Raw genomic sequence first — 72,089 nt, 5'->3', positions numbered from 1 at the left:
CAATGCAATAATTTGGCTTGAAGTAATTTTGCTGCTTTAAATATTTTATTTAGGCCTCCCTGGTGGGGAGGGGTTAAGGGGTCTAGGAGTTAAGTCTCAGCACTATCACTGCTCTGGCCTGAGTTGGATCCTGGCCAGGGAGCTAATCCACATGGCTCAGCAGCCTCCTGTCTCCCCCGTTGCTCCCCTTAGCAGTGTATTTCAGTAAGTTGGCCTGTTCTTCCCACTCTGTCTCTGGTGAATCCTCTCATTCCCTCCACACCCACATCTCTGGCTTACACCCTAGATCTTCTATGCATAAATAAATAAATAAATCTTTAAAATATATATATACATTCAATTTGATGAACCTCCATTTCCTCATTTGCAAAATAGATGTACGATCACCTGTTTTTCAGAATTGTTGAAGATAAGGAATAGTACTAGGTGAGTAGTGAGGTCACTACTCATTTCACTAGGAATTGGGTTGGTTGGTAGACTGTGAATCTTTAAAGTTTGTTCAAGTAAAAGACAAATTGGGCATCTTTGAGTTACTCTGAGAGGTTAATTTTTTTTCATTTTAGAATCCAAATGCAGATAGACTAGGAATCGTCATAGCTAGAGTAGATACATTCACCAGGCAACACAATGAGCAATAAATAATACTACCGTTAAATGGCAATTAGAAAACCAAATCATGCAAGTTAGCATGCTCTTGGAGAGGAAGAGGAAAACAAAATAGCATAATACTGAACACTGTAAAAATCAAGGCCAATTGGGCGCTGATAGGACCTCACCTCCAAAGACTCATCTCTGTGTAGCAGAACCAGTAATGATAGCCAGCCTTCAAAAGTTCAAATATGGTGTTCAGAAGATAAACTGGAAACATAAGACAAGATCTACAACAATGAGATCTCTGACGATCATTTTCTGTCCACACCAACCAGTGCCAAAGTTCCCCTGGGGTGTCCCAAGAATTTAAATAAAGTTAAAATGTGGAGAGAGAGAGAGAGCGCGAGAGAGTGAGAGAGAGAGAGAGAGAGAGAGAGAGATAGCAGAGGCCAAATGTAAAGAAAAGAAGGAAGCCCAACGGGAGCTCAAGGCCAGGAACAACTCCCAACGCAGCAGAAAGCTGACACAGGTGACGGACTAAAAAGGCACGAAGATCCAGGCTCAGGTGAATCAAGTATCTGTAAGTAAATGTAACAATGAAAGCTTCAAAACAAGGAACCACCTGGCCAAATCCCCAAGTCATGAGACTCAGATGTGTTGTCTCTCTTTTTTCTTTTTCTACTTATGTGGTCTCTGCCAAAGTCTAAGCCAAGCACTCTTTCATTAGTACCACACCATGAGCTCCCAACGGATCACTCTGCATCCACCCAGCATCTTCCTGTAAAATACCCTTCCCAAGCCATTTGCCAAACTGCAACAAGAGTGATGTTTTCAAAAAGCAAATATGTTCATATTCTATTTTAGGCATCTATTAAACACCACTAAGTGATGCTCCACTGAGCTCAAAATAAAGGTGAAGGTAGCGAATTTGGGGCCAGGTCTCCACATGGTCTGATCCTACCTTCCTCACAACAGGCAACACTCACATCCTTCTTCCAGTTCCATCCTGTCTGCCTTGCTCAGGGCTGTTATCATCCTCCATCTCCCTTCTATTTTTCTTTTCAACTAGTATAACTCTTCATATCTAAGCTCAATCAACCCTTCCTCAGAGAACCCTTTTCTAAGTGAGTCATTGCTCCCTTTTAGAGGTTGTAGCGTTTGTCACAACTGAAATTGTACGTCTTTTGTGGGATTCTGTGAGTAGAGTCTATTTCCACCACACACTTCAGGTTTATTGAGGGCAGATTCAAGTTTTTTTATGCAGGCCAAAACATATTTAATAAATGTCATTATTGAAACAGTCACACATATTTTCTGGTTTTTAACCAGGTTTTTTTGGTGAGGATTTCTTTTCTCCTCACTGAGACTTTATAGCGAAAGTCTGCTATGAATATAGAACATTCCACTCAAAGATGCCCAAATCCTAATCCCTGGAATGTGCAAATATGTTAGGTTGCATGGTAAGGGGGAATTAAGTTTTCAGATAGAATTAATATTGCTAATTAGCAGATCTTAAGATACGGAGAAAATGCTGGATTATCCAAGTGGCCTAATATGATCACAATCCTTATAAATGAAGGAGAATACTTGGAGAGTCAGAGGGAGAGGGAAATGTGGCTAAAGAAGATCTGAGTGATAGGACCTGAGAAGAAATTGACCCATTGTTTCTGGCTTTTTATCTGGAGGAAAGTGTCAAGAGCCAAGGAATGCAGGTAGCCTTGAACATGGAGAAGGCAAGGATGTGGACTCTTTCCTAGATCCCCCTGGAAGAACACAGCCCTGAGATACCTTGATTTTAGCTAATAAAGCCTGACTCAGGCTTTTAAACCACAGAATTGTAGGTAATGAATTTGTATAGTTTTAAACCATTACATTTGTAGTAATTTGTGAAAGCAGTCATAAAATAAAAACAGTGACCAATAGTCTTTACTGTAATCTTGTATGTTATCATGAATGTAAGTAGCTCTTGATGATCATTCACACTGTTTTATAAGAGTAATTATTTTGAGATTATTAAGAAGGCTGGACATGCTCTCCCTCAATTCAACTTGTTCCCATATCACCTCTTGCAGTCACCTGTCCCCTTCCTTTTCTTTCATACTTGACCTGATATTAAAATGCCAAATCCTCTTGGACAAACTGTGACCCTGTCTAAGACTCTGCCTGGACTTCCTCCTGTGATGAATTTACCTGGTCTCAATGTTACTGTGACTATATCTTTGTGATGAAGTAGACACTTTGAAGTACTTAGATTGCAACCTACTTCTCTCATCCAGTATGACTGCCCAACAGGCAGAAACATCCACATAGTCAAGAAACTCAAGGATATTCTGGACACTAAAAACTTAATACTTCCTTCCTACAATGTACTAGACAATATATACTTGCTTAAGGTTTAATCATAATCTGTTCCAATCCACTCAGTCAAATAGTTAGAATTAGCATCTGCTGGGTGTCTGTAATGTGGTGGGCACTGTGATGTGTCCCATCTCAGGTGATCTTGCCACAATTGTAAGAGCTAAATTTTTTTTTAACATTGTGGTACACTGGTTTACATGTTGTTTGCAGATTTTCATTATCTCCATTTTACAGATGAGGCAATTGAGGGATAAAATATTTAAGTAGTTTAAGTTAGTGACTTAAACAGGAAGCCACCTGTTTATTGGTTCCTCAAACTTTCCAATTTTCAAATGATTCACATAGTTTTTTAACTTATATTGCTCTCCATGCAAGCAATTTCTTCTAATGATACCTTAAAACAGATTCACTCATTTCAATTTAATAAGGGTCCTTAAATGCAGAATTTGAGTAGTCAAATGCAAAATGAAAACTATAATAAACTAAAGACTACAACGATTATCACAATGGTAAAGCTTTAAGTGTTTTATATTTTCATATTTATTCCTCTCACTTTTAACTACTATATTTACTTTTTATTTAAACACTGAAATGTGTCAATATAAATCCTTGCTATGTGCAATGAACTGGCAGGAGTAATTTAACTTTAAAACATTATAAAAATTGTAAGGAAAAGAACTATTTTTACATTTTTAGAAACTTTGATGGACTGTTTTACTGAGTGACAGTCAATGGGAGCAGACAAGCAATGCAACGTGATTAGACAACTACCAACATACGGAGCTGTTGGATTTCTCAACCCCATGGGCAACAGAAATGGCAGAGCAGATTTTTGGGAACTTTTACACATTAGTACATAAACAGTCTGTCAAGAAATCACACTTTTCAGATGTCTACCTCCTACAGTCTTCAAGACATTACAAACTATCACAAATGTGATTTGCAAAGGAAGACGTTTCCTAACCTCAATAGAAAGTGATTGTCATTACTGACAAAGTCCAGGAATATCAAGTGAAAAACAGTAAATCCTTTAAAAAATTGATCAGGCAATGGGTTGTACACCATTAAAGCTAAAAAATAAATAAATAAATAAATAACTTCATAATTTTTTTTCTGGAGATTTAGTGTGTTGCCAGCAAGAGCAGATTTAGCTATGTTGAGTAGGAAACCAGATTTGAAAAAGGACATGCTAAAAAAAAAAAATACACTGTAATGCAACCCTGAAAGTATATAAAAGCAAAAAAAAAAAAAGCTCTTGGCGGCAGTTTGTAAAATGGGATGAATCAAAAGCCAATTAAGAGATCAAAATATATGGAGCCAATATCATAAAAGTGGGGGCGACAATATAGGCAGCTTGGAAGCTAATTAGAATGGAGAGGTGATAATTGTATGCACTGGGGGAAGGCAAACTGTAGAGTGTTGAATGGAAATGAGGCAGAGATTGAGAAGGAAAAGATCTCAAACACTTCTGCAGTGTGGTAGTAAATAGTCAAAAACAAAAATGTAAGAAATGAACCCCTTGGTGAGGTGAAGAAAACCTCTTCACTAAATTTTAGGTTCCTCATTTAATAGATGCTAAAGGCCATGCTTTCTTGGGAAAAAAATGTGGGTTTATTTTTCTCCCCTATTTGAAAAAGGATGTTTTCCAGTCATCTCATGTTCCCCTCTTTTTCTTTCAGAGCAGGCTTGAGGGACTCTGAAGATTGAAAATTAGAGACCAAATTCCATTTCATTTTTTAAACTGTTTCACTGGGTAGTGAGTGAGTCTTTTTTTTTGTTTGTTTGTTTGTTTAACCCAGGGCTCTGGGTTTTTGTTTTTGAATCAAGTTTGTTCCAACCTATCTTATAGCTGTTCAGATTTTCTGTATGTTATTAGCTTTTCCCAAGATTTCTACAAATCCTTGTCCCATGCCTTTCCCTGTCTAATCTATTTGGTTAGAATGCCTTTATTGTTTTACTCCAGGTGGAAAATGAAGCAAAAACAATGTCTTCTTTTTAATAAAGATACTGAAGTGACAACTCCTAGATGACAAATTTGAAGCACCTTAAAGTTTGATGAAACCAAAAATTCTAATATCCTCTTACTCTGACACAGAAGTTTGGAGCACTCAGCTTGCCCATGGCCTTTGACAGAGAACCAGTGTGCTTACATAAACACTGTAGCAGGTCAACTTCTTCCAAACTACTTCCACAAATTCTATCTCTTTTTGAAGTGATTGGAAAGATGTTACTTCAAGGCAACGATTAAATTATTTTTGTTTGGTTCCTTGTTTGGCTCTTGCCTCATAAATTGGGTTATTTATGAACATCTGAAAGTATTATACAAAGGAAAAACATTAAAGCCACATTTTGTAATTTTTAAAGTAATGAAGTGTTAAAATCTACAAAAACTATACACAGAGGAAAGAAAACACAGGATAGCACATATATAATGAACTGACTGAGTCTAGTAAAGAAAATAATAATTAAATGTATCTCACAAGTAAAATTTGAAAAAGATTCAGAAATTCACTTAAAGATATTGTGAATGAGATAAAACACAAAGCAGAGTAATTTACTTTCTCTTAATGATTTCTTTGGAGGACAGACAACTCTTAGCCACCATAGAAAACTTTATAACTATCTATCCTTTTAAAATAAGCATCCTTCCCTTCTAGAAAATATGCTGTCTTATTGCTAGAAAAATTGCTGTCTCAGAATAATACTTTTTAAAAGTTAACACAAATGCAAAACAAATACAAATCAAAACCACATTGCCAACTTCCACTTGCAATGAAGATGGAGAAATAGAAAATAGACACATCCTTCCACCTGAAACAACTAGAAAAAAAAAAATACTATAATGATGAAATAACCATTTTCAAGCGATTGAACATAAAGCAATAAAGGAGAATAATCCATGAGAGAAAGGACAACATGGAGTTGAATCCTATAATTGTCCCAGGCAAAAACATATTATGCTTTGTGATTTTTTCCAGACATCACACAATGAATGAGAACCCATATGGATACAGCTTGGCACTCATCTTGAGTTGAGGAGACAGAGCTGAGGATCCAGGGAAACCAAGGAAGTGAATGTTCATGGAATGGAGCAAGAGAGAATAGAAATCTACATTCAGAGTGAATCCTGGAGATTTGTAGATGTTCCCCTTGGATATTCTGCAGAATATTAATCAGAGCATACAAATTAGGAAGGCACCTAAGGCAAGGGAAAGGACCACCTGAAAGAATTGGAAGAAATAATAACTAGAGTGCACTATTCCTAGAGAACTGGGAATAGTGCCTGCACCCAACAACAAGCGTGGAAAATTCATGGCGTATTGAGCAAAGTACTCAAAAAGGCCTTATTCCGTAGTGGAGAATAATTAACCGAAACTAACAAATCTTAAAAGACCTAAAAGATCAGTCTGATTCCAAGTAACTTAACTATAGCTTACAACAAAACTCAGCATTATTTACAAGAATACATAATATCCAGTACCACCCAAAATAAAACTTACCATGTCTGGCATCCAATCAAAGATTACCAGACACAATATGAAACAAGATAAAATCACCCATGATGCGGCCACAAATCAATCAATCAATCAAAACTGATCTAGAACCAACATAGCATTAGCTATGACATTATGACATTGGCAGAATAGAACCTTAACAGTCTTCTTAAAACTATTACATAAGTCATAAGGACAATAAGCTAGGGCAAAGATTCAATATTTTAAGTAGAGATGTGGAAAATATTTTTAAATCTCCAAGTCAAACTTTTAACAATGAAAATTATAATAACTAAAGTACACTAGATGAGATTAAAAGTAGATTAGACATGGGCCTCCCCGGTGGCCCAGCAGTTGAGCTCTGGGCTGCGAAGCTACCCGCAGCCTCTGCAGTGCTGGTTCGATCCCCGGCCCCCAGCGAGGGTCCCACGTGGCGCGACAGACCTCTCCTGATGCACCCGCTGCTCCCCTCAGCAGTGTATTTTGTCTGTCTGTCTGTTCTGTTCCCTGCTCTGGCTCTGGTGAATTCTCTCACCCTCCCGTGCTTCTGACTGTACCCAGTGCTTGTGTAAATAAATAAATAAATCTTTATTTTAAAAAAAGTAGATTAGACATTTCAGAAAAAAGATTAGCAAACTTGAAAACAGCAGTGGTAAACACAAGGAAAGGAAAAATTTCAAAAACAAATAAAAAGGTCAGTGTGAGTGAGTCATGGGATAATATCAAGTGACTTAATATATATGTGACGGAAATGTATGTGGTCAAGAATGTGTAATAGGAACATATAATCAAGAGTTCCTGATTTTGGAAAGGGGATTTGGGGGAAAAACTGAGTAAATAATGGCTGAATTTTTTTTTCTAAAGTGAATGAAAACTAAACTTGCATTGCAAGCATGAGAAATATGATGAAAACTGTATCAAGGCATATCATCAAATCCTTCAAAATAGTAAAAAGGAGAAAGATTTAAACAGTCAGACAAAAAAAGCCCTTTATGAATGGAAGAAGAAAATAAGGACTAAAGCAGATTTATCACTGGAAACAATTCAAGTGAGAAGATAATAAAACATTATCTTTAAATACTAATTTTAAAAAACCTGTCAATTTAGAATTCTATACTCCAAAACAAAGCTGAAATACTTTTCAAGTACACAGGAGACCTGCACTACAAGAAATATTTAAAATTTTTAAAAAGGAAAGAAAGAAAGGCAGGCAGAAAATAGCACATGGCAATCTGTTCTCTAGGAAGAATAAGAGCACTGGGAATGGAAAATATGTACTCTTATCCCAGATCACCACATGGCAAGTATGATGACTAACTGGGCACCAAACATTCTTCTTCCCCTTCTAGAATGAGAATACTTGCTGAAAATCTGCTGTGAGCCAAGAACTGCATTTCCTGGTCACTTGTATCTGACTATGGCTGCCTGTGTGACTAGCAGAGTGGGAATTCTCTCTCTGAACATATCAAGGATGGTATCTCTCTCTCTTCTTCTATGATAGCTTTGCCAGTCCCATGTTGAATATGGCAGAAGACACCCTATGAAAGGAAACTGTTTAATAAATAATATGATTTAGCCTTGTCCTTGGTTCCTGGGAGGTAGCTTCTAAACTCTTGGACTCTTTAGAGTAATACGAGTGTTTTTGTTATTCATAGCTGTCCCCTAATTTATGCCATTGAGGACTCAGGACAGGGGCTAGTCATGCCTAAATTGCTAACCATGCGATACGAGGCTGAAGCTTTGGAGAAAGAAGGGGACTGGAGGTTGAGTAACAGCTAAATGATTCAATCAGCCATATCAACAAAATGAAATCCCAACACCAACTATGGACCTAAACAAACAGGTGAGAGTATTTGCAGTGGCCAACACTCTCTGTAAAGTCACTCATCATTGCGTCAGGAGCTTCTCAAAGCTTGTCCTATCTATTAGTGCCTTTGGCTTCTTTAAATCTGCATCCCGTTGTGATAATGAAATCGTAGTTATAAGTACAGCTTTTTCTTGTGTGCTGGGAGTTGTTCTGGTGAATTATCAAACCTGACTAGTAGTGAGAACCCCTGCATTTGTAGCCAGCTGGTCAGAATTGAGTGTGGCTCGGGGACGCTCGAACTAGTGGCTGGTATCTGGAGTGACAGTAGTCATAAAGGACTGTGTACATAGCTTGCAAAGTTGTCTGACATGGTAGTCAAACCTGTGTCCTGAATCAGTCCCCAGAAGCCTATGAGCCTCCCTGCACTGCAGTACTACATGAATAAGAAACACACAATTTTTTTTTTTTAATTTGGGGGATTTCTGTATTATATATTATCATTACCCTAATGGCCTTACAGTTAACTCCCTTGTTTTTTGTTGTTATTTTTTTTTCAAAATTCCCCTTCTAGTGAAGCTTTTCTCCATGCACACTATCTAAAATTGCTGTTTTTCTAACATTTCCTATCCCCCCTTCAATGTTTTATTGTTCCCCTTAGCACTTATTTCTATGGCAGTCTGTATACTCTATGCATTTGTCTTCTGTTATTTTTTGCCACCTCTAGTAGAATACAAACACTCAGAAGGAAGAGACTTAGACCTCAGTGGTTCACAGTTTTATCTGATAGATTTAGAAAAGTACAAAATGTTGTAAATGTTTATTGAATAAATGTATGAATCAATAGAATGATTAAATGGAAAAACAGGATTCAATTAGAACAATCAAACTTTTGTTGATTTACTCAGAATTTACTAAATTGCAATTACACAAAGGAGAGAAAAAAGGTTTCAGTAGAGTAGTGACAGTAGAAATTGAAAGAAAATGGCAAATGTGAGAGTCATTTAGAAATTGAAACCATAGAACTTGGAATCTGTTGGGAATAAGTCGATGAGGAAGATATTAATGAAATCTTTATTTTCAACGACAAGGGAATAGAGGAAATGATGAAGCAGTTAGAATTAGGAACATCAGAAAATAAACCCTATTTAGAAGAGATGCCAAGCTCAGTTTGGGACATGGCATTTAAATGCCTTCCAAAAAAGCATGGTCAAACTGTACAGCTGAGAACGCTGCAGTCTGAAGGATATAATCCAGGAATTAAAAGTGGAGGATTGTTCTACAGGAAAGTTTCAAATTAAACATGAACACCACCAGGCTATGCCAAAGAGATACATTGTCTAATCTTTGTGGAATAAAAAGCATTGTTAAATTAAACAGTTTTAATTCACGTTCAATTTGTTTCTCTAGATTATGTCTTTAGAGAACCACAAGTGAATACTAAGTGAGTATTAGAACATTACTGAAACTATTAGAAAATCTCAGGCACAGAAATTCATTTATTATAGGCCAGCAGGGATATTTACTACCTTCAGCATCTTCAAAACTCTTGAGAATTGAATGGATCTTATCTTTATGGCTGAAAATAAACCTAGAGTACTTCATTATTGCTTCTTAATAACAAAGCCCTTTTGCAAACAAGCAGCCCATGAGCAGAACTTAAGATGAGTAATCACATCCCAACAGTTCAGATGATCAATCATCTTATATATGCATAAAATATTAAACATAATGAACATGTTAGGGAGCTATTGATCTATTCCAGTCCAAGTCACAACAAAACACGAATGGTTTCTTAGTGATTGAGAGCATTTATTAGACCCTGGGGTTTATACACGTGAATGAGTAGAAGGCCTTCAATATATGATTTCCAGTAGAGACCAAGCAGCTGAACTCCTAATTCACCGAAGATCAAAGCAATCTCTTTTTATTGAATTAATATGCAAAGGCTGTTTATAAAATGCCATATATTTACAACTATCCCTATTTTCAGTGTCAATTTTATAAGCTTAAGTTTCATTCCATTCACATATCTTCACCATTGTGGATAGTCCGCCTGGTTCCCATTGCAGAAATCAGTCTATCATCCAGCTTCTTCCCTCAATTTCCTTGTTTCTTCTTTTCACCCTTATGCTTTTCTTTGCCTACTTTGCCCCCTTTGTTCCATGTCCCTGGGACCTGGAATTAAATGTCTTTATCATTTTATTTGTTCATCTTCTCTCCTTATCTCCCCCGCCCCTTTCCTTTTCACCTGGAGAGCCCGAACTTTAAGGCAGATTTTCTTCAGTATAACCCAAAGTGCCTGAGTCAAAATAACTTATGAAAAGTGTTGATTTTACTCAAGTATTTTCATTTTTAGCAAACTCCCATGCAAGTTCTTTTCTGGGCATTTGATGCTGGGTTCTCCACTGGCACTATGTTGCAGTTGGTAAGCCATTGCTCGTGCTCATGGGCTGATTCCAGAGGCACACCTACAGTCTCATCACACACGCAGAATTCCTAGTAATTGCTGCATGTGACAGATCCTGCACATTTACAGTTAATTATCTAAGAATGTGTTTGTTAATATGTAGGGGAGCACAAATGCCTTGGAATTATTTGTCTCTTCCCAGGCTTGGTAGCTCCATGCTCCCCATGAGTAGCTGACTATTACCACTCCCTCTGTGTCCTGCTATAAGCAATGAAGCACTGAGGAGTCTCCCCCACTCAATTTTGTTCTTAATTTGGAGTTTATCCCTCACACTCTTCAATACCAATTCCATAATCAAATATAATGAAAATAACTTTATCTTTTTTTTTTTTATCAATGTTTGAACTAGTTATATCTGTTTCATGAGCATTCCTGACGATTCTTATGTACATAAAAGTTGAAGAACTTTGTTTCAGTTCTTGGTAGATTGCTGCATAATGATCCCAAATTTGTGCCTTCCTATGTACATGTCCCTTCCTATGTACATGTCCCTTTGCCCTGTGACTTTGCCTTTCTCCTATCGAGAGTGGGACCTATCTTTCCATTTCTTGAATCTGATCATGACTACGTGACTTTTGACCAATAAAAATGTGACTCAAATGAAGGGTTTCCACATTGGAACTCTTACTTTGGGATACCCTTTCCCCATGTAAATATGCCTAGGTCAGCCTGTTGGGTGAAAAGGGACTACCTGAAAGAGGTTCTAGTCATTCCAGCTGCCCAACAACTCCCCCGCCCCAAACCCTGGGCATCTCAACTAAGGACCCAGATATAAACCTGGTCTAGAATAGTCTAATCAACACAAACTAGAATGACCACAGGTCAAACCCCAAGATTTGTAAGATATCGTGGCTATTTGTTGTTTTAAGCCTCTATGTTTTTGGTGGGTGATTTGTTTCAGAATAAAAACAAACTGAACCAAAGACTTAGTTCAAAAACCCTTTATTTCTTCACCACCACCCACCCCAGACCAATCCTACTTCCTTTATTCCTCCAGAATACTACATGCACACATTAACAAATCACTGTTTTTACTGTGTATTAATTTCCAAAACAGCACTAATACTTAGCATATCTGCAAAAAAATTAGTATTACTCCATTTTGTAGAGGTAATGTAAATTTCTCAAGGTCACACAGATTACACTTTTGGTAGATGCAGTGTTTGAGTCCACTGTACATTGTTGGTACTTTGAGATTCAAAACAATTTTTCATTGGTTTTTTAATCAGATGTTGAACCTAATGCCAGGAATAACACAAGATCTTAGTAAATACTTGTTGAACAAAATTGACCTTTAATATTATACTTACCTTCCCATACCCTGTACTTTGTTCAATTTTTGCCTAGCACTTCACACACACACACACACACACACACACACACACACTACAATGATAAAAATTACATTTTTATGTTCCTAAGTATTCTAAATATAGTGTCTTTTAAAATGGTTTTCACAGATATATGCAACTTTTAGATTATTTTACCTTGGTTTTATGCTTTTCCTATAATAAGTTGTAATGTTTATCTGACCAAATATTTCTATGACTCACTTAAATACCAACACTTTGATATGTATTAAAAAGAACATTTCAAGAACAAGATACATGTAGCATCTATAAATATCAGCCACTCCCTTACATAGGAATTTTTAACCCTGGTCTAGTTTTTCTGTGTTCTTATTAACCAAACCAATCACTTAGAAATCATAAATGTTTTCTGGTCATTCCACTTAAACAAGGACTGTAGCACTTTTCTGGCTTACATACAGTACATTCAGTGCCGATTATTTTTCTCTACACTCATACTGCTGACAGCCATTATCCAGTTAGTTTTTCAGTATTTCCTCTGTGTGTGTGCATGTGTATGTGTGAGTATGTGTGTTTAGAGAAGAAAGAACACATTATATCACCAATGTAAGTAATGAAGAAACAAAACTTGGAAGGGATTTTAGCTTCTCCTGATGGAACATGAGCAATAAAACAGGACAAAAATCACAACTCCCTTGAATCAAGACTTATTTTTCCTCTAGGCAGTCCTGGCCTTGATTTAAGATTGTCCAGATCTTTGAAATTTTCCCCAAGCATTTGGAGTTTTCAAAAAATGGGTTTTGTTTCCAGGCAGTTTTCCCTTCATTTAGGATAAGTTTAAACAAATACAGTACTTCTTATTCAAGAAAGCTTGAATCATTAAAAAAATTAAAACATACTCAATGCCCAAAAGTGTTTAAGAATTTTAATCTGTCTTTTGTCCCATTCCTTAGAATTACTCTTCAAATGGTTTGGATTTAGCCAAACCTAAAATAGATTTTTGCCAAGAGTCTTTCCCCCCTCCCTTAATTTTTAAACCCATGTGTATTTTAAGGGAAATTTAATACATATGCTTCTAATTCATGTGCACTTAACTCATCAGAATGTTGTTTTGTAAGACCTGTTTGATGTTTAAGAAGTCTTTTTGGAGCCTCCCTTTAATAAGTCTTTTCAAGCCTTTATTCTTAGAAGCAGGAAGTCACATTTTGCCAGAAGTAAATGAATTTCAACTCCCAAAGGTTCACATTTAGTCCAAAACTGACGGCCAAGACACTTTGTGAGTAACTTGAAAAAACGAGTTCTTTTACCCAGAGAATAAAGTTGTTTGATGTTTTAAGCCCCTAACTCAGAAAATGAAGACATGCTTTTCTGCATCTTATCTCAACAAAAGTAAATTGCCTAATATTTAAATGTAACTTTAAAATAATCATCATCCTAAAAAATTCTAAAGATTTGCTAATAGATTTTGCTGATAATTTGATAGATTGTTTTTCCTCAAAAACATAAAAAGTAGTAGATACTGAGTTAGAACTAAGTGATAATGGGGGGTGAAGTGATAATGGGGGGATGAAGCTATCGAGAGATATCATTTACAGAACAGATGACAACAGCTCAGTGCATATAAATATGGCATAACAAGGACTTTGATGAGTTCTTATCACAGGTCCATGTGTCAGAGTCTGACATATATGAAATATGAGGATTAAAGAACAAAGGGGCCCAAGACAAGATGCTGAACAAAATGCCATTAATGAGTTATGAAAACAAGAAAGACAACAAAGAGATCTCAGTATTTAAAAAAATTACTGCTTGAGCTAAGATAATATCCCATCAGATTTATTTTTTACTTCTGCTGACGGCCACAGCTGTTATTTGTGAATTTCTACACAGTACATCCTCCTAGGTCTGAAGCTGATGCCCAGGAAGACTTGTCCTGAGTCTGTTGGTCCAATGAAGACTGGTAAGGTTCACCAAGGACAGGAAATCACTGTCACCTTGGTTTACTTGGAATCCATTCACCTCTGTCATAGAAAACAAGTTATGCACATGATTGTAAGCAGAATAATAAGCACCACACTTTTTATTTTGCTTTCTGTTGAACCATGTGTGCGACCCAGTGATTATCAGTAAGAAGACTCTAAGCTCTGGTCTGGAGGAAACACCAGAGGTTAAGAAATAAAAAGTTATGCTCATACTAAAAAGATTTTTACCTGACTTGAAAGATTTTTACCTATCTCTCACTAAGAAGAGAGAGAGAGAGAAAGAGAGAGAGAGAGAGAATGACCACACAGTGAACTTGGGTGGCCAGCCCGGAACTGGGAGCCTCTGGAGGGAGCTGTGCAGTGACATTTGGGACAAAAGGCCACAGAGCCACAAGTGATCTCTCCTTTGCCTGTCCTTGACTCAAGAAAGAAGCCCACAATGGAAACCAAAACGTTACTTAATAAACTGTGTTTGTTCCTCCTTTGCTTTGCATTTTCTCTTTTTGTTTCACATTATCTCCCTCTGATATTATCTCATTCTTTTCTTGGTTTTCATCATTTTTTTTTTCCTTTTCTTGCTCCTTACTATTCCAACTTCTCATTTCCTTCATCCCATCTATATTTCTCACAAATCTGTTTCTCTGTGCCCTCATCACATTCCATCTGTTCTTTGTCCCCAGGTTCACCTCTTCCCCTGCCTTTGACTGGTCTGGCCTGCTTTTTCTCTGTGCCTAGGAGCGTAAAGGCAGCTGCTCCTTTTTTTTTTTTCTATTTCTAACATCCCTTCCATCCCAAGACTCAGCTCTGCACAGCAAATTGGCAATGGCAGTAGGAAAAATCCACATTAACTCTTACTTGACTGCAGAGAAGAAAGGGAGAAATGTATACAACATGGGAACAGGCCCCAGGGAGAGGCACAGATGCACTTGACAAGCTAGTGGGTCAATTACGACATTAACCATTTAATTCTCACATGCTGACTATGCCACAGTCCTGCTGAGCACTGAGCCCTAGGCTTGACCTAGTAGGTCACCTGGAACAGCAGGAATCAGGAATTAGGAATCAATGCAAGGAATTAGGCCGGGTGCAGCCTGACAGCGGTCACGCCACCTCTGAATAAATACTTCCAGGATGGCCTTCCCATTTCAGGAGACTCCCTTTTACTAACTTCACCACAATGTCACTTTGAGTCCACTTATTGGACACATGTCTCACCTCTTGAATGTCTGAGTAGTTTTCTTTACTATAAGAACACCTCTTTTACTATCAAAGTTTACCATCAACATTCCCAGGTTTTGTCCAGCCCCAGTATCTTTGACTTTCCTCATTGTGCTATAAGCTCTGTGAGGACAGGTACTATATGTCTTGTTCCCCATGGTATTCTCAGCCCTCAAGATGCCCAGCATAGAGCAGGCACTCAATAAGCACATGCTGAATAAAAGACTTAACCCTTCTTAGAGAAGAAACCATCAAGTATTATAAGTTTAAGTAATGACCCCACAGTGTTCACCCAGCTGAAACATGGAGGCACCCCAAACACACCCCTCTTGTTCTCTCAGAACTCACAGGCCATATGTTTAGTGTCACTAACAATATTCTTTGTGCATAGAGTAATGCCCAAGAGCTATGCAGATGCTAAGAGGGTTAGAAAAGGACTGAGGCTGGGAAAAATAGTCACAGGAAGCAGAGGCATTGAGAATGGAAAGCTATGGCAGGGATACAACCAGTCCCAGATAGCACCCAAAATAAACAGAGACCAACCCTACCTAAGGACCACCAGAGAAGGATGCTCAGGGGCAAGACCCAACCAGTCCCCCCACATCACATGAGAAATTGCTCCTGGCCAAAGGAGCCCTCTCCTAAAGTCATTAACATACACAAATTTTTAATTGACTCAGTTCCCACATACCTCTTAGTGAAGGAGGAGAAAACAAAACCTCTTTAGGGAGGTAACAAACACACACAATAGTGAGTTTGAAGTTTGAATAGGCTGAATATTAACCCAATGGGATGGAGTTAACCTCAATGAGTTTGTCAAGTTTATGTTCTCTCCTATACCCCTAGTATAGAGGCGGGGGTTACTCAAGCAAGACAAGTTCTTTTTCTTTTTCTTTTGGCATATATGTGCATTGATAAAAAGTTTCAACCCTTCTATGAGATTATTCAACTAGTTTTTATGTCATATTATTTCCCACCCAATAGCTCCATTATTTGTTATGTGCCTTGTCAAGCATATGTATTTTTAGTGAAGGAATCATCTATATTTTCCTTACATGTCTATAGCATACATTTTAATGATATAAAATACAAAAAGTTTTAAGTATCTTTCATTCTAATATTTAATCTTGTTTTTCCCCCCCTTGAATGATTCTTTCTTATGAAAGTCTTATACACTACATAATATTTACATTCGGATGTTCATTCCCTGCTACATATCTATCTTGTTTGAGTGATGAAGTGTCTGCTGACCTTCATTTGCCTGCTTCTCTGAATATTAATTTCAAATTGAAATAAGGAATATATTAGTTAACATGAAAAAGGTACAGACAGGTATTTGTTCCCTACTGGTGACTGTCTAGAAAAAAGAAGTTATAACCAATTTGAGTTTATTTTCATCTTTATTTCAAATACACTGGGAATGAATCATGATTGTTGATCACTCATTCCAGGAGAATAGAAGACTCTTTCCCTCCCTCTCATATCCTACCATCCCTATCACTGTGCATCTCAAGGGGAGGAGCTGTGATGAGCAAAGACAAAATGGAATCCTCATATTTCACAGAAGGGCACTAAAATGTGGAATGTTCTGTGAAAGGACTGTAAGTGATTATAATTAGAACCAAAAAGAAAAGATCCTTTCTCAGGAGTTCTCTCTTTGTTCTTCTCCTTATTTCCTCCCAGTTAGCTTGTTTGGTAATACCAGCCCTCAAGATATCAGCTAATTATGAAGACAGTTATCCATACCTCTATGTAGGTCTGAAAGGAGAAGTCATCCTCTGCCCTTGGATTCTTCTTCTTGGGAGACTTCCTTTCCTTTTCCATTTCTGTGGCAGCTAAGATAGTGGCACAGGTCCTGGAGGTGCCTCCTTTTTATATCGAAGCACGAAAAGCCTGTGGTAATGGCACCTAAATCCAGGGAACAAAACAGATGAAGGAAAGACTTAGACAGACTCTGATCGAGGGCTTAGGAGAATAGTTCTCTTTTCGATATATTGCGTTATGGTAAAGGGGAAGACAATTCTTTCATTTTATAGAAAAAGTAGATCATGATCAATAAGACTTAAGAATTTACAGAAATGAGTGGCAGACATTAAATGAGGCAGCTCACCAAGAAAAGGAAACACAGAGGTTTGGAGCCAAAGTTAATAATACAATGTGCCATTTGCCTACATGCTGCCTGCTATAAATCCCAGGGCAACTAGTGTGGTGTTGCTAGGTGGGAGGGAAAGACTTGGAGATTTGATCTAGATCACGTAAATCCTCTGAGAGTAACAACTAACAGTGGGATAGTGATTATTTAGGGTCTTTGTTGCAACAAAGATGAAAATGCTTCCCCCCTTCATGTCTTTCTGTGGAACCTCAGTTATATGCAAACACTTGATACCCAAATGTTCCCAAATTAAGTGGGAGCAACCATCTGCTTCCTTTACATAGAGAGAGGTGTCTGGTGTGCGATTCTCTATCCTGGTTGAGAGTCTTAGAAACTCCTCCAGACATTTTGGAGTGTGATTATTCATTGTCCCCATATAACTTTTTCAAATATATATTGTCTATATATAGTTTACCACTTCCAAAAGTACCTGAAGTTCTTTTTGCTTACCATGTAAATATTAGGAGATATTTAACCTGAATGATAAAGATTAAAAAAAACTATTTTATAATTTCTACAGTGTGCTACCCACTATTCTATTCTTTTTTAAAATATGCACTGTTTATTCTTTTTATTGCTCAAAAATAAGCTCCTCACTTGGTTATATCTTCAAGAATCATTACATATTGCAGATATCAAGGTTACAAAAGTCAAGGACAAGGTTGTTCCTAATATTCAGGGAGGGGATGACTTGTGTTAGTGTTCCTGAATTTTGTGCTTGTGTCAGAGGCAAAATTGCTTTTGTTTTCCCCTCTGACTGGGTATGAAATATGATGGTAGCAGTAAAGGGTACCAGTTTTATTTCCACAGTATATGTTGGTTCCTTGTAGGATCCCTGTATCTATTATTTTTCAGATCTATGCACATGCCTACCCCACTGCCTGACATGCAATCCCATCTCTCTCCCACTTGCCAACTCACACTTGCCCTCCAGGTTGTAGCTCAGTGGTCACTAGTATAGAGAAACCTTCTGAGACCACCAAAGTAGATCAGATCCCCACTAACCAGTACCCTCTATCTCTCTGAACTAGACAGCTTGGCAAATTTCATCTTCTCCTCATATTAAATAATAACCACCTCATCTTAGTAACTAGCTCTTGCTTAACATACTGTTTACAAAAGGTTATCACATACTTCATCTCTTATGAAGCTCAGAACTAACTCAAGAGGTAGGCGGGAGAATGAATTTGTCTCCCCTGAACAGAAGATAAAGCTGAACCTGGGAGCAAGAAGGAGATTAGCTCATGACCAGACATCAAGCAGTGGCTGCTCTAAGAACTGAACATGAAACTTCTGATAGCAAATTTCACTATATTTGCATGTCACTACCTCCCAATTATTGGAGAAGGAAGACATATTGTGTGTGAATGTTCTTTCTTCTCCAATATATATTTTCACCAGATTTGTTAAAAGTTGTTTTATTATTTAATCTCTAGTGTAGTTTATGAAATGAGACTTTTCATATTGTTAGAGTAACTGTCACAGTATTTGATATTCATATTATAGTATTTGAGTATTTGTCACAAAACAAATAAATACTCAGCCAGTTTTCAATTTTCATAACAGCCGGAGGCAGTCATAGTTGATTTAGCAGATAAGGGAAATAGAAAAGAAGTTTAGGGGAGAGAGTAAGAATCTAGAACAACTGCAAAGAATAGGAAACAAAGATTGAAACAAAAAAAATTTTTTCTCAAAATTTCCTTCATTCTCGTTAAATATTCATTGATGTTTCCGTGCTTTGCCTGAGTTATTCATGACCAGCTCCCAAGAGTCAATTGTTAAATATTTGGGATTTTTGTGAATTAGTAGCTTAAAAATTGACCATGGTGAGAGTTTTTATTCAAGAGGACAGTGTAACAAGATCACCATGTAGGAACCAGAAACTGGTGTCACTGGGCACTGAACCTGTTGGCACTTGAGCTCAGACTCAATGGGAGATAAATCTCTGTTATTTTTTATGTGTCAGGTATCAGCAAACACCACAAGTCAGTACTTTTCCCCTGGAAGCAGATTTACCAAGCACTGGATGTTGTCCACATATTATAGTACAGATTATTTTTTTTTGAGTAATGATGACATGACAAAAGCAATAGAATAGAAACAATAAAGAATATAAATGGGGCTTCCCTGGTGGTGCAGCATGTTGAGCGCCGTGCTGTGAGGCTGTCCGCAGCCTCTGCAGTGCTGGTTCAATTCCCAGCCGGTCAGGGAGCAGCCCATATGGTGCAGCAGACCTCTCCTGATTCGCCCGCTGCTCCCCTCAGCAGTGTACTTCAGTTCGTCTGCCTGTTCTGTTCCCCACTCTGTCTCTGGTGAATTCTCTCACCCTTCTGCACCTCTGACCTGTATCCCAGTTCTTGTATAAATAAATAAAATCTAAAAAAAAATTTTTTTAAATCCTTTAAAAAAAAGAATATAAATGTTCCCTACATATTCTATATCTAGCTGATTCTCATATATTAACTCATTTTATCTTCATATAAAACCTGTGAAAGCAAGAGAAGGTATATCTATCATCCCATTTCATTGACGAGGAAACTGAGACTCTAAATACCAGAATTGGTGATGATGAGGCTAGAATTAACTATTTCTGTGTCCTTGTCCAATGTTTTCTCTATTCCACTACATGTCTTAAACCCTGCCTACTGGTACAGCTGTATGAAGATAGCAATTTGTGCTTTTTGAGCGAAGAGGACAGAAACACACAAGTTTTCTGCAGATTTTGCCGTACTTGGAAATGGATGGGAATTCTGTTTTTGTTTTTCCACTGACAATCTGTGGAATCTGGAATGTTTTTCCTGAAAAAAGAATCCACATGACCATGTGCTAATGTGAGTTTTTTTAGCCCCGGTTTGCCACAACCCTCTGTTTGTTTTCTCTTAAATGTTAATTTCTAATTTGAAAAACCTGCTCAGAGAATAAACACTGAACTCTTCGAGACTATTTTTAAATATCGTCTTGGTTGCTTGGTTAATTGGAGCGTGTATGTGCTGGATTGACAGTTCTAACGATTGAATCTATTTATTTATCCCTAGCTTAGAAATAGTACTGAGGTTGTAGGGGGGAATGACATCAGCAACATGGTGAGATAGAAAATCCTAGTCTTCATTCCCCCACAGAATCCCAGACTTAAGTAAATTAATACCTCAAGGAGAAGTCTGGAATCCAGTTAAGACAAATGAACACAAATCTGAGATGAGACACACTGAAACTATAAGAGCAATTATACCCTACCCACATCAGCTCCTCGCCAAACTGGCACAGCTCAGGGCTAAGAGGGATTGCTACTCCTCCCTGCGGAAAAGAAAGAGTAAAGTGAGCATACAATGTCCCCTGACTTTTACTGTGCTCTCTGATGGGCTGGCTCCTTCCACGGAGTACTAAAGACTGATATGGTACAGAACTTCCTAACTGGGACAGTTAGGAAGATGGATGCCTTCCTGCAGCCAGTAAGGCCCTGCAATTCTTAGGGAAAGCACCGGACTGAGTTCTCTCTCCCAGGAGTTGGGCAAGGAGTATGACTTCAATGACCCATCCCTTCAGTGCACTCACCAAGAAACTGGCACTACAGACTGAAAGTTTGTGTCCCTCTCATCCCCAAATTCATATGCTGAAATCCTAATTTCCCACTTGTTGGCATTAGGAGGTAGGGGTCTCTAGGAAATGACTAGACTATAAGGACAAACTCTCATGAATGGGATTAGTGCCACATGAAAGACACCACAAATGGCTCTCCTAGCCCTTCTGCCCTGTGAGGACACAATAACCAAGATGGTCATCTATGAACCCTGGAGTAGGTCTTCATCAGACACCAAGTTGCTGGCATTTGACCTCAGACTTCCCAGTCTCCAGAACTATGAGAAATTAATTTCTGTTGTTACTATGTCACCCAATCTATGGTATTCTGTTACCTTAAGTCAAATGAATTAAGACAGTAATTGATACCAAGAACCGGAGTTGCTGTGATAATTTCCACACCAAAAATGTGAAAATGGCTTTGGAAGTGCATAATGGGTAGACACTGCAAGAGTTTTGAGATGCATGCTAGAAAAATCCCCCATTGTCTTGAAAGGAACTTAAAATGCAACTCTAGTAAAGGCTCACAAAGAAAAGAGGAGAACTATAAAGTCTTGGTTTTAGAGAGCACCAAAGTAATCCTCAGTGGAATGTTGGTACAGACTTGGACAGTAAAGGCCATTTTGATAAGGTCTTAGATGGAAATGAGCAACATATTACTGGAGCAAAGGTCATCCTTGTTATAAAACGTCAAAGACCTTGACTGAATTGTGTTCATGTTGTGGTATTTTAAGTAACAGAGAACTTGCAAGAGAGGAAATTGGATATATAGCTAAAGATATTTCTAAGCAAAATGTTGATAATGCTGCTTGGCTTCTCCTGAATGCTTATTATAAATACAAGAAAAGAGAAATACCTTAAAGATGGAATTGTTAAGTAAAATATAAGCAGAACTTAAAGAATTGGGAAATTATCAGCTTATCTATATTGCAAAATGTTAGTACATAAGGGTGCAGCTAAGTATCCTCTGAATAGAAAGTTTTGTATGGATCAGTCTTCTCAAAAGAAAACAGGAGCTATTCTCCAGGACAATGGGAGAATGACCTCCAAAGGTCATCCATACATCCTTAGAGCTGCCACTGCCATCACTGGTTCAGTGCACAAGGTCCAGGCAGACTGGACCTCAAAAGAGGGGCCTCTGGGGTCTGCCGGACCTCAGCATACCCTACTCAGTGTTGTCTTACCTCATTGGCTCTGCTCCCTTCCCGCTGGGTCCACGCTTCTCAGCCACCCAGCAGTCTCCAGTCCACCTAGGGTCACAGGTGGCCACCCTTCTGGAGGGTTCAGGCAAGCAAACATTGGCAACATTCAAGCATTGTTGTCTCCGTTTGTACATAGTCAGAATGAACAGAACTGACTACCTTGAACTAGCTTGCAAAGAACGGGGTCAACCAGCAGAGCTAACGGCTCACACCCCAGTCCAAGAAAGCTGCAGGGATCAAAGAACCACCTGTAGAGTGGAGCCCAGGAAGGAAGTGATTGCAAGGCTGTGCCACAAAGACCTGAGGTAATGTTACCACCCAAGTGGCCTGTAAAGAGAGAAATCAAGACAAAGATTATTTTTGACTCTTAAGTTTTCCCTCTTAGGTTTTGGACTTACTTAGAATCTTTCACTCCTTTTTTATTTCCTATATCTCCCTTTTGGAATGGGAATATCTGTCAGATACCTGTTCAGTCACACAGTGCTCATTTGGAAAAAGCTTCTCCATCGGTCGGGAAAGTGGAGAATGGAGTATGCCACCAATGCCCCTGGCCTGTCAGTGAGCTACCCAAAAGCCAGTTTTATCTTGTCTCACATGGCGCTCCATAAAAAATGGGAGATTCCTTCTTCAAATGTACAGAAACCAAGACAAAACTAAAAGGTATATGATGAATCAGAAAATACTGTTTTACGGAAAAAGAAAAAAAATGCTAAAATTCACATGGGTTGACAAAGACACCAAAAAGCCAAAGCAATCTTGAGAAAGAACTAAGCTGGAGGAATGACACTTCTCAATTTCAAACGTTATTACAAAGCTATAAGAATCAAAATTGTGTGATACTGGCATAAAAACAGATACATAGACCAATAGAACTGAATTGAGAGCCCAGAAATATGCCTATTTATACCTAGTCAGCTTGTTTTCAACAAATATAGAGAACAATACACAATGGGGAAAAAAATAGCTTCTTCACTAAACAGCGTTGGGAAAGCTGACTATCCACATGAAAAGGGATGACATTAGACCCTTATTTTAGGCCATGACATGAAAAGCAACACAGACTTAATTAAAGATTTATGTGGAGCCTCCCTGGTGGCACAAGAGGTTAAGCATAGCACTATGAAGCTGTCTGTAGCTTCTGCAGCACAAGTTTGATCCCTGGCCAGGGAGCTACCCACATGGCACAGCAGACTTCTCCTGTCTGGCCTGCTGCTCCCCTTAGCAGTGATTTTCAGTAGATCTGTCTGTTTTGTCCCCCATTCTGTCTCTGGTGAATCCTCTCAGCCCCAGCAACTTGTGTGCATAAATAAATAAATCTTTTTAAAAAAAGATTTATATGTAAGATCTGGAAATATAAAAACACTAATAGAAAACAATAGGTATAAGATCCTTGACATTGGACTGGCAATGATTTCTTGGGAATGACACCAAAAGTTACTTAACTTTATGAATATTGGTATCCTTGTGTATAAATTGGGGGCAATAACAACTCAGTCAACCCAGAAGTTTTGGGGAGCAAAATAAGAAAACACCTTAGAGGATATGACATAGTACCGGACACCTGCCAAAGTGTTATAAATACCAACTGTTGCTTTTTGTTGTTTTAATCCTTACTGTTAAGGTCATTTTGCTGGCAACTCAACATAATGTAGTAGCCAAAGCTTGAACTCTGAGTTGGATGGGGCCATGATACAATGCTATATCTAGGGGAAACTATGGAACTTCCCAATCCTCAGTTCATTCTCCTGTAGAGTGGAAAAATAGGTAATATCTTCCATTGTGAGCTTTTTGTGGGGCTAGAATGGAACAAAGTTGTTCAAAGATGCTCACATGGAAAGCTTATTCCACTCTAGAGACGGGAAAACTGAGGGATGGAGCACCATGTGCCTTTGCTAAGTAAGTAAGACATGAGCAAGGCTGTGTTTTGAAATAGGAAGCATCCCAGGACAGGACAGGGCTCAAGGGAAAACTGCAGAAATTTTGCCATTCACCTTTAGTGATACCACAGGCTGGGAAACAACAGGTTGAAAATCCAACAACCTTAGGCCTGGGCACTTGCTGCAGTGCATTTCCTTGGTCCATTGTTTTTTGTTTGGTTTTGGCTTGATTTTACTAACTTCCCCCAAGTTGGGCATCCCTGAGTTTTCTTTCCATGATGTATCAAGTTGGCTGCGCTGGGGGAAAGGGGAGTATTTTAAAAACCCAGAAGAAAAAGGAAGTCACAGACCTTGAGACCAGACCTGGTCAACTTGGAGATGCTCATGAGCCCCACTGGACCCCCAGGCAGCAGGTGATGGGTGCTCACCATCAGCAATAATAATGGACTTTAATCATGTCCACTCTCCTTGCTTCTCAGGCAATAAAGTTTAATTCCTTTGCTACCAAACCCCAGTCCTAAACCTATATATCAATAGATCCCTATCCCCAGCACCTCCTCAAGTCTCCCTCATGTCCACAGAGGTCTCTGCAGAGTTCTCTTTTCTTGTTCTTTAGCTAATCAGTAAACCCTGACTTCTTGCCAGCCCTCATAGTGTATATGGAGTCCTCTCTGCAATCTTTACCAGAAGCTCTCAGGGGCCCATTTCCTGGCTTGAGAGTGGGACCCCTTGGTCCAGCCCTCTGACTCCTGGTGGGCAGAGCAGTGGCCAGTAGCTGGTGCACTGCTAGCTTAGCCACTTGCTTTAGGGGGAAGCTGAGGTTAGGCTGAGGGACCTCGCTCTCTTGTCCAGTGACAGGTTGGAGCTCAGAACTCTCCTGTAGCCTGGAGATAGGCCCCAGGCATGTCAGGTCCACTGAAAATCTGGGTGAGCCACACTGAATACACTCAAAATACCTCAGAGTATAGCACTCAGGTAAAAAAAAGCCTCTGCAATCAGGCTGCCAGGCTTCATCCTTGGCCCTGAAATATACTAGATGTGGGGCCTCAGTTCCCTTCCTCTGTGAAATGGGGATCCAAATGCTGTCAAATGTTTTAAAAATTTTAACCTGCGCATTACACATATATGGTAGATATTGTTATAAATTTTTGAAATAGGTTTATATTATATTAAACTATATGTAGTCAGCAAAAAAAGAAATTTCCACATTATATCTGGAAAAATGTGATCTTTGTTGCTTATCACAATCCCAAAGTAAATGCTTTGTGAAATTAAAAAAAAAAATTACAATGTCTGCTCAGAATTCAGGACAAATAATCTTCTCTCCGATGTATGTGTCTAATTTTCCCTTCTATTGTTACAGTCCCTGGGTCTCATGCCAGTGCAATCAATGTAATGGATGCAGAAATAAGTAAAACAAAACAAAATAATATGGAGTTGTGAGACTTGAAGTATTTAAAGATAATGATAAACATTTAAGATAATAAATCAAAATACATTTCATAGGGACAAACAAAAGAAAGAAACAGTACTGAAAAGAGTTTTTCAGACATGCCCAAACTCGTGGGGTTGCCCCCAGCTGGAATCAAGGGAGTCACGTCAATGTCAGGAGACAAAATAATGGAGCACTTAGCTAGGGCTGTTTTAGCTTTTTTCATTTCGTGTCCATAAAGATGAAATGCACACAAATAATGGTGATGGTATTTGCTGCCTGTTAGGTTTGTGCCACATGTTGAATAACAAAAGTGTGAATATCTAATGAAAACATAACCTTTATTTTATGACAATTTTCACTGATCCAACTTCATTCTTTTACCACATTTCCTTCCACTGCTATATTTTCCCAACAAAGTTTGACAAGCATAATACAATTTATTGAGACTCCTGGAGCTTTTCACAGTCATATGCTCTAACCACATCTGATACCCAAAACAATATGAAAAGGTAGGTATTAAATCATGAATCCGCTTCTGCTGTCATGACATCAAGGAAGCACTGTGACCTTAGTCACTCCAGCATGTCCACTGAGAGTTCAGTATCAGAAGACCTGGATAGTAACACTTAGAAAAGTACTAACTGGATGAATGAATAAATAAATAAATGATTTAATTTATGAACTCATGATATCAAGCGAATGACATTGGATCAGTCATCACAAAATTTCAGACGTGGATTATAGTATTCTTACTTTACATGGTTGTGGTAAGTACTAAGGAAAATGAAGTAGATGCATGTGCTTTATAAATCAATTTATATCATATAAATATGTCATCTTATATGAATAGTTCTTTTCATAGCCAAATAATAAGATAATATTTTAATCATTATGGATAAAAATTCACAAGGTATCATTTCTCTGATAAGTTAGCTACATGGCTCTATTTATTTAATGTGTGGCTAATTTCCTGAAAAACAGAATAAACAATTATTTGTCTATATTTATCAAAAAGCACCGATTTGTGCTCACTTACAATTGGTGTCTAAATTTGTACATTAAGATGAATTTAAATTGAAGCCACATCACTACATAGATAATAAATTATGTTGGATTGTGTGAGCTCTTTTTTTTTTTTCTTCAGTTCTCTCAAGTGGCAACGATTAATTTACAGTGTGTATGTGTTTTTAGCATCTGTGAAGTTCTCTTGTGGGTTACTCCATTGAGACTAAAGCTTTACAAGCTGAAATGTGAATGAAGTAAAGCAGTTGTTAAGAAGAGATGGAAAACATTATGTCCTTAATTATGTTTCCACACCTGCATTTATGAATTCCATTTTTGAAGAGAGAGAGAGATGTGGAGGCAATTAAAGAAGTTACTGTATGGATTCTATTGGCCATGAGTCATTACAGAGTTCACAGGGGCATTACAGTATTGAAGAAAATCCGAGTGCCTAGAGAAATAGAGAAAAGCACCACATCCTTAATTACCAGTTGTGGAGGTTAGAGTTAAAAATGAAATCATGGCATTAAGTTCATAAAATCCACATTAATATTGCTGCTGATGGACACATTCCTATGTTTGAAAAGCTATTTATACAACGAAATGAACACAATTTCATTATTTCTAAAATAGTAATTTTGGCTTCTGCTAAGTGCATTATGAAATTATGTAGACTACTAGAAGTTATACTTCAAAAGTGAATTTGTTTAACTGGTTTCACATTTCACTAACATTTCTCTTAGTTCAGGCAGCAAATATTTGCCGAGGGCCTACTGTGTGTTATCGCCCAGTTGGTGTTGGTTGTTTAACACTTGATTCAAGAGAGATCAGTAATTTTTTTTTCTTTCAGGCACTTGCTCCACTGTTGAAATAACTGAGAAACCAATCTGCCTCTGACTCCTGGCTCCTATTACGTGCTCCTAGACCAGATGCCAGCTTGCTGTATAACACTGTTTGCACAAAGGCTGTTTAGCACTAGGCCTGCTAAGTCCCCAGGGCTCTGGTCCATAAGGCAATGAATGAGTTTCAGGCAAAATAGAAAAAATGTTGTGATTCTTTAGTAAAAGAAAGAACAGTTTTCTCAGTACTCAATAAGAACATTCCTGATAGTGCTTCCCAAAACAAGACATGGATGGAAGCAGAGATTAAAAAATATCAGAAGTATCCCTGCATACACATTAGACTGAAGGTACATGTCATCATGGGTATTCTGGAGATAGGGCCATCCTATCAAAAATGCATGGAATATAAAGGTCTTACTTCCTCATCTTAAATATTAACATATAGGGCATTTAAATTATTTTTCTTTCATTATGAAAAAAATGAATGATAGGAAATACTAGAAGACAGACGGTAGGACCCATTTTGATGTCATTAAAAGAAAATCCACACATATTTTGCTCAGTGCAATAACATGAGAGATCATTTAGTGGAAAGCACATTTACTATATAAACACGTTCTGGGGAATGTGCTTGGGCATAAATATTTTCCTTGTAATTGCATTTCTCTGTTATTTATGGAGCTCAAATTTTTAAAGGCCAACTTGCTCACCTTGGTATCTAAATAGCTTTCATTATTCATACAATTAAGGAAATGCTTAAGATAATGATTTTACTGGCACCAATCATGGATCACAAACTTCTTCTCAGTGTGCTCAAATCTTCTCAGGAACTTAAGAAATCATTCTTCGTGTTTCTTTTAGTAATCATCCCTCCCAAATTTGCAGCAACTAGCATATGTAGTTATTTCTGAACTTTGTTAACTCTTAATTAAAATGCATGGCTCCAGTGGTTTTTATATTTAAGGAAATTTTAAGTCTTTTCATTCATGTATAACATTGAGATCATTGCACTGGACAATTAATTTCAAACACATTAGTGGAGAATTTCTCTTGAATTTTTTGTTAGTGTCAGACTCCAAATGTTTTGGCGCTAAATTGGCATCTGTATCTTTCCTAGTGCAGGAAAGACATTCGGTTTTTGGTGTTTGTTTTGTTTTTAGAATTTACTTCATAGGATTATAAAGAGAAATAAATAAAAGCATCCATGTCTCATGTTTTTAATGCTCAACACATTAAAAACTCTCAACAAATCCTAGTTTTAATACATGCACACACACACACTACACACACACTCACACAGAGATATGGTAATGTTGGTTGGCTTCAAATAGATGAGGCCCTCCCAAAGGGACTCTAGGAGGCTGTGAATTGTTTACTGGGCAAAGCACACTGACATTAGTTCTTTCCTTTTCAGTTCTTCCTGACTCATCAATCAAATATTTGTTGACTCCCTACAATGTATACAGAACTCTTCTGGGTGCTTAGAAAGATGCCAAGTATTATAAAATAGTTTGTTTCTTTCAAGAAATTATAACCTAGCCACAGAAACACCACTTTCACTCAAGAAAAGTAATTATCTTCAGACCAATTGCAATTGCTTTCTTTGTCTTAAGTTCTTGACTGGAATAATAGCCATATGTTCTCAATAGTCAATAAGAATTCAATCAAAGCTCCCAAATCCTGAAAACTTTCATCTGTTGATTTTGGTTTCAAACACCTTAAAATATTTCCCCTCTACTAAATGGCCCTGAAGTTCTAGACTTCCTCATTTCCTGTTCATTTTATGGTCGTATGAATGAAAAGGTGAGAAAAAACTTAGAAAATCTTGAATTGGTTGTTGCTAGAACCATTATCCAGTTCTGTGACCATGAGTAAGGCCTTTCAGTATCCTCATTTCTTAATTTTGAAATTAAGCAGGAAAAAAGTCATAAAACCCTTTGGTAGTTTATAGCAGATAATAGCAATTTTGCTGCCCAAGATGGAATGAAGCCCCTAGAGAAACACATAGACACAGGCTCAGCCCAATGTATGTGGGAAAAGGTGACCATAAAGTATAGCAGCTCCTCATCTGCAGGCCTCTGTAGGAACTGCAAGATTATGGTCTTCTATGCTTAAAAGAGGATTCCATCAGTGACCCCGCCATAATGGAAAAGCACTATGGCACAGACACCCTGATCCTTGGAGCCACATTTTTGTCTTTGATTTTATTTCAAGCTCCCCACTTACTAGCAATTTTCAGTATCTCACATTTCTCTGGGAAACCAAACTTCTTCAGTCTTGTTTCCAGGACCACCACAATAGTCAACCCCTCTCAACCCTTTCCTTCTACATATGAACTGAAATCAGGTGCACATCGGCTATGACAGTACCTCAGGAAGTACCTGGCCTCTCTTTAAGGCTTACCTTTGTCTCCTACTGATGTGATATTGGTGTTCTTCACCTACATGGGTTCAGCCTCTAATTTGAAACAATCAGTGTTGGCTATCTGAGAAGCAGATTCAGGCCTTGAACACCTCTGTCTCCTCAGCCACAAGCATCAGGCATTGTGCTCACCATGCTCCATACATTAGAACACTTGACCTTAGAACAATTCTATGAGGGGATAAGTTTTCTCAAATTTACAGGTGATTATGTGTTTCAGATAGTGGGGTTGGATAGGTAGGATTAGACAAGTAGAAATTTCTAAGAACCCTTCCCCTTTAGACTGAAAGAAAAATTTAACAGATGAGTTATGTCTGGCAACTGGCTAATGTCCAAGTGCAATCAGCAAATTAGTAAATCTTTTCCATGTCAACCAACCTAATGTGTGTTCACAGGGGAATGATTTACGTATTTTCTTACTGATGTCTTTATCAGAGCCAACTGCTACAATGAAACAGCCCTTACAGCCCCACAGAATTGAGGAACAACTGCCAATTCTGCACAGTTGTGACTCCTGGAGGACAGTGACTATGAATCGCTTCCATTTATGTCTCTCACTGTGCTTTAAATCGGGCTCATTCAGTGTAAGTTCAGTCAGCTTGTTGGATCGTCCTGTCTCTGGGGTTTAGCACGCACCATAAAAGATGCTGAGCTATTCATTAGCATCAGGGGTGATAAAATGAGCACCACAAGTCTCAAATCTGGTGAGTTGAGGAATCTGTGACTAAGGCTTACTGAAATTACTTGTTCATGATTTGGTAAGCTAAATTTCTTTAAACAATTTGGAGAGCTGAATTTCTGCCAAGAAAGATGCGTTTTGTTGACGTGTTATAGAGAAAGCCAAATTTGAATTTTTATGAAGAAAACAATTTACTGGAAACAATAGAGGTGATATTTTACATCACCAGAGTTCTGTAATTTCTGGCTTTTGGTTGAAGAAGGCTGATGGGGAGCACTGCTAAGAAGCAGGAGGAGGCAGTGAGGGTGAAGTCTTTATTCACTTGGGGTCTTTCCCTGAAAGTTTGTCTGGGCTGGCTGCTCCTTTGAGCAGAGGGCTCTGTTGATCCAGGTTCAGACAGTTGACCCCCTTCCTCATTCCCTGAGGTCTAGCAATGATAATAGTCAAAACCAAGCTCTGACATGTTCTCTCCTGGTAACCTTCCCTTCATACCATGCAGAACAATCAATTGTAAAGGAAACTGGAACATCTGTTTTGCATGTATCATCTCTTCTATCTGAACACTGACTAAAAGAAACACCCCTTACCTCAGATATAAACCAGCCCTAGATTTATTAGGTTCCACTATCCTTTATCAGAGTGTCTAACCCCCAGGTTAAAAGCCCCAATCTTCACCATTCTACCTTCAACTTTCTCTAAACTTCCAAAAGGCCACTGTGACCAAACTCTGCAAGGTTGCTTATTGTTAGCTTTGAGCCACATCATTCCCTCTCTTGTTGTTATATGAGATTAACTTTCTAGACATAAAAAAAAAACTAATAGAGTCAAATAGATTACAAAGACAAAAATTCCCAGTGAACATAAGTTGTAAATGGCATAAATGACTTTTGCCAGTTGCAAGTGGCCTTGATAACATAAGTGGTGTTATACGCAGATGAGCGCTAATGTGACAGTGGCTTTGACACTTGAGACTAATGTGTTTTAGGTGAAAAAAAAATGTTTTATGCTAGATATTTCTGATAATTTCTATCTATGTCAGTTGCTTTGAATCTTTTAACTGACCCTGGTATGATCATGGCAATAGCCTTTCAACTACAGAATAAAAAAAAAAAAAAACCCACAAATTTTCAAAATTAGAGGAAACATTCATCTATTAATTCACTTGTCCAACATGTATTCAGTGCTGCTCGACTCAAGAACTATGTCTAGTTTTTAGATTTCAAAAAATGAATAGAATACAATCTCTGCATTTAAAACATTCATAGCTAGTGGTGGAGGCAGAATATAAGCAGAAAGGGGGATATAACATAATAAGAGTAGTAACAGAAAAACAAACAAGTATTGGATGAACATAAAGACAGAGTAACCAACTTGCATTGAATAATTATAGAAGACTTTCCAGAGATGTTTCCTAAAATGAATCAACAGCATTGTATCTGCACAGCTGCCTGTGGACGTATCCCTCCTGAATTAAGGGAATAGAAACTTCCAACTCAGCAAGGTTCAAAGTAAAGTAAAAAGGGAATTATTTTCCTTAACCATGTTTCTCCTGTATTTTTATTTCCAGATGTCATTCCTTTGCCTAAGATCCAAGCTAGGGGCTAAGCCACATCTGATCAATTGATTACAAAGGTCTATCAATTTAAGCCCTCAAAGAAATAGAAAGGGAGGACTAACGAACATAAAAATTAGAACTGATAACATTGAGAGCTCAACTGTGATTTGAAAATAAGATGAATTAATCTTTATACATATAAGTATTCTTTTGATATTATCCAAAAGTTAACCAAAAAAAAAAAAAAAGCTAATTATCAAATGATTTAACTCTTTAGTCTCTTTAAGAGACTTCATCAGACATTCTGGATTTCATTTTCATGCCAGTACCTCAGAAACTTACATATTCCCTCTTGAAGTAAGAGAAGGTAAAGCAACTACTGTGGACATACCAGAGAATTACTGCTCTTCCTGAGAGATGTTACTTAAGGAGTATATTTCATATATCACTATTTTTGAAGTCTGAAAAAAGTTGAGACTACTGAATAATTCTAAGAGAACAAAAAAATTGAGTGTCTTTGGCCACCTTGTTGTGATATTAAACTGCCTCTCAAAAGGCAGTTATATGAAAATATTTCTTAAGATTTGAGTAAACATAAGGCATATGTCATTTCATTTAAAATATATTATTAAGTCCAGAGATTCATCGAAATGCCTACAGAACATTAAGGGAGCCTATTTGGAAGTGATAGCAATTTTTAAAAAATCAATCCATCAAGAGCATGTTATCAGTAATGGGAAAGTAATGCAATTTGAAAATAGCATTAGGGTAAAATAAATTAAATTCAAAACTTGCTTAGAGTACGGTGAAGAATTTTCACTTTTAATACAAACTGAATGATATTGCAACTTCAGTTTTTGTTCATTTTACAAAGTAATTTTAAATGTGAATATTCTAAAAGCACTAATGCTAAATAAAGTGGATTCTGCTTTTCTTCCACATCAACAGCAAGTGCTTGGTAATTATTGCTGTCATGGGGATGTTATACTGTATCGATCCAGGCATTGAACTTAGATGATGTCTATTTGTGTCTAAAGCTTGCATGGAGCTTAGTGAAGTCTCATATTCCCAAGAGTAGATGCTCCTTGCTCTGTATGTTCCCATTATCCCATAGAAATGCAACACAACTGGAAACTCTGGGTAGATTATGACCTTATGTATTTTGATTTAATAATTAATGATGGCATATATACATACATACATACATATATATATGACTTATCTTAGAACCAACCACTGAAATGGAATGACTTTAGTAGTTAAAAAAAAGAAAATTCTGTTGACAATGAGACAAAGTGCCATCATGGGCATTCCTGACCCCAGTGCATAATCTGAGTCCACTTATGGAGGAAAGGCAGACAAATGCCAATGATAATAAAGTGTACAAAAATAATTGGCACTAACTATTCAAAAAACCAGTGCCATGATAGACAAAGTCACAAAAAAATGCAAGCAATATATGTCCCAGGATTGGCTCTTGAGCCAAAACAACAAAAACCACCATGATGGACACATAGCAATTGAAAAAATTTGAATAAGTTCCTCAGATGAGAAAATTGTATTAAGGTTAATTTTTCTGATTTTAGTCAATGCACTGTAGTCTCATGAGTGAATATCCTTGTCCTTAGGAAATATACCCTAGAATATTTAAGAGTAAAGGAGCATGATATCTACATGTTCTTTTAAAAAAATATTTTTATTTATTAATGCATACAAGAACTGGGGTGTAGGCCAGAGGTGTGGAGGGCGAGAGGATTCACCAGAGACAGAGAGGGGAGCAGAACAGGTGGGTCTATTGAAATACACTGCTGAGGGGGAGCAGTAGGTGAGACAGGAGAGGTCTGCTTTGCCATCTGTGGGTTAGCTCCTTGGCCGGGGATTGAACTTGTACTGCAGTGGATGCAGATAGCTTCATAGTGCTAAGACTTAACCCCTTGCACCACCAGGGAGGCTCTACAATTTATTCTTATGGTTTTGCACACATACACAGATGGAGATGCAGCAAATATAGCAAAATGCTAACAATTTGTGAATCGAAGAAAGGGAAAAAGTATGCAGAAGTTCATACTTTTCTTCCAACTTTTATGTAAGTTTGAAATAATTTCAAAACAAAACATTTTTAAAAATTACATTGTTTAAGTGTCAAGATTCATTAATGCTTAGACGTTTGTGAGGCCACTTAACATTTCTGACAATACTTACTACATTGATTTTACATAGGATCAGACCAAAACAACTTTTTACCACAACCAGTGATTATTTTGCAGAAGGTCTGATAATTTCTTGTTTGTTTGCTGCTGCTGAACACAACAATTTCTCTGACTTCCCTTGCGTCAAGTGTAATAAACCATTAACCACCACAGAATGGTGATCTTAGTTATTTTCAAATGGGAAAAAATGTTCTTACTCTAGTTATATCCAGGGTAAATGCTTTGTAGCCGTTAGCACTTGGAAAATATCTTTTAATGTAGCCAGAGACTAAATAAAGCATTAGTAACTTGCCATTTACTTCCCATTCGCTGTAGTCACTGTCTCAAAGATACCAAAAACAAATACTGCCCAAATAGTGCCCCCAAAACTGACCTGAACAAACTGGGCCATCAGGTAGCAAGAGATAGAGCCAGAGGCCATGAGACTGGACTTTTCTCAGTCTGGCTGAGAGCCTAGACTCAGCCACAGACATGGCCATGGACAAGAAGAACATTTGAGAGAAAAGATAAGATAACATTTTTGCATGTCAGTATCATTGGCTAAATCTACTGAACATTCTTTTAGTTTCCTTGAAGAAATTTAGAATTCTCTTAATTGCTGGGTAGAGGCCAACCATGTTTAAACACAGAACAATATATATCTGTATCAGTCCAAAGCAGCATGCCAACATTAATTCATAGCTCCCACATAATAAGACAGCATGAATCACATGTAATGTAAAGTTAAAAATGTTTAATGTGACCTGGTTGTGACTAAAACCACGCAGTGGTATCTGATTATAAAGGACCCATTATGGATGGTCTGGGAAAAGTTACTCAGTGTCTCCCTTCTGCCTCTTCTGATGTGTTCCTTTTACCAGGTTACTATTTATAATGAGTGAACCCTTCAAACATAGGCAAAATATCAACTAAAATATTGCCACTGTAAATTTGTGCTACTTCAGATGTGAAGGGAGTCCTTTGGTCTAGAATATTCAACAGAAGAGATTTTGATTAGTGGGTTTTCTGCAAATAACTTTCAGAGAACAACACAGCCTTTCATAAGATTAAAGTTTATCACCACCACCCCCCAAAAAAATTTAAAAATGAAAAAAACAACTCTAGGCCATCACCACTGAACTGTTTCCAATGCCCAAGTTATACCCTGCTAAGAAGTTGCCCATAGAGGATGTTTTTCTAATTTCTTTTTGGCCAGTGCAGTACCAGCGGTTATGTAACACTGTCATTCACACATGCATAACATCCTGATGAAATAAGAACTTCGGAGAACAATCTGAGTTCTAATTCTGGTTATTTCAATTATAAGCTGTAGAAGTTTTGTGCATATTTACTTGTTTTCATCTCAGTTTTGTCTCCTGCAAAATATGGAACAAAACTACTGAGAGGCTTAAGTGAGTCAGCAGTTATAATGCCTTTAGTACCATGTGTGACATTTAGTTAATGTTAAATAAACGTGGTTATTTGTTATTTTTTATACACAGGAGTATAAATGGATAGATCAGGGTGAGCCCATAGTCTACACAATTGAGAATTTCCGGAGTAGGACTGTCAAATTGAAATATGAGAGGAAAGGAAGACTCTACTTCATTAACTCCTTTATTCATTTACTTTGATTTTCCTAAGACTTTAGTTCTCTTTGCTTATTCCCATATTTAAACAAAATAGCTTTAGTATATGTCAATTGGTGTATATCCTATATTCCTTGGCCTCTTCTTTCAGTATCCCACCATCAGTCCCCTAATTTTGGGGACAAAAGAAAGTAAAATGAGGTGATGCCTTGGCAGTTTGCCTGCCTCCCCAGGGTAACAAGACAAATAAAGGTTTTATTGTTTGTCTCAAGATAGCATCAACACAGCCTGCAGCGGCCCTGTCAGCACCAGTCCCTCGATGCCAGGGAATCGCTGGGAGTGCCACTGTGCTGCTGCCAATTTGCTGCCTGGCCTCCTTCAAAACCACATCAAAGTATGTGCCAGTTTCTAAACGCCTTCTCCAGGCTCACGAGGGATGCTGGGACCTCAGATGTGTGGTTTTCCATAATCCCATCTCCACCTCCCTTAACTGCAGACCGGGGCGAGCCTATGTCTACGTCCATATGCTATGTCTACGTCCATATGCTATGTCTACGTCCTTCAGATGCTATAACGTGACTGCACAATAATATCTGACTCCTACGATAGTCTAAATGAAAACGTCTAATAACTTAGCTTATTCATCTAGTTTATTATAAAAATTTGATTCCTATACATATTTTAAAATTTATTAAATACTCTCCCAAGTGTTTAAGTGTACATAATTTACTGAGGGAAGCATAGGAAACACCATTTTTGGAGTGGTATAGTGACAAAGGGGAGAGAAGCAAGCCAGAGAGAGTGTGTTAAACAGCCACAGTGGTTAACGAAGGCTAAATCCCACCAAGAAACACTGAAATCTACAAAACACAAGCCACATATGAGGCTCATTTTCTGTGTTGCCTAAGACTTTATATCCCTTTTCTTGGTCAAACTCTAATCTAGATGTTACTGTGAAGGTATTTTTTAGATGTGATGAACAATTACAGATAGCAGATTTTCAGTAAAGCAAATTACCTTCCATAATGTGCATGGATCATCCAATCAGTTGAAGGCCATATAAGTAAGTCTAAAAAGGCAGAGTTCTGCCTGAAGACCTTATCATAAAAACCCTGTCTGAGTGTCCAGCCTACTGGCCGGTGCTGAAGATTTCACACTCAAGATTGCAACATCAACATATCTAAAGCCCGACTCTTGCTTTACAAATTTCATAGTTGCCAACCCCTACCTGAGCCAATTCCTTAAAATGAGTAGCTCTTCTTTCTCCTCCCACATTTCCCCTTATTCTCCCTTTGTCCCTCTGGTTCTCAAGTATTACACTGTGTCTTAGGTATATACTGCTACATCAGCGACACACTGACTCCCTCCAATATATTGCTGATTGAGAGCTCTATTCAGGGGTGGTAAGGCTTGCTATTTCTAGCCTGTTGCATACACAAGCAGTACATTGTTTTCTGCCATCAATACATTTCCCAATTTTATTAAAAAATAATTGGCATATAACATTACTTAAATACAAGGTATACAATGTGGTGATTTGATGTATGTGTACATTGTGAAATATTAGATTACATTTTCTTCACCTTACCCCATTTGCATTTTGCTGCTGTTGTTCTGATGGTGAGAACATTAAAGCTTCGCTCTCCAAACAATTTTCAAGTGTGCAACTCTAGAAAAGTTCTGGAAAGCCTTCAGGCATAGATAAATAGCAGCAAGTTGGACTTTGTTTTGAAATCCATTTAGTCATTCTATACCTTTTAATTGGTGAATCCAAGCCACTTGCACTGAGATGTAAATGTGTTTGCCATTTTATTGTTCTAATTATTTTTCAGTTGGTCTTTTTAAATTTGTTTACATCTCCCTTTATGTTACAAGTTCCACTTCTATTGTCTCACGTGATACTTTTTCTGATTTTTGTTTGAAGGTTATTCTGAGGTTTGTTTATGATGACTTGCCATCATACTTGATCTGGTGGACCACATTTTTCTTCCCTACTACTCAACATTTTATAATTTAGGTATATATTATCTCTAGATTTGCTTTGCCATTGTTTTGAAATAATTCCTTTAGTACTTCAAGTCTGGACATTTTCTTAGTATTGGACATTTTCTTTTAATTTTTGGTTTCAGTGAAGCACCTTATACTTCCTTCTCTTTTGAATGAGTCTGGCAGGATAAAGTATTCTAGGTTGAAGGCCCTTTTCTTTGAATATTTTCATTATCTTCTGCCATTCCTTTCTTGCCTATAAGATTTCCCTTAAGAAGTTCACATACAGTCTAATGGACCTTCCCTTATAGATTAACCTTTCTTTTAAAGTTTTTATTATTTTTTTCCTTATCATTCACTTTAATTATAATGTATCTTAGAGTATATTGGTCTGGTATTATTTTGTTTGGACACTTTTGGTCTCTTGAATCAAAATGTCTGGTTCATTTCCTGGAATGAACCATTTCTTTGAACAAATTATCTCTGCCTTTCTCATTCTCAGGGACCCTATGATATGGACATCATTTTTCTTTAGGATTTTCCTAAGAACTCTTACACTATTTTCATTTGTTTAATTCTTTTTTCTCTTTGTTCTATTTATGTGTTCTCTGACATTGTGATTTCAGGCTCACTAATTATCTCCATTATTTGCATTTGTCTATGCTTGATGACATTTATTGTATTTTTTAAATTCAGTGATGGTATTTTTTTTTAATCCATTAGGGTAGAAAGTGTACAGATACAACAGAAAAATATTGTCAGGTAATCTTGGAAGTTTGGATGAAGTGAAGATGTATCAGAAGACTGAAAGTGACAAATGCCCTAATTTTTTTGAAGACAAAAAGGACGAATTATGAATATTTAAAGACTGTTGATTTTATTGGTTAACCCCTGACAAAGTTGTAGAATGAACAATAAAATTGTATTGTATTTAGACATGGACTGTCTAAGAGATAACGTTTGATTATGTAAAGCAAAACAGTTAAAACTAAAAAAAAATCCATTAATTCTATTTGTACAGTCTCTCATATTTTCTCTCTTTTTTTGCATTCCTGTTTTTGATCATTCATTGTTTTTTTTTTTTTTAATTTGACAAGTATGGCTCTAACTGCTTCCTTAAGTTTCTCATGAAGTATATTCCACTGTTCTGCTATTTTGAGACTTCACTCAAGGGTTTATTTTATTTTTTTTTTCGCAACAACATTTGTGGTGTGTTCTTTGGTTTCTTCATTTTTAGTTTTTATGGATTGTAATAAGAAGTTCCCTTTCTTATTGGCTTTATACCCCTCCTACAAGAAGGTGATATAATTCTAGGATTTTTACCCAGAAACTTTACACTTCTATAAACCAGTGCCTTTGCACCTGTTCAGATGCCCAAAACACTGATGCTGGAAAGGATTAATGGGTTGGAACCAGGGCAGTCAGGCACTGAAAGTTCACATCCAGTGATTATCAAGGGTTCAATCTTCCTATAGTGCTGCGTATACCAGGGTTGTGTAGTGGAGACACACAGCAACCCCTCCCTTCAACCACCGCCTCAGTCAAAACATCTTGAACAATTTTGTGCCAGCCTCAACCTCTGAGCTATGGTTGAGCAATAGATATAGTACCAGATGGGGATTATTACTGAGACAGGGTCACATGCCAGGAATTGTTCTCACTGCCTTTGGAGTACAGAATCTTACCCCGGGGTGCTTGCTCCTGTTGTTAAGATCCAGGTGCTTCAAACCCTGCTTAATCACAGTATTTGAGTATTCTCTTGGCTTTGGCCCTGGGTGGTGGTAAGGCAGGTGTTTCTTGTATCACAACCTCACACATATACATGTATCTTTTCTTTACATATTCATCCATAAATGATGAACATTTAGATTGTTGCCATATTTAGTAATAGTGAACAGTGCTGCTATTTTTTTTGAAAACTTGTTAATATTTCTAAACTATATGGCAACTTGTATTATCCTGCATCTACTTATTTACTTACTTCTTACTTTTTATTAAGGCTTTTTACAGAAATTTTAGGTTCACAGAAAAATTGGAGAGAAAGCACAGAGATGTCACATATACCCCTGCTGCCACACATGCATCACCAGCCTCCATTATCAATGTTGCCCAAGAATGGTACATTTGTTACAACCTTTGAAGTACACTGACACATCATTACCACCTTGTCTATTAGGTTCATCTCTGATACTATGCATGCTATGGGTTTTGATAAATGTATAATGACATGTATCCATCATTATGGTATCTGCATTGATTTTTCAGGAGAGTGTGCCCTTTGAAATTATAGATTTAATTCTTCCTTTATTTTGGAGAAATTTTCCATAGTTAAGTTTTTGTGGTAGGCAGAATTCTAAAAATAGCCCCTAATATTCCACATTATAATCTGTGAAATCTGTGATAAAATGAGCTATCTCTCTCGGGATTATATTACATAACACACTTGATCTTACAATAGCAATCTGTCCAGCTTGGCCAAATGCAATCCCATAAGACCTTTAAGTACAGAGACTTTTCTCAGGTTTGGAGCAGAAGTCAGAGAGAGTAGAAGGATAAGAAGAATTCGGTGTATCCTTGCTGGCTTTGAAGATGGACAGAACCACATGATGAAAGCAGAGGGAAAGAGGTGAGAACAGGGTCAGGAGAGAGCACCATGGACTAGGATGGAGCACTATGGGTACCTTGGTGGTGGGTGTGCTAAGGTGACCACACCTAAGTGGCAAAACCCTATACTTCCAAGACAATAACAAGTTTGTAAACCAGTGGCACTTCATTTAAAGAGGAAAGGAAGAATGAGGCAATCCTATAAAAGATGAGGGTTGTCCCACAGTTAACAACCAGGAAACGAAGAACTCATTCCTACAGATGCAAAAAAACAAAAAAAAAGAAAATTGAATTTTGCCAACAACCTGTATAAGCTTGAAAGCAGATTCTTCCCCAGATTTTTTGATAAGAGCACAATTGATCAGCTCCTTCATTTTAGCCTTATAAAATGAAACAGAAACCAGTTGAGCCATGCTGGATTTCTAATCTGCAGATGTGAGATAATAAATAGGCACTGTATTAAACTGTTAAATTTGTAGGATTTGTTATGAAGCAATAGAAAATAAAGATAATTTCAAATCAAAATTCTCCTATTTTTTAATTCTTCAAAATTACCTATAACACTTGGATTGAATTTTCCTTGTGGCCAATATCCAGATCTCTATTTTTAATCATTTGCTTGTTACCACTTCATCTTAAGTGATTTTCTCAATCCTATTCTTGTACCTTATTTCATTTCCAATCTGTATAACCTCCTTTGCTACTTACAAAATGACTTTTGTACCTAAAATTATATTTTTTTCCTTCTCCTCCATTCCTGAATTATAGCTGCTTCTGTTTATCTCCTTTGGTTATCATCATTTCATCTCTGCACTTCTAAATTTCTAGTTTGGACTCAAAAAGTTTATATTTGCCTTTTAGGTGAGAACAATACGTTTGGTCTTAATTTTTATATACTCCTTTATAACATGTTTCTACTGACTGTTCATCTGTCATTTGCTTTTCCCATTCCTGTCTTCCTTTTTACTTGCATTTTTTATCTTGTTTATATCATTTTTGAATGATAGTTTTTCCTTAATCAGCAATTTGGAAGAGATTTGTGCAGAGAGAAAAACCAGGTCAGATTCCCAGACCAACAGAAATTCTCCCTCATGTATCCCAAGATTTCTTTAAAGTAAAGGTTGTCCACATGAATGAACCATTTCCTTAGCAATCGATTGACAGGGAGAGACTGCCACACACGCAAACATGTCGTCTTCCACTCTGCCTTAACTGCGCATTTCCAGCAAAGATAGGCTGTGTTCAGGTTTCCCCACTGTCCTCACTGTATCACCTGCATTCCCTCATTCCACCATCCCACCTAAGTACAATAGAATGAATGGAAACTCACCACCAGCCAGTGGTCCCTGTTTTCATTCTTCCAAATAGAGGATTATTTCTCTTTCTCTCAGAATGTACCTGTTTCTTTGTAAAGCTGGTCTCAACTGGTTTGTCTGAGAGCCACATCTGTCAGCATGTTTTGTAAGCATTTTTCTCAGCCCTTTTCAATCATAACTTTATTAACTACACATTGTGATGTGGTTAAAGTTTGGAAATGAAGCAAGAGGTTTTGACCTCTTCTTGGTCAAAAAGGGAGATAAAATTCTAACCAGACAAATGCCAGATTATCAGAGTGTGGTGCTACTCATTTGTTTGATTTTTCAGTTTGTATGTGTGTGTGTGTGTGTGTGTGTGTGTGTGTGTGTGTGTGTTTAAGCAGAAGCTACAGGAATGGTTGCTAAAACAGCCCTGGATAAGGTTTATAAACATTCGAGTGCAGGTATCTGCAGGGTGAAGACAAAAGGAGGCAGGGTTAGACTCTCTACTTGAATGGCAAGGTTTTCGATATGACAGACAATCTGGTCACATATGCTTTTAACTATATACTATTGTGAGACATAAAAGCATAAATATCAACATTTTACCTTCTCAAATACCTAATGTAAAGTAGCCATTAGTGGACACCTGAAAACTCTCACATGACAGAGAATAAACAGGTGATAATGAGAATAAGAATCCAAAAAAGTACATAAAATTATCAGAATAATAATTCAAAATCATTATGCCATAGAATTTGTTGGCAAAAATTGTAGATGTTATCTAAACTGTTCTCATGGCTGTTAGAATAATGACTCGTGTTAAACTTCAGGAACATTGCTTTCCTACTTATTAATATCACAAAATAACTTTTTAACCAACACTTCTCTCCCCAATCAAACATCTGTTATAACAACCAAGTAACTGGTTTCTTTCCCTTCTTTGAATGAAGGTAAATTAATCAGTGGAAAGGGAAAATACAGACACATGCCAAACTCTATATCCAAAAACTAGCTGTCAAATATGTTTCATTTGACTAGAAGCACCCTGAACCAAATTGGTTAAAAGTAAAATTGCAATGAAAAAACTAAAGATTCTGTTGTTTATCTTCTTTATTTATCAACTAAGATCTTCCCTTGGGAACTTTAGAACAAAATGCTTTAAAATGCTTTAAGCCTCAAGTACCTGCATTATTTACAATAAACGTCTCTGTGCGGTTTCCTCCAGTGATCACATTGATCCACTCGCTGACAGCATGGAAGCTATTTGAAAAGTCATTTTTTCCCATTTTATCCTTTTTCATCTTGTGGGGTTTTTGAAAAAGAGTTTAACTGTTCCACTATAGGCTACCCAGATGTTCTTTAGACTATCTATAAGCTCATTTTAGAATGATGTCTTAAAATCTTTTTCTTTTTTTGCTTTTATTTCTTTCTTTAGCCAAACAATCTTCTCTCTGTCAGTTTTTGTCTTGAATGAATATATCAGTAATAATCTCATTCTTAGTTTCATGAGCTGCAGAATTTATTAAATAATTCTTTGGGAAACTTCCAATAGCTTCCTAAAGTCATAGAAATAGTGTTTTCCCTGACACATCTGCTACAGGATGCTTTAATCACATTTTTTATACCATGTATGTAATGCAATGTATCTTATTATATCAGAAAGTAGGGAGAGCTGGAGGGATGTGATAGTCTAGTTGAACAGGGTGGAGACAGTTGGAGAAAAGGGAGCAAAGGAAAGAAAATCAGGCTTTCTGTGTCTAATACACAAATGAAGAGTAACCCACTCTCTTTTAGGAAGAAGTACCTTTTCAGTTATTCAAACTGGAATCAAAAGCGCCAGTTGAATATAAATTCAGGTTTAAATGAAAAGACAAAGTTCTAGAATAGCTGATATCCTGGTTAGTAAAGTGGTCCACATACTCACTATCTTCTCAGATGCCCTTCAAAAGCAACTATTGCTTTACCTGGTTGTTGTTGGTCCAACTATTAAATATGATGATTATCATAGAGCTCCAAAAATTCCCTAAAGAAAATGTTAAGCCTTTAAAAAAAAAGTTAGAAGTAATTACACACATTTGGCATCATAAGTTGAATTCATTGAGTTATGATATAAGTGTATTCAATTGCCCAGTTTACACAAGTGTGGAAACAGGAAGAGAACACTCAAGCCCAAGGCATCTGGTCCCAGAATGCATACCTTTAAGCAGATGCTTCATAGATTCTTGCTGAACAAATGAATACAGCATATTTATTACAAAAGAAAAGAGCCTCTGACTCAGAGGTGGGAAGAGATAGACGGTGAGTAATAGCAGGGAGAAAAAGAATGTCAATCAGAGGGAAGGAAAGAAACTACACTAAGGCAGGGAGGAAGCAATAATAGTTTGGGGATATGGGAGAAGACTATTCTTAACATGATAAGCAAGGGCCATATCACAAAGGGCCTTATTTGCCTTGTGAGCAGCCTGGGAAATTAGGACCGCTGATGAATCTGACAAATGGAAATGTTCTTAAAAGAACAAAAGGACAAAATATTTAATAATAAGGATGTTATATTTAAAAATGACAGCTATACCCAAGTTGTTGCCAGTGAAACTCTTGGCTAAACCAAAAAATCCCCCATGAAACGCTTTGAAATTCTTCCTTTGCTTTTGTTTTATTGCTATTTCTTCTGCCAATTGCATCCTTTTTCTTCCTATTTTTCCTTTTTCATTACCCCTGGGTCTTCAAAATGCAGTTCAGATGTCATCTCTTCTAACAAATTTCCTTTCCCTTTCTCTCCTTGTTCCTAGTATTTGCCCTATATAGCACCACTTATGACATTTTCTTGTATCATTGACTTCCTTGCCTTTTCAGTCTTTATCCCACTCTGGATACTTTGCAATCCAACATCATCCTTCATCTTCCTGTCTACCAGTTTGGGGGACAAGATAAGGACTAAGTAAAATGCTGTTTAAGCAATCAATGGTTCATCTGATTTTTAATCAATTTTTAATAATTATTTATCTAGCTGTAACTCTACAGGAGCATTACTATGGTGTTCATATGCAGATATGTAGTCTTGATATTAAACACTGAAAATAACTTCCCTATATTATGTCTCAAGACTAACACTTATGATCACAAAAGCTCCACACAGTACAAAATAAATAAAGTACAAAAGTAAGCATCTATCAGGCAAGTGTGGGGAACATTCAAATTCAGTTACAATACTTTAGCACAAACAAAATAGTCAGCTCAGTCATCTAAGCTTTACTACCCAGCCTCTTCCTGCTCCCTTTCTAATAAAGGCTTATTTTCTGTCAACACTTTGCAGTTGAAAAAAAAAAAAATCACTGTGCTCTCCCTTCCTTATTCTGCTACCAGCTGAATCTTCCACACAGTTGTCCCTAGCTCAGTCAATGACAAATATCTCCAGGAATTAAAATGATCTCCATGCACTTTCTGTGTCCTGATCTCCCTGTGGTCATTCCCCACCATTTAGCTGGTTGTTTGTCTATGGTTCACCTCATGTAGTCATTGTTCAGCAAACACGTACTGCTCACCGTGCCAGAAATTGTGCTGTGAACAGGAGATATAAAGTGGACAGGGTTGCCATGGAATCTACCCACAAAGAATGTACACTCCTCAGGAGAATTGTAAGTATAAGGCAAGAGGAACACCTGTGCCACAGAAGGAAAGACCAAAGATGAGCACTCAATCCCATAGTCAGTTGTCAGGGAAAGTTGTAGATTTTGAATAAGTTTAAATTAGCTAAGGAAAGGGATAAAATGATGGATATGGAAAGAAAAGATAATCAAAGGGATCTAATACTCGAAAGTTCAGGGTGGATGAGGATTGCAAAACAGACACATTCAGGTTAGTTCTAGCAACAAGCAGCTAAAGGCAGAAAATTTGGTAAGAGTGACCAGAGTAGAGACTCATGAAGTAGCCGGGCAGAGCACACTGAGTTTTATACACAAGATGGCAGCCTTTGGTCCTAGGGGGATCATAGTACAGCGTTTAAATGAGGAGAAGTGGCTGTTCAATTTTTATTTTAGTAAGATCATGCTGGTTCCTTCCAGAAAAGGGACTAAGGGGTAAAGCTCTCATAGTGACATAAGTCAAAGATTTTCATTCTCCACAGTTTATGATATTTAATATATATTTATATATAGGACATTTTGGAACTGGCGAATAATTTAGAGTGAAGAATAAAAGAGAGGAGTTGGGGATGATGCTGCAGAGTCCAGTAAAATCTCTCCTGCCTGGTTTTAACCCAGTCTAACCTGAATTGTCTCACTTCTGGCTTCTAGAAACACCTCACATGCCCCCCTCATTTGGTATGTGTGCTGAATTTTGTGCTTTAACTATAGCTATCTGCTTAAATGCATACTGCCAATTTCACCTTTGAAAGCATGTGCAGTGTAATGAGGACTATGTTGGCTTTATTGGTTAACATTTATTTCCTCTGTGCAAGGATGTTTAAACAAGTTCTCTTTGTGCTAGTCCCTCCTCTGTGAATACAACCCTGAGTCCCGCAACAGACATAGGGAGGGTCTCGTTCCTCTAACTCTAATGCAGCACACAGACCTTTGTCATTACATATTTAATTGCAGTGGTCCAAGACCCCACTAAAATGTAAGATTTAAAAGGATGATATCTCTTTAGCCTTACTTCTCCAGTGCCCAGCAGTGTGCAGGTGAGCATGGTACAAATTTAATATGTGTTGATTTAATATATTGCTTTGTTTCACTGGCATTGCCATTGCAGTTTAGAAAATTCTTTCCCTGGCACAGTGAGGAACTCTGCTAGAGCAAATAGATGCTCTGTGTCTCTTAAGTCTATTAAGCATTTGTATTAATTTAAAATGAGATAAACTATCATGGGAAATAATCCTAAATTGTTTCCTCAGCTATTTATTCTGCATGTTGATGGAACCAATAATATGAAGGGCAATGAGTTTGAGTAGGTTATGGTTTCCTAACGTACCACATACCAATCAGATGAGTCTCACTGCAAGCCATTTATAATGTCCTGTGCTTCACATTCAGACATTGACAATCAAAAACTGAAGCTGAAATGCAATGATTCATTCAAAGTGGACCTGACATCCAAACCTTTCTGAGGTGCTCATTTGCATAATTGTATGTGTTATTCATTTTCTCTCTGGCTCAGTCACTCCTCACTCTCAGCCATGAAAATGCTACTATAGCGTATTTGCCACCACAGCCCCGAAAGGCTGAGAAATCAGAGCTGGGGGGAGAGAACACAGCACAAATAAACACCCTGGTGGCGGCATTCACATCTTCATGTCGTTTTCTGCCAGCCCGGCCTTCCATTTATGTCTGGGTGCTGGTTCTATCAAACTTCTGTCTTGTATCAATTTTTAGCAGCATGGATAATTTATTGCATCTAGGATGATAGAAAACCAGCTTTATACATCATTCAGCTTGCAAAAGATGTGTAGCTTCAGTTCCTTAATGGTGTCATTTTGGCTGAATGCTATTAACAGATTACCCCTGCCTAGGGCAGTGGAGCATGTGCGGCAGAAAGATAACCTTGTGTTCGTAATTTAATATTAACTGTTTTCTCCATAGTACCTCTTTCCAGTACATTAACAACAAACCAATATGGCCTTGTCCCCTGCGGTCGTATTCTTCAGCAAAAAAAATGGATTACATGATAGCAAGTTCCTGAAGATTTCCAATGAAGTATTACAAATCACTCAACACCCGCTCTGCAGAAATGAAAAATAAACAGGCTTAGATTCAATCAAATTTAATTCCTCCAATTTAGCTTTACCGCACTTCAAAGGGTGCTCTTATTAATGTCTTGGTGAACAAATTTAACAGTCATTTTTCCTCCTTCTTATACGAAAGCCTCCAGTTGTGTTCAACATATAGTGAGATCAAGAAACTGTTTTATTTTATTTTATTTTTTTTTTTTAGTGACTACTCTGTCACAGTTTGATATAAAAGTGTAAGCCATTTACAGAAAACTCTTTATGGAATTTTTATCCTATTCCATTCCCGGGAGCTAAATTTATATCCTGCATTAGCTATCATAGCACTAGAGTATTAGTCTTCTCCCTTTGCAAGCAGTTCAGGGCAGTCGGAGGCCCTATCACTCTCCACCACTCACATACACAGGCATTATGAGTTTATCTCATCTTCTGCAGCAAGTACCAGGCCCAATTCATTCCTTTAGGCTACTTTACTAATAACCTATTCCTTATCAGGGCCTCTCCACCTCAGCTTGTGATCAAAGACCCAATTAATGGAATGGAGAAAGGTGAAGCATTCAAATAATGGAGACAGCTGTTTTTCTCTGTTAGAGAAAATCCATTCGTATTGTTATCGCGCTCCCAAGTTCTGCAGCTCCCGTTTAATTCAGTCTCCCTCTATTTCTGCTGATGATAAAAAAATAAGTCACAATGAACTCCGAAGAGAATGGCAGAAATATCACGGTGTTTCAACTTAGTCTGGGAGTTATCAACTCGAAAGTGAAAATACAAGCAGATAAGGAGAGGAAATGTCCAACAAAGACCATATCAAAAAAAAATTTTAAGTTTTTTCAAGCAGTGTTCTCTATTCATCATTCTGATTTTTTTGTTCATTTTCTGCCCTATACTGTATTGCTCGACTGTACCTCAGCAAAGCAGAGGCTGATAATATCTCACGTTCCACATCAGTTGAAAAGTAATTAAAGGCAGAGGAATCATAATTGGTTGGTGGGGACATTTTTGTGAACTTCAAGCACTATGGGCCCAGGAAACCTTATTAGAGCTCCAACTTAAAGTTGGGTATTTCTCCATGAGTCACACCATTTGCCTGTAAGCTGACTTTAAAACTGTTTATTTTTTTCCCCTTTAAACAGTTTTAGCATTTCCTGCCCTCAATGACATGCATGCTTTTCTTCAGGGAGCCCCAATGTGACAATAAGAGAGTAAATCTCAGACACAAAACTATGACCAATGCCCTTCATTCCTCTCCTAAGAAATGTCACTTGTCTATAAATGCTCCTTACCCTTTGCTGACCATGGAGCGGGACAAACCTCTTGGTTTTAGAGTTAATGCTGTGTTGCCTCTATTTTCACTTATTAAAAGTGGGTCAGATTCAAAAGCTGGAAGAGAAACAAAGACAGTCCTTTGCTCTTACTTTGTGTGGAACATATTTCCTTGTAAGGTTCTAAATCCAGGATTGTTTTGGTTTTGTCAAATAAGAAGAGAAACATGTACATTGTTTTTTTCTCCCCCCAGGAGAATTCTCTTGGAAAGCAAGAATAAGAATCACATATTTGAATTCCTGCCTGAACACATATAACTAGCAAAATAAACATGTACAAAGCTACAGTATATGCAATGAATAGAGACAGAAAAATCTGAAAGGGCTGTTCTCCCAGGCTGATGGCTCACAGGGGACTCCAGTATTTGTGTGAGGCGGACTGGGAAAAAAAGTATTATGCATTTGCATGTAAGATGAACTTTTAAAAGAAGATTTTATGGAAATAAAGAATAATATGGACTGATAAACAACTCAGGACTTTCTATCATCTCCCCTTTGCTTCAACTTTTAGAAGCAAAAATTTTAAGTGGAATTTTCCCTTCTGCTTTGGAATAAAGCCAACCTTTTATTTATATGTCACAGATTTTTATATCCATTTCTTAATGTTGAACTTAAATAAATATGCAATCAAAACAGATCACCTTCTCAAAAAGACAGAAAATACTAAAAGCAGAACTATCAATAATTTCCCTTAGGCACACTAAAACTCTAAAGACACTGTTGTTATCAATGAAGTAGAAAAAATTTATGAAATGGGGCTATAATCCTTCAACTGCAATAGGAAAGATCTATAAACCTCTAAGATTTTAGTATATTTTAACTTTATCTATATAAAACAAAATAGCATAGTCACATAGTAAATTTTCTCTAACAATCTCAGAATAATCAGAAAAATACCCTTTCTTTTTTTATTTGAAGGATTTTGTCAGTCAGGATAGGATAGATGACATTGTACTAACAACCAACCCAAAATGTCAGTGATTTAGAACATATATTTTTAATAAGACATTATTTACACTGGATTAGATCAAGACAGCACCAGAGGAGGTGCTTGGCTGCTCCCAGGAGGATAATATGAAAGTTACCCAGAAGTGCATGAAACCCAGAAGCTCTTGACTTAGGGAGAACCTGGAGCAATGATGTTCTTCTACTTTCTCCCTTCTATTATTCATTCATGTCATTATTTCACTTATTCACTTATATTCATTGCATAGATAAGACCAGGGAACTAACTCTAGCCAGGCACTTAATTTTTCAATTTCAATCAGTAAGTAAACAGGGTGTTAGTCCCCAAAAAACCCAGTTTAGGGGAGGAATGAAAATATCAACTGCAACTATACCATGTGCAAAGAAAAGAAGGCAGCAATTTCTATTTTTTCATAATCTACTGCTACTAATAATATTCATTGCTAAGAATTACAAACATTGAACATCCGGCACTACTGGGTACCGTTCACTTTATTTTTAGGACACCTGAGAACAGCAACTTGATTGCCTTCAGGAAATGGCGTGGTCGACAGCCAGCTCAGGTCTATTTGTTCTTCCTGCCTCTCACCTCTCTGTGTTTCTCTGCATCCATGTACACCTATCAGCCACCACAAACTGACCTGTCACTTGGCTTGTCCTCAGTGCATGTCTTCCTTTGACTCTCTAAATATCTCCTTTTTCTCAATTTCCACTTCTTCAGTGTTCTACTCTGTGACCTCTTCTCTTTGGTCCCATTATGAGTCTCATACATGCCAAAATTTGTTAAAATTTTGTGATTTGACCATTATACAAATAAAAATGTTTCCATGCACTAAAGCAGACATTATAATAACCCTTGGCTCTCTGGGAGGACAAAACTCCTTGTCTCTTAATCTTACCAAGGCATAACGCTAAGTTTTGACCTCCTCCCTAAGCCTAGAACTGTCCCTCCAATTGCCCAATCTGCACTTGAATATATGAAAGTTCATGTGCTAAATGATCTCCTATCATATTATTGGAAACCACATTCCTTCCTCAAAATTCGTATTATTGCTGATGATATACCCAGGCATAAAACTTTTGACCTCTTCACCTTCAAGGAAATCACAAATACTGGAGCTCCTTCCTATAAAAGATACCCCAACTTTTCTTCCCTCTGCCTTTACTCCTGTCTTGCCTCTAATTACCAAACCCACCACCGTAAGTCAATTTTTCTAATAGCTTTTATTTTCTATTATGTTGCTCCCATATACAGTAACCATGATGATTGTAATAAACCAACAAATCATGGGAGTCTTGGGTATCAACTTGACTGGGCCGTAGAGGCTCAGACTAACATTATGAACATTATTTCTGAGGGTGTTTGTGAGGTTGTTTCTGAAAGAAATTAGCATTTGCAACAGACTGAGTAAGGAGGGTGGCCTCCCCAATGTGGGAACGCATCCTTCAATCTGTTGAGGACATGAATAAAACAAAAAGGCAGAGGAAGATCAAATTGTCTCTTTCTGTCTGACCTTGAGCTGAGACATTATCTTCTGCCCTCAGACCTGGACTTGCATTTATATCACCAGTTTCCTGGGTTTACAGTTTTCAGAGAGCAAACGTAGGAGTTCTTAGTCTCCAAAATCAAACGAACCAATTTCATATAATAAAACTCATTTATTTATTTATATAAATTAAAATAATCTCATTTACTTATATAAATTTAGTAAATTTAATAAATCTCATTAATATAAAATTTAATTTACGTATATTTTACATAATAGGATATATACCTTTGTATGTATGTATAAATATATGTATATTTTTATAAATTACATATTTATATAAATTTATATTTATATACAATTGGTCTGTTTCTCTGCAGAACCATAACTAATACAGCTGAGAAAAATTTCAGGTTTTAAGGCATTCCGTTACCTGGCACCTCCAATGTTCTTTCCATACTCTCCGTGGTTATCCAAACTTTACAACACACAAATCCTCTGCTCTATTTGAGTTGGTTATTATAGAAATCGAGTCCATGCTTATTTTAGTCTACAAGTCACTGTCCATGCTGCTTAATGAATAGAAAAAATTCTACCTAGTCTAAAATAAAGCTCAGATTCTACTTCTTTTAAGAAATCTTCTCTATACTTCCATTCACATTAGTTTTTCCAGTACATTTGTAGGTTATGCTACTCACTGTGACACAGGCAATATATGGGGATGTTGGTATTTAACTCCTTACTCGTTTGTCTTCTTCATGTGTTATCATTCCATTGCACTATAAGCTTCAAGTCAACTTAGGTCATACCTCCCACTTCTTCCCTACCTTTTACAATGGCTTACAAAATGCTTGACATATGTTTTGTAAGGGATGAGTTCCATGAGTAAGAAGATCTAAGAATTTTTCAAACCCTTGACCCATTTTCTTTCATCACAATAACTTCTGTTATTTTTTATTTTATTTTAAGATCATACCTTAAAATCATTTTACAGTCCTCTTGCATATTTTCCGAAATTTTACTTAACAAAACAACTATATTTTATAATGCTAGATGAATGCATTAAGTAAGAATAACAAAGGATCTAATGATGGTATGATTTTACAAGGTTCTTGCAGATAGTACCAATATGATGACATTTTTGGACAGAGAAATGAATTCCACAGTACATGTTAAGAAGGGAATTGATCTATTCTTGTCACAACCACAGGTTGAGAAAGTGTTTTTCCTATGGGATTAACTCTCATGTATCTAGAGGTTCAGAGTTCCAGAAACACCTCTCCTTTCCTATGAAGTCAACAAAAGCCCCTTCCTCATTATGATATGCATTAATCAGGCATCTATTTATACAGGAATTGACAAGCTGAGGGTTTCTGAATGAGGGAAACAAAGCCAAATTTTATCTAAAGATTAGGAATCTCGGGCCTCCCCGGTGGCGCAGTGGTTGAGCGCTGGGTTGCGAAGCTGCCCACGGCCTCTGCGGCAGCGGTTCGATCCCCGGCTGCTCCCCGGCCACCAGAGGAGGGTCCCACATGGCGCGCAGACCTCTCCTGCCGCCCGCTGCTCCCCTCAGCAGTGTACTTCGGTCCTTCTGCCTGCTCTGCTCCCCGCTCTGGCTCTGGTGAATTCTCTCACCCTCCCGCGCTTCTGACTGTACCCAATGCATGTATAAACAAAACAAACAAACAAATAAATAAAACATGCCTCTATTAAAAAAAAAATCTTAAAAAAAAAAATTAAAGATTAGGAATCTCGCTGCTTCAGTAATTATGCTCATCTTCACTCCAATCTGACTCAGTTTTTCTTCCTTTGTTTCTGGCCATCACATATTTCCAAGCAAAGTCTTTCTTTTCCTTTGAAAATCTTGAATTTCTCCCAGAGGATTCTATACTGGGAGCACATTTCCATATACTTGCTCAGATTCACATGTATATAAACATATCATGCATTTATACTTTCTTGAATTTTTCAAATATTGCATCTTTCATATACATAAATATGTCCACCCCATCTCACCTGAGAATAGGTGCTAGAAGGTTTCCTGCCCACACCACCATCTCTCTAGGGTTGAGAAACCCACTCTCTACTTAATGTATACTCTGGGCAGAAAAAAGATAAGTTTCAATAAGTAACAGGGCGTGAGCAGGCCTCACTTCTGTCAGAAGATCTTTAACTATCAATTGATGTGCAGCTGTTAATGGATGGTCCTCATACTGCAATTGATCTGGGGCTCATGAGCCCAGACCACATACAGAGCTCACTCTAATGGCAATGGATGTCCCATTGCTGGCTTCATTTCACTCAGCTCTGAAACAGTGGATGGACTGAGCTGGGCCTTTTTTTTTTTTTTTTCTTCACTGTGAAAGCAGCCACTATTTTTTAACTGACCTGATTACAAAAATAATCATGGTGGATACATTAGTTCATCCTTCTATTAAGCTTATTGGTCTTGTCTTCCCTGTTATGAGAATCACCATTTTCTACAAAATGGGTGGACTTTTTCTTTATTCCACTTCATGGGAAAGATAATTTGAAGGACCAGAGGAAGTTGTTTGCCTCTTTAAAGCATTTTCCAACAGTTTAGATCTCTTAGATCAGATGGTCCATACAGATGATGCCTTATCTACCAAAAGATCATGTAATTGATGTATTGTGTGTTAGGGCAACTCACTTCTTGTTGATTTTATCATAACAATGCTTATAGGTCAGTTCATTTACTGACTTCAGATTAGGGCACCCCCCTGCAACATATGCTTCCACAATTATCACATTAACTGAAATAATGTTGAGCTTAACAAAGGTGCCATTGAAGAGCTGGCAAAGGCAAAGAAGCTTGCGACACCCTTGGGCTCACACCACTGAGACAGCTGATCCTGACACAAAGGCAGATTTGGGTTCCTCTGAGATGTAGAAACTTCCAGCTTTTCTTGACATCCTACTCATTTTAAACTCAGCTCTGTACATCTGCCTATATTCCTTACAACAGTGCGTAGCTTTTCATAGGTAAGCTCCTCCTTTCTTTTCAAAGCGTCTTTTGGGTAAACTTCTTTCTTGGGTGCTTGACCTTCAGCTAAGCAAAATTCCTATACTTTCTCTTAAGGGTTTCTGATATAACAGGACCTTCTCATTTTCTTCTCTCTGGTTCCTGTCATAGTAGTAACCTTTTTTTCTTCTCCTCTGCACCCTTCATGGTTTCAGCTGGAAAGATCTGGGTGGTGAGGAGAGAGGAATCTTTTAATGCTGTCTCTCAGAGTCACCACTAGCCCATTTCGTACCTTTGAGCAAATTAGAATAACTCACTCTTCTTGAGCAGCTTCCTTCCATCTGTCATATAATTGTCATAATATCCTGATTTTGTTGGAACAAGACAAGTTTCCTGCTATCTCCAGAAAATTGTCATATCAAATACACAAATCTGTGCTGTCTACCATGTGGATGACACTTTCTTAGATGGGTCCCTGGCACAGCGCATGCCTGCACATGGGTGTGTGGAGTGTCTGTGACCCCAGCAACTTGTGCCTCTTCAACATTTTCCAAAGTCCTGTTCCAACCAACTCTTGTCTTTGGTAAGCATTTTAGTAATACGAATGGGAATTTTTCTAATGCTTCCTCATGAAGTCTGAGGCCGTTGGTATGAACTATCTATACTTTCTTTTTTTTTTTTTTTTTTTTTTTTATAGAGGCATGCTTTCTTTATTTGTTTGCTGGTTTGTTTGTTTGTTTTTGTTTATACAAGCACTGGGTACAGTCAGAAGCACGGGAGGGTGAGAGAATTCACCAGGGCCAGAGCGGGGAGCAGAGCAGGCAGAAGGACCGAAGGACACTGCTGAGGGGAGCAGCGGGCGGCAGGAGAGGTGCGCGCCATGTGGGACCCTCCTCCTGTGGCCGGGGAGCAGCCGGGGATCGAACCGGCGCCGCAGAGGCCGCGCGCAGCTTCGCAACCCAGCGCTCAACCGCTGCGCCACCGGGGAGGCCCCTGAACTATCTATACTTTCATGCTGAGTTTGGAATATCTATCTAGGTCTACTTGTGCATAGGATTTCTAAAAAAATTGGAAATAGGATTTTTAAAAGGATTTTTTTTAATCAGTAAAGGTACAAATCTGAATAACTACAATTTGGCAATATCTGTCAAAATTTTAATTATATTTGTTTTAACCCAGCAGTTCTACTTCTAGATATTTAATCTACAAGTACTCAAAGTGTACATGTAAGGTTATTGCAAGTACTCAAAGTGTACATGTAAGGTTATTCAATACAAAAGGAAACACTCAAAATGATCCAAGTATCCTTCAATATGGAATTGATTAAATAAATTGTTATATATAACAATGAAAAAATACATTATGGCAGTATGTATAGATCAGAAAAGATTTTAAGATTTATTCACACATCTATTTATTATTTCAACAAACATTTATATAGAGTACCTAATGCATGATAGGCACTGTTCTAGATATGGCAATTCCAGAGTGAATGAGATAAATATAATCTCTGTCCAAATAAAGCTTAGCTAGTAGGGAAAAAGAGAAAATAAATTGATAAATAATATTATATAATAATGTGTGGTAGAAGGAAAAATTATGCAGAACCAGGGCATAGAGAGTGACGGAATGTTGTTCTGAATAGGGTCATCTGGAAGTCATTGCTGAAAAAAATAACATTGGAGAAGGGACCTGAGTTAAAGAAGGCAGTGGGTCATGCAAATGTCCTTAGGAAGAAAATGCAGGAGAAAGGCGAGTGTGTGCAAAATGTCCTGTTTAAGTAGGAAAGGATCTTTTTCTTGTTTGGGTCGAATAGGAAGGACAGTATGATTGGAGCTCTTAAAAGAGGAGGGGGTAGAGGATGAAACAAAGACTTTAATTTTATTTTTTTTTCTAAGATTTTATTTATGCATGCATGCAAGAACTGGGATGTAGGCCAGAGCTGGGGTGGCGTGAGAGGATTCACCAAAGACAGACTGGGGAGCAGAACAGGCAGATCGATTAAAATACACTGCTGAGGGGAGCAGTAGGTGAGACAGGAGAGTTCTGCTGTGCCATGTGGGTTAGGTCCCTGGCCAGGCATCAAATGGAACTCTTGCTGTAGTGGCTGAGGAAAGCTTGATAGTGCTGAGTTTTTAATCCCTGTGCCATCAGGGAGGCCCCTAATTTGATTTATTTTTTAGAGTGACCTTTTGCAGCTAAAAAAAAATAATTTGGAAAAAGCATGCTATAAAATTACAATATAAAAAACTCATGAAATTCATCCAGTTTCTTGGTAAAACTATTATTTTTCTAAGAAGTTTAAGGCAATTTAAACAATCCCCTGTAGTGTGTAATTCCATGAGAATGTATCCTTACCAATAGGAAGGTTTATAATTTTTGAAATAACTGCTGTTTTGCACATGCTATTATGATACTGTGATTTATAATAAGCAATATATATTTGGTCTTTATATCCATTTCTAAAGCCGACCTTCTAAAATCCTTGGAATTTCCTAAGTGGTGAGCTGTCAAGATGTCTTTTGTTTTGTAAATTAGGTGGCTTTTGGAATGCCCCTAGGTCTTCGAAGAGTAGGGTGGGATTGCCACAGGAATCAACCCTGTAATAGGAGGGTTGGGACTTTTAGTCCCATTCCTTGACTTCCAGGGCAGGGAGAGGGACTAGGAGTTTGAATGGATAGCCAAAGACCAGTGATTTAATTTATCATGCCGACCTGATGAAATCTCCATAAAAGCTCCAAAGGACAGGGTTTGGGGAGCTTCCAAGCTGGTGAACACATTGAAATTTGGGAGAATGGTGTACCTGGTGAGGGCATGGGAATTCCATAATATTTTCCCATACTTTGCCTTATATAATTCTTCTGATTATTCCTGAGTTGTACTCTTCACCATAAACCAGTAATCTAGTGAAACAGGTTTCCTGAGCTCTGGGAGTCACTTTAGCAAATAATAAAACCCAAGGATCAGATTATGGGAGTCTCTGATTTATAGCCAGTAGGTCAGAAGCACAGGTGACAGCCCTGACTTATAACTGGCATCTGAAGTTGTCGGGAATGGAGCGATGCTGCCTGTCTTAGGAGACTAAACCTGTAGAATCTGATGCTCTCTCCAGAGACAGTGTCAAAATCCAGCTGAATTTTCTGACACCCTGTTGGTGTCCCAGACTGTTTATTGATAGTATGGGGAAAATAACCACCTCCCTCCCCACATACACACACATTGAAATTGGGGTCAGGAAATCCCCATGCTTTTTTGGTTTAATTTTCACAATTTAATTTAAAAAATTAAAATTTTGTGACATTCAATGTGCTCTTTTCCATATTTTCTAGATCCCAAACCACAGTATGACCATATTCTGTTCTTTCAATGGCACTGCAGGCTCTTTAACACCATCATGCAGCAAAGTGATGAATAGCTTCAGTGTTGTGCCGAGCCAACTCACACTGGCTCACAAGATCCACTTGTGAAACTTTGTTTTGCAAGCCAATTGTTGAAATATTGGTGTCATGAAAGTCACTATGGTGAAATTATTCATACCATGTAAGTTAACAAATGCTACAAATCAGAACTTCTATTTTAATAGAGCCAGCTTACCAGCATACTATTGGTTTAATCAATCTCTTAAGTTACAGGAAAGTTAAAATAAAATTAATGCCTCTGGCTCTCCCTGGTGGTGCAGGGGTTAAAGATTAAGTGCTATCAAGCTATTGCTGAATACTGTGGCCTGAGTTTGATCCCCAGTCAGGGAGCTAACCCACATGATGCAGCAGACTTCTCCCATCATACCTGCTGCTCCCCTCAGCAGTGTATTTCAGTAGATCCACCTGTTCTGCTCCCCACTCTGTCTCTGGTGAATCTTCTAACCTCCTGTACCTCTGGCCTATTGCCCAGGTCTTGTATGCATAAATAAATAAAATACATCTTTTTAAAAAATTAATGTCTCTGAGAATTATTTGAGGCATTCAAACCTCTACAGAGAGCTTAATTCTTCCCTCTTATTGTTCTAAAAGAGATCCTGCTCATAATTAGCCATATTGGAAGTGGTGCATTCTGTAGCAAAAGTAAGTTAAAAAGTTCTCTCTCTCTCTCTCTCTCTCTCTCTCTCTCTCTCTCTCTCTCTCTTCCTCTCTCTCTGCCTGTCATTGCTTTTGGGGGGATATATTTCCTTTCTGGATTTGTCTTTTAATTTCTTATAAAACCAGGATGGGACTCAATGCCAAAAAAAAAATAAAGAAAGCAGAGAATGAAAGTGTGGATTGAGGCCTCTTTATGGACTGAATGTTTGTATCCTCGATATTTGTATGTCAAAATCCTAGACCCCAATGTAATGATATTAGGAAATGGGAGACTTAAAGGGTAATTAAGTCATGAAGGTGAAGCCCTCATGGAAGGGATTAGTGCCTTTATAAAAGAAAGCCCAGACAGCTTTTTAGCCTCTATCCTGCATGAGAAGAAACTGCTTGAAGACAGCTGTCTATGAAGCAGGAAATGGATTCTCACCTAACTCTGAGTCTTCCAGCCCTTTGACCTTGGACTTTCCAGCCTCCCAAACACTAAAAACAAAATTTTTATTGTTTAAATCACTTAATCTACAGTATTAAAGCAACCCAAATGAACTAAGACAATCCACCTGACATATTTTCTTTTTTAAAATATTTTATTTTATATAATTCTTATATCTTTTTTCATCTTTGCACAATGTATGCATTTTCATTTTGGTTATATTGCCCATACAATTGCACCCCCCCCTTATTTTGACTCTAGTCCTTCCTTTCCCCACCCCCCCCCCCGTAGTGTGTCTCTGGTTCATAGTTGCTAGATTTTGATTTTTACTTTGTATTGATTAGTCTTTTTTCCTGGTCTTTTATTTAGGTTTTCTAAATTCCTGCTATGAGTGAGACCATCCGGTATTTTTCTTTTTCTTTCTGGCTTATTTCGCTGAGCATGATCCCTTCTAGCTCCATCCATGTTGCTGTAAACTGCATGTGTTTAATATGATTGCTGATAATATTCCATGGTGTATATGTACCACATCTTCTTGATCCAGTCATCTATTTTTGGGCATTTGGGTTGTTTCCAAAGCTTAGCTATTGTAAATAGTGCTGCTATAAACATAGGGGTGCAGGTGCCCTTTGGTATTACTGTTTCTGTGTCATGTGGGTAAATACCTAGGAGTGGAATTGCTGGATCATATGAAAGCTCTACGTTTAGTAGGTCCAGAAATCTCCACACAGCTCTCCATAGTGGTTGGACCAGTTTGCACTGCCACCAGCAGTGCAGGAGAGTTTCTTTTTCTCCACAACCTCGCCAACATTTGTTGTTGCTAGTTTTTTTAATATGTGCCATTCTCACTGGTGTAAGATGGTATCTTATTGTAGCTTTGATTTGCATTTCCCTGATTACAAGTGATATTAAACATTTTTTCATATGCCTGTTGGCCATTTGCGTTTCTTCAGAGAAGTTTCTTTTTAGCTCTTCTGCCCATTTTTTGACTGGATTATTTTCTTTGTTTTTGTTGAGTTTCATCAGTTCTTTGCAGATTTTTGTGATCAGTCCTTTATCATTAGTGTTGTGTGCAAAAATATTCTCCCAGTCGGTGGGGTTTCTCTTTGTTTTTGTTATTGTCTCTTTTGCTGTGCAGAAGCTCTTTAATTTGATGTAGTCCCAGCTGTTTATCTTTGCCTTCACTATCACTGCTTTGGGTGATGTGTCTGTAAAGATGTCTTTGATGTGCATGTCATGTAGTGTTTCGCCTATATTTCCTTCTATGTATTTTATGGTTTCAGGTCTTATGTCTAGTTCTTTAATATATTTTGAGTTTGTTTTTGTGCATGGTGTGAGGTAGTGGTCAAGCTTCATTCTTTTGCATGTAGCGACTCAGTTTTCCCAGCACCATTAGTTGAACAAACTTTCTTTGCTCCAGTGCATATTCTTTGCTCCTTTGTCAAATATTAGTTGACCATAAATCTGTGGGTTTATTTCTGGATTTTCTGTTCGATTCCATTGGCCTGTGTGTCTGTTCTTGTTCCAATACCATACAGTTTTGATGATTATGGCTTTGTAGTATAGTTTGAAGTCTGGGAATGTGATGCCTCCATTCCCTTCTTTTTTTCAGCAGAGCTTTCCCCCTGGTATATTTTCAATGTACTAAAGATTCAGAGGTATGGAACTTTGGGTAGTAATTGAAATTGTGTCCTCTAAAAAGATATGTTTATGGAGGGGCGGAGCAACATGGCGGTGAGGAGACGCTGCGAGTAAGATCTCCCATTAAAAAAAGTTAATAGGGAAGAAAAGCGGCAGGTCCCAGTGAGAACTGGGACACGGAAGATAAACAGATGACTCCAGCAAACTACCCGAAGAAGAAAGTGGTCATAAAAGAGGACTAGAAGGGAGGAAAGCGCAGAACCCTGCTCCCCTCCCCCACCCACAGAGTCGGCACTCTCCGACCCACAGAGAGGAGGAAAACAACAAACTAAAACGACCAACAAGAACAAACTACGCAGCAAGCGGGACTGGGAGTGGAAAGGAACTATTGCAGCCACCACACACCGTGAACGGGAGCTGTGGAGAACCCTGCAGGATTCGCCGCGGTGGTGAGCGAACGGCTCCAGGCGCCATTGGAGAACAAAGAGACTCTGGAGGAGACCTGCACACAGCCCCTGGCCGGCCGGTAAGCTTGCGCGGAAAAGTGGTGCGCTTGGCGCACTTGAAAAGCAAACGCGGATCGGGATCGCGGCTGCCCAGGTCCCCGTGCCTGCGACCTAGCCTTGCGGGGAGATGCGCGGAGGCCCTCACTGAGGTGAAAGTCCCTCACTGAGTAAGCAGGAACCAAGCGCCCAGGCACGGGAGCGGGTGCAAAAGGCGCCATTCCCGCACCACAAAACTGGTCTACAGCCCGCGTCCTGGACCTGAGGGCTTTGGAACTGAGACCCGGGGCACGAAGTTCAGGGCGTGGGTTCTCCACGACGGTGATGCACAAGGCAGACACAGCACCCCAAAGCCGTTAAAATTTACCCTACCATTCCTGCCCTGTTCCCTGTCCCACGGGGTGGGGTGGGGGGGCGAAAAACAGCCCCCCAAGGACAATAGGAGAGCGCTCTGGCTCCACCTAGTGACCAGAAATAAAAAAGTCACTAACACCCCATAGAACAGGGAAATTTCTTAAGACTGCTTGAAAAGGGCAGAAGGCTCCCGGAGGAGACAGTGGCCAGCTGGGAAGTTAGCCCACGCCAGGCCCCTTCCGACCAGCAGTCTGAGCCCACAGAGGGAACAGACACCCACGGCCAGGGCAGACCGGGCGCGCAGAAGAGTGTGCCTGAGACCGGATGCTCAGGGACTGAGTCCCACGTTGCCATTTTAGAACAGGGACATTTCTTCAGTAAAGACTTCCTGAAACCAGCAGAAAGCTCCCTCAGAAGCCAGAGATGGCTCCTGGAGGAGCCAGAGGGGAGTGGAGAAGTTCACCCAAGATGCCAGCCAGTCCGAGCAACACAGTGTCCCAATGCATACGACAAATTAGAAAACAGACAGTAGGGAGTAGAAGAACCACACGCAACCTAACAACTCCTCAGGAAAAAAGCACACCACAAAAAGAAAACCACCCCCCAGATTGCAACGACAGTAACTTGGAAGAACTTCTGAGCCTTCCAGAAAGAGAATTTAAAATTGCCGTGATTAAAAAAATGACAGCACTCATAAAGGAAAACAATGATCAGAAGAAGGAAATTGAGTCCCTAAAGAGGGAAGCAAAAGAAACGCAGGAGATCAAAGAATTAATGGAGGAACTAAAGAACTCTGGGAAAAGCAATGAAAGCAGAATAGATGAAATGGAAGAACGAATAAGTACTCTTGAAGACACAGAAATAAAAAGAACCAGAACAGAAAAGGAAAGAGAAGTACGAAGGAAAAAGAACGAAGAAAGACTTCGGGAACTATCTGACTCCATGAGGAAAGGAAATATAAGAGTTATAGGAATTCCAGAAGGAGAGGAGAGAGATGTAGGAACAGAGAAAATATTCCAGGAGATAATTGAAGAGAACTTCCCAAATGCAAAGAAGGAGCTGAAAATTGATATACAAGAAGCAAGAAGAACACCAAACTTCCACGACAAAAGGAAAAATACGGAAAGACACATAATAGTAAAGCTCCCAAGAATCCAGGACAAGGAAAAAATAATGAAGCTGACAAGAGGGAAGAAACAGATAACATTCAAAGGAAAACCAATCAGGCTGACATCAGACTTCTCTGAAGAAACACTATGGGCAAGGAGAGAGTGGAGGGACATAGTCAACAGACTCCAAGAAAACAGATGCCACCAAGAATATTCTATCCCGCAAAGCTCTCCTTCCTCTATGAAAAAAGAATAAGGACCTTCCCAGACAAAGAGAAACTCTGGAATTTCATTACGACGAAACCCCCACTCCAAAAATACTACAAGGAATCCTAAAGCCAGAACCTCAGAGGGACGAATAACAATGAAAGAAGGCCAAAAAAAAAAAGTTATTAAAAGAATAAATAAATAAAATCAAAGGAAAGACAAACACAATGGCAAATACAAATGCTAACATATCAATATTAACTCTAAATGTAAATGGACTAAACTCTTCAATAAAAAGACACAGAGTGGCAGCCTGGATTAAGAAACAAAACCCAACCTTTTGCTGTCTCCAGGAAACATATTTAGCTACAAAAGATAAAAATAGGCTCAAAGTTAAAGGATGGAAAACAATCCTACAAGAAAATGGACCAAAAAAGAAAGCAGGAACAGGCTATACTTATATCAGATAAAACAGACTTCAAACTCAAAAAAATAAAAAGAGACCCCAATGGTCACTACATTATGATCAAGGGGACAATACTTCAAGAAGAAATAACATTCATTAACATATACTCACCACACGAAGGAGCACCAAAATATATCAGACAACTGTTGTCCTCTCTGAAAACAGACATCAGAGAAAACACATACGTAGTGGGAGACTTCAACACACCACTATCAACAATGGATAGATCAACAAGACAAAAAATAAGTAAAGAAACTAAAGCTCTAAATAAGGACCTAGAGCATTTGGGCTTAACAGACATCTATAGAACACTAAACCCCCCAAAAATGGAGTACACATTTTTCTCAAGCGCACACGGATCATTCTCCAGGATCGATCACATACTGGGGCACAAGACAAACATCAGCAGATACACCAAGATTGAAATTATATCAACCATATTTTCTGACCATGAAGGCATCAAACTAGAAATAAACCATAAAAAGAAGGCAAGGAACTTTCCTGCCTCATGGAGATTAAAAACCACACTACTGGAAGACCACTGGACTAATGAGGAGATCAAAGAAGAAATTACAAAATTCTTTGAATTGAATGACAAGGAGGACACCAATATCCTAAATGTATGGGATGCAGCAAAAGCAGTAATAAGAGGAAAATATATAGCAATAGAAGCTCACATCAAGAAACAAGAAAGAACTCAAAGAAACAACCTAATCTCAAAGCTCAAAGATCTAGAAAAAGAACAACAAAAAAACCCCAAAACCAGTAGAAGAAAAGAAATAATAAAAACCAAAGCAGAAATAAATGAAATTGAAACTAAAAAAACAATCCAAAAGATCAATGAAACCAAGAGCTGGTTCTTTGAAAAAATCAATAAAATAGACAAAACTAGCAACAACAAATGTTGGCGAGGGTGTGGAGAAAAAGGAACTCTCCTGCACTGTTGGTGGGAGTGCAAACTGGTCCAACCACTGTGGAGAGCTGTGTGGAGATTTCTGGACCTACTAAACATAGAGCTTCCATATGATCCAGCAATTCCACTCCTAGGTATTTACCCAAAGGACACAGAAACATCAATTCCAAAGAATACCTGCACCCCTATGTTTATAGCAGCACTATTTACAATAGCTAAGCTTTGGTAACAGACCAAATGCCCAAAAATAGATGACTGGATCAAGAAGATGTGGTACATATATACCATGGAATATTACTCAGCATTCAAAAAAGATAAACACATGCAATTTGCAGCAACATGAATGGCGCTGGAAGGGATCATGCTCAGCGAAATAAGCCAGAAAGAAAAAGAAAAATACCGGATGGTCTCACTCATAGCAGGAATCTAGAAAACTTAAATAAGGGACCAGGAAAATGAATATAAGAAAGTGAAAATCAAAATCAACAAAAAACTATGAACCAGAGACACTTTTTGGGGGGTGAGGGTCAGGAGGGGAGGGATTGGGGTCAGAATGGGGGGGTTGCAATTGTATGGGGAATATAAAAATAAAATTAAGTAAAAAATAAATAAATAAATAAATAAAATAAAATTATATGAAGTATTTAAAAGTTTAAAAAAAAAAAAGATATGTTTATGCCCTAACCCCTAGTACCTGTTAATGTGAGTTTATTGAGAAATTGGATCTTTGCAGATCTAATCAGTTTAGATAAAATGATACTGAATTAGGGTGGGCCCTAAATCCTATGACTGGTTTCTTTATAATAGAAAGGAGAGAGATATTTGAAGAGAGAGGCACACAGGAGTGACAGTTAAGAAGTTTCTGTAAAGGTAGAGATAGAGTAGAGGGAGGCAGGATACTGTTAAAGGGCAACTCCAAAGGGAAATAGGATGGCCTGGGTGTGAGTCCTCTCCCACAAATTTAAAGAAAATCAGAACAAGACCCAAGGGCAGGCACACATAAATAGGTCAATAAAAGGTTTATTTTCAAGGGAACTGAAAGAGAGGGAACACAAAGAGAGAGGAGTGAGAGAAAGAGATTAACCAGTCAGTACGTCCTACTGGTAATGCTGTCTACACTGGGACCCCAGGTGCGTGCTGTAGGCAGGCAAAAATCCAGCACCCACCAGGCCCACATGTGTTTTATAACAAGGATGGCTGCTTAACTCCACCCTTCATTGTCAGCAATGCCCCCTTCAAGAAGTCTAGAGTCATGGAAGATTCATAGCACGATGGGAGTTGTAATCCTCCATGCCTGGGGTGTCTTTGGCAAAGAGATGGGGGTGGTGGAGTCCATAAAACATCAGCGGGTAGAGTTCATTCAGGGCATACTGTTACCCCAACAAAACTAGGGATTGCCAGCAACCACCAAAAATTAAAAAAAGACTAGGAAAAATTCTTTGCTAGATGTCTCTAAGGGAACATAACTGTTCAAACATCTTGATTTTGGACATTTCACATACAAAACTATGAGGAATAAATTTATGCTGTTTAAAAGCTTCCAAGTTTGTTGTATTTTTTTACAGTAACCTAGAAACTAATACATTGACTCTCTCTGTGTCTCCTCTTCAAGAGGAAACTAACAAATTTTCAAATCTAAAACCATGCTTCATAACCATCCTTTTGCTGTACTTTATAAAACAGAGCATTATCTTCTAAGGGAATTTTTATATTATATCATATTTTCATAAATAAAATTATTTGGAACACATATATTGTAATCAACAAATAGCATAGATACACCTAACTTTGTCAGGGGAACTGTTTAATTTTATCACTTTAAATATCATTTTAGAATAAAGAAGAACTGAGAACAAAGAAACATAAAAATGTAAACCTAGAAATGATTTCCTAGGGGGAAAAAAACCAGGTGATCAAGATTTAGTAATAGTCTACTAAAACAGTAGAAACATTCTGAAAAATATTTCTGTAAAATCCAGAGGAACACAGAATAAGCAATAAACAGCATGAGTTTATAACAACCAACTCATGCCAGAGGAACTTGATTGATTTCCTTTCAGTTTCATTACAAAATTAGAGCACAAAGGAATCCTGTAGTAGACACTGTATATCTGAGCATTAGAAAAATACTTAATTGGATCTCATGAAATCCTGCTTTAAAATTGAAGTAAAATTGGCCTGCACACAAACACATTCACACAAATGGAAAACGGGTGAGACGAATATAAACAACAAATAATGATAAACAGTAACAGACAGTGTATGAAAGAGGTATCCAGTGGTGAGTCAAAAGAATCAAGCTTAGACACAGTTCCATTTAACATCGACTATAATATTCTGGAAGAATGGATTGCATTCCATGTGGTCATTAAACTAGTACAGGATACTGATTAGTGGAGTCTTTGGACCCTATGAGACTAGTAATCCAGTGGGGTCACCACAGCACAAAAATGTAGGCAAGATGTAAAATGATTTTTGCCAATAAAAGAATGAAAAATGAAGTGTCGGGGAGTAGAGCCAGTGGTAGGAGGGGTCGGCATCCAGAGACTAACGACACACTGATGAGTAAAAATAATACAATGAAATTAAAGCCTAAACAAAAGACCGCATATTGATTTAGAGACTGGAGTGTGTTATATTGTTAGAAAAGCTCACTTGTGTCTAAGACTTTGTAAATATTATGAAGTCAACTGAGAAATAAGAAAGAGTTTTCTCCACTGGTTTTGTGTCATGAAATTAAAAATCAGTGAGATCCTTTATCATCTCCCTGGTAGAGATTCTTCTGTCCATCACAACAGTAATTCTTACTGGCATAAGTCTTCAAGAAACAGATCTCCCTCCTAGCATAGAAGAGTTCTATTTGCCATAAGATTGTGTGCTTTGGTTACAGTACAATATCCATTCAGCAAATATCTACTGGGTACTTAGCATGTGATAGCTATTTACCTAAGTGCACATCATATAGTAGTGAACAAAAGTAATTTCTGCTCTCATAAAGCTTATGTTTTAATAGAAATAAAGAGGAAATAAACTAATGCAATGCAGAAAAATAAAGGCAATAAAGCAAGGAACATTTGCTATTTAACATAGAATAGTTAGGGAAGGCAACTCTAATGAGAACTTTTGAACAGAAATCCAAATTGAGGCAGCAAACAATACAGATATTTATGGTAAGACTTTTCCAGGAAGATAAAATAATTGGCGCAGAGTCTGTGAGGTAGGAGAATATTCTATGTGTTCAGGAGGCAGCAAGGAGCCCAGCAAGACAGGAGCAGATAAGCTCCCAGGACAGTGATTAGTGATAGGGCACACAAGTCACCAGAGACTAGATCCTATAGGGTTTAATTACAGCTGCAACTGTCATGGAAAGACCCCACTAGATATCCAACTGTGCAGACCATGGTTTCCTGTCAGACAGAGCTCCTGTCCCACTGACTTCACTCCCCCCCCTTTGGACTGAAGTTGTGCTTCCCCACTGCTCCAAGTCCATGCCTGAGCAAACCAGGGGCACTGTACACCCCCTTTACTGCCCCCCATGCAGTAATGAACACTGCCTTTGGCTCAGAGACTTAGGAATTTGCCACGACACTGTCCACAGTTGCCCTCCATCAGTGATGACTATCACCACCGCCATCACCCTAGCTTCCAGGGAGAGGACACAACTAATACCTTGTCCACTTCTTCCCCAGTTGGACTGGGTTCGTCCCCTGATATCATCAATGCTTCTTATAAAATAAATTAGACAGTAGCATCACATGTGCATTTAGTTTACATGAATCAAGAATCAATTGCAATTACCCAGCAATAAGAAGTGAGAGAGACAGGAGATAGAGGGGGGAAGAGAGAGCTGATGGAAATAACAAAGTGGGAGACACTCTGCCCCCAATTTCTTTCTTTTTTTTTTGAGATTTATTTATTTATGTGTTTAAGAACTGGGGTACAGGTCAGAGGTACTGGAGGTGAGAAGATTTACCAGACACAGAGTGGGGAACAGAACAGGCAGATTTATTGAAATACACTGCTGAGGGGAGCAGCAGGCGAGACAGGAGAGGTCTGCTGCACCATGTGGGTCACCTCCCTGGCCAGGGATCAAATTCTGCTGCAGTAGTTGCAGATTGCTCCAGAGTGCTGACGCTTAAACCCTTGTGCCACCAGGGAGGCCCCTCACAATTTCTTTCAATACAACTCTTCACAGGGGTTGTTTTCAGGTCCTTATGAGACTTACTATGAGAACACTTTGTAGCTCAAAGTATAATTAAGACGCCTATATCCATTACATGTTATGCAAGTGGATCATGTTTACATCAATAGTGTCACATAGAAAAAGAGAGACCAAAGCCCATGTGTACTGCAGTGGCATTATTTCTACAGCACAGGCTGTGCATACTGGATCATCATTTTCTATTACCAAGAAATACCCTTCAGGAAAAGGGTCAGGCCAGATCAGGGGCGAGGAGAGTGACAGCACCAAAAGAGAATAATCTCTGCCCCCACTCATGGTGCATAGTTGTAGGTGAGATTAAGAGGAAATAGGAACAGGGCCTCCCTGGTGGCACAAGGGGTTAAGCACAGCACTATGAAGCAATCTGCAGCCTCTGCAGCACGAGTTCAATCCCTAGCCGGCCAGGGAGCAACCCACATGGTGAGGCAGACCTCTCCTGTCTCGCCCGCTGCTCCCCTCAGCAGTGTATTTCAATAGATCTGCCTGTTCTGCTCCCCACTCTGTCTCTGGTGAATCCTCTCATCCCCTCCCCCCACCTCTGGCCTGTACCCCAGCTCTTGTATGCATAAATAAATAAATCTTTAAAAAAAAAAAAAAAAAGAGGAAATAGGAACAGCTATTTTCTTTAATTACAAAAAAAAAAAAAAAAAAAAATTCAAGGAAACTCCTGATCCAGAAACAACACTAGTAGTTACACAAGAGGGCCCCAGAAGGAGCCTTACCCATATTTTACCAGCTAAGACCTTGTTAAGTCTTTGCAGACTATTCAGTGCAATAGAGCCAGCATTCTACTAAAGCGACCATTAGGAGAGAAAAAATTAGTCTCCAGAATCATTCAATTTTGTCTCTTTTCAGTACTCATGGCCCTAAATATAAGTCAACTACATCATTTGATAAACAAACATTACTTGATTGGCTTTCATTCTCTTCCACTAATTTCTTTGTCTTTCCCTGAATCAAAATCACTTTCTTTGCTACTGTAATACTATGTAGCTGTATACTGTAATTTCAAGTCCATATATATGGTAGAAAAGTAAACCTCAGAAATAAATTGTTTTTTTCCTAAATTGCTTTGCTGAGTGGTAATATTTATCATGACCACCATTTTCATCCCCACTCTGCCAAGCTTTATCATAAAAAAAATCCATTTAATTATAGGAGTTGTTATATTTCTCATTTCATCAATAAGGGAATTGGGAATGAAGTTATTAAGTGATTTGTCCAAGATCCAAGTGGCAGAGCCAGGATTGGAATCCAGGAATGTGTGAATCCGAATCTCAAGCGTACTCATAAAACCCCCAAATGAGGCTGCAGCCCATCTCATCCTAGTCCCTCTTCCCTATTAGCAATGAATAACCTTGATATTCCACTTGGCATGAGAAAAGTTTTTGAACTAGGAGCCATTCTTAAGCAAAACTGTTTGAGATCCACCTCCCAGAGCAGAATCTCTGCAGATATCTTTGATACTGTAGTCTGCAAATTATATTTAATACTTGTGTAGTGTGCGTGTATGCAGTGTTTTATAGAGATAAGCTCATTTAATTCCATTCCCATAAGAAACACACGAGCAGAATTCTTTATCTCCATTTTACAGAATCTCGCCTAAGGTGGCATAACTCCTGAGCAGTGAGCCAAGGTTTTAGCACAGGCGGTCGAGCTCCGGGGTCAGAGCTCTTACTGTGGGCTATGCAGCCTCTTGCAGCTACCCCAGCAGCAATTTTTTTCCAGACTTCTCTTGGTGTGAAAGTGATAAAGGATCCCAGTGAGAGAGAGAAAAAATCGGGAGTTACTGGCAACTCATTTCTTCAAGGAAGCATTCCCTAATTCCTTTCCTCTGAAGAGCAGCTCCAAGCCTCATCTCATGTTCCTTCCTACTATTCTTTCCTGCAGGAAGCATGACAGAGAGCTTAAAACATGGCCTCTGGAGCCCCTGGAATCTGGCTTCAACTCTCCACCCTTCCACTCACTAAATGAGTAAGTTTCTAAACATATCTACGCTGTGTGGGCCTTAGTTTCTTCACCTGTGATATTGGAGCAACAGCAGTCATTGCACTGATTAAAAGTAGGGGCCTCCCGGGTGGCGCAAAGGGTGAAGCACAGTGCTCTGAAGCTATCAGCAGCCTCTGCAGCACGAGTTCTTTCCCCAGCCAACTAGGGAGCAACCCACATGGCATGGCAGACCTTTCCTGTCTCGCCTGCTGCTCCCCTCAGCAGTGTATTTCAGTCAGTCTGCCTGTTCTGTTCCCTACTCTGTCTCTGGTGAATCCTCTCACCCCCCACACCTCTGGCCTATACCCCAGTTCTTGTATGCATAAATAAATCTTTTAAAAAAGGCAAGTAGTGGGCCTCCCCAGTGGCGCAGCGGTTTAGTGCTGGGTTGCGAAGCTGCCCGCAGCGCTGGTTCCATCCCCTGCCACTGGGCGAAGGTCCCACATGGCGCGCAGACCTCTCCTGCCGCCCGCTGCTCCCCTCAGCAGTGTACTTCAGTCCTTCTGCCTGCTCTGCTCCCCGCTCTGGCTCTGGTGAATTCTCTCACCCTCCCACGCTTCTGACTGTACCCAGTGCTTGTATAAACAAACAAACAAACAAACAAATAAATAAAACATGCCTCTATTAAAAAAAAAAATCTTAAAAAAAAAGGCAAGTAGTAAACTTAAAAATTCTAGGTTTTTATGAAGTTTAAATTAAATCAGAGAGTGTTTAAGTGTTTAACAAGGTAGTAATTGCTCAACAAATATTAGAAGTTGGTATTACTGCAGGCACATTGCTTTGTGATAATCTCTTTACTGTCTGTGTCTCCCAATATATAATGTTTCCTAGAGCCCAGGGTTCAACTCACAAGGCAATTCAGAAAATATTCATGAAACGAATGGTGTACTCATTCCTCTTTCTGAGACATTTCTTATTTTAGCAGTTCATCTCCCCCTCTGAGCCATTCTTAATTATTCCAGTGGAAACATCAACACAAAGATGTCGCCAGTGTGCGTTGTGCCATTACTGAGCACATAGTATGTTTTGTGTCTGCACATATGTGAACTCAGGGCTTTCTTTCTTCACAATTTCTCTCTAACTGCTGATGTTTCCTGTACAATGTGCCTGTTGAGTACAGTCTGAAAATGGAGAGTGAATGGAGATAATTTGGTATATTATTTTGTGGAATATAAAAGATAATTCCTGCATTCCATTCCAGATGTCTACACAAAGTGAAGTTCTTTTTTTTTTTTTCATGATCTGCTTGTCAATAAATATAATTTTAGGGAGAAAATGCTATTTTTCTCTGCCTATATATTTAAATGTTTTTCAAGTTGTTTTTCAAAGCAGAGTGCTATTGCCCCGGGGGAAATTATGTGAGATACTAGTCTAGAATTTTATGATAACAAGTTGGGAACAGTTAAAGTCATCATTGTAATATTACTTTTTTCCCCCTTTAGTCATCAAAGTTTTATTTGGTGTCCTTTCTGTGTTAGGTACCAGTTTGGGTCATGAATAAAAAGTAGGATGAGATAAGTAAAAGTTTAAGGGACATGTGACAATAACACATACTAAGTACTGTTGTATAATTCAATACTAATTACTAATTCATGGAGGTATATATTGGCATTGCAGGATGTCATGGATGAAACAATTTAATAAAAGCAGATTTCTCTCTTAATGGAGTTTTAGTTATTCTGCTATCCTTATCTGAAAAGGAAAGATAACACTTGGTGAGGATCCCTCTATTCAGCAAAACTTATGATAGAATCCACATGTTCAAAAATTTAACCCTATATTAGGAGTTACTCTCGAAAGTGGAACAAGGAGATCCAAAGGAGTCTCCTTTCTTCCAGCTGCCCAGCGTGTCCATTTATCTCCTCTGCTTCACTGTCCTTCCCCGTGGTTCAGGTACTCACCTCTCCCTGCCCTCTGACAACCTCTAAAGTATGGGATGGGCATCCCTCCCAAGTGCTCGCCATGTGCTTGGCTTTTTCTCACTCTGGACCTCTAGCAAGTACTGGAGAACAAGGGGTCTGATAGAGCACAGATTATTAATTTATCAGGGACTTTACCTGGAAAAACC

At 38.3% G+C, this 72,089-nt stretch overlaps 1 pseudogene; it reads right to left on the bottom strand.

Moving 5' to 3' along the window:
* Positions 1-53,549: 53,549 nt before the first annotated feature.
* On the bottom strand, positions 53,550-67,527 carry LOC119249560 (60S ribosomal protein L7-like; annotated as a pseudogene).
* Positions 67,528-72,089: the final 4,562 nt, after the last annotated feature.

The sequence above is a fragment of the Talpa occidentalis genome, unplaced genomic scaffold (genome assembly GCF_014898055.3).
Source record: "Talpa occidentalis isolate TD23 unplaced genomic scaffold, MPIMG_talOcc4v2.1, whole genome shotgun sequence".
Classification (NCBI taxonomy): Eukaryota; Metazoa; Chordata; class Mammalia; order Eulipotyphla; family Talpidae; genus Talpa; species Talpa occidentalis.
Note: the sequence above shows the minus strand (reverse complement) of the source record. Positions and strands in the feature narration are given on the sequence as shown.